This window comes from Thamnophis sirtalis, unplaced genomic scaffold, assembly GCF_051295495.1.
Source record: "Thamnophis sirtalis isolate CommonGarterSnake01/CBP01778 unplaced genomic scaffold, rThaSir2_p1.2 scaffold_7, whole genome shotgun sequence".
Lineage (NCBI taxonomy): Eukaryota > Metazoa > Chordata > Lepidosauria > Squamata > Natricidae > Thamnophis > Thamnophis sirtalis.
The window spans coordinates 45,547,180-45,605,102 of record NW_028261387.1 but is presented as its reverse complement, the minus strand read 5'-3'; the positions used below and the strand labels follow the sequence as shown (position 1 = coordinate 45,605,102).

The following is a 57,923-nucleotide window of genomic DNA, read 5'->3' as shown; positions in this document are numbered from 1 at the left end:
GAATCAAAGTCACATGAAATATTAGTACCACTTTATTAAACCTTAATAATGCTGTAACTGGAATTACTGCATCCAGTTTTGGTCACCACATTACAAAAAAGATGCTGAGTCATTGGAAAAAGTACAAAGAGCATCTAAGAAGATTAACGGCCTGGAGACTAAAACATATGAAGAACCATTGCGGGATTTGGGTTTGGCTAATCTAGAGAAAAGAAGGAAAGTGTGTGTGTGAGAGAGACATGATATCAATATTCCAGTATTTGAGAGGTTGCCACAAGGAAGAGGGGGTCAACTTATTTTCCAAAGCACCAGAGGGCAGGACAAGAAACAATGGGTGGAAACTAATCAAGGAGAGAAACAACCTGGAATTAAGGAGAAATTTCCTAAGAGTGAGGACAATTAACCAGTGGAACAATTTGCAATCAGACGTTGTGGGTCCTTCATCACTGGAGGTTTTTAAGAAGAGACTGTACAGTCCAGTGACATGCGGTGAAGTTTATGGCTGGTGAGGCAATCCTCTCCTCCGGCACCCCACTGATTAAAGTGCTTTCTTTCACCCGCAGCAGAGCTCAGGCAGGCAAAAGAAAGCGCTTTAGTCAGTGGGATGCAGGCGGGCGAAAGGAAGCGCTTTAGTCAGTGGGATGCCGGGGAGAGGAGAGAATGCCCGGCACTCCACTGATTCTTTCGCCCGCCTGCATCCCACTGACTAAAGCGCTTCTTTTCTAGCTGTTTCACAGAGGATTTCAATGTGGGTTGGAGGGAGGGGGAAGAATTCAAAATTAATGTAATTTGTAAGTAATTGTATTATTGTAAGTAATTTGTGTGTGTGTGTGTGTGTTTTACTCGCCTCTGCTGGCGCGTGGGCTGGCACTTTTGTTTTATGTCGGACACAGTGGCAGGGTTTTTTGGCTTTTTATGTCGGACATAGCGTCGGGGCGGCAGGGCAGCTTTTGCCTCTTGAAAGCATCCCGCCTCTATGGCGGACATAGCGCGGGGCGGACATAGCGCTGGGGCGGCAGAGCGGCTTTTGCCTCTTGAAAGTGTCCCGCCTCTATGTCGGACATAGCGCCAGGGCGGCAGAGGCAAAAGTCACCCTGCCGCTCTGGCACTATGTCCAACATAGAGGCATCCTACCTCTATGTTGGACATAGCGCCGGGCGGCAGGCGGCTTTTGCCTCTTGAAAGCTCTTGAAAGCTCTGCTGTGGGCGAAAGAAAGTGCTTTAATCAGTGGGGTGCCAGGGGAGAGGACTGCCTCACCAGCCATAAACTTCACCGCACGTCATTGCCTATTGTTGAGTTCCAGCTTCAAATTTCACAGGTCATATAAAGCCCCCAACCAGCCAATTGTTATCCATCTCTTTTGTAGGATTACTGCAACGTTCCTCTTTGACCATGATCTAAAAGTAAAATTAAAATGACAAGTAATTCATGTAATTGTATCATTCACATCATCTCTGTTCACAAGCAGGGCTTTTCTTGAGGAAGAGAATTTGCAGCCGAACTTCCATATAAAGGATGCTCCGTTCATGATGATCCTGGGAAAGCATCTCATCCAAACAATGGACTTACTCTATTTTCACATATTTGAACCACCTATCTCCCTCAGAGAGGGACTCACCATAGTGCGCAAGAACATGTTAAAATATAAAAGAAGTATACAAAATTTAAAACATTTAGGAGGCAAGGATGATGAAACACTGTTAAAATTAGTTTTAATTAGTTAAAAGTGAAAGGAGGGCTTTCAGAGGACTAACCAGCCCCATGGCTGTATGCTCCTCTGGGCTCCTCATGCAGTGCCACAAAGCCATTTTTTGACTCCCTTTCATAAGGCCAGGAAAGTGGGGGCCTGCCTAATTTCTGGGTGAAGATATATTCCACAGGATGGGAGCAATGGCAGAGAAAGCTCTCTTCCTAGACTCTACCAGAAAGAGTTCTTCAACTTGATGGGGTCTGCAATATATTATATCATATCTTTTGACCAGATCAGAGCATTGGTTATTTATTTCAGAAATGCTTCATAGTCTATTTTTATCTCAGACAGCTGGAGAAGTGATAAAGCTGGCAAATTAGAAGAAAGGGAATCAGAAACAGAAAAATAGATTTATTGGATGTGGGCTGCAAAAGTCCAGATGACTGCTTATTAAACTCTTAACTTCATCCAACGAAAACCCAGAGTTTTGGAATACAGAACCAGTTTTCCTAGCCTATCATGGTGTTTTATATAGGTTCTCTGGTGAGCAAAGGAGATCTTCTATGAATAATCAGTGACCCTTCCTATCTTATTTTTTGTTGAGTGTGGATCTTGTGCATTGCTAATTGTGATTGCTAATTTTGAGTTAGAGTTTATGGAGCTATCAGTGCCACTATGATCCAAAGACATTTACCAGTGAGATTTTAGTGAAACAAATATTCTAGGCTGCAACACTAGTGTGGATAATTGCACAAAAGCACCACTTGCATTATTGCATTATTTGACAGGGGTAGTACAGACAATCTTACAAAGCTACGATAATCTTCTCTTGGCCCTGTTTAAATAAATTGCAGCGACAGATGTCCCATTTGTCTAGTGCCAGTCCATCAGCCCCTGAAATCCTATTAGGTAATTTGAAGGAATAAGCATAATCTCCCTAGCTTTCCAGTTCATTTTCTTCACTATCTTTCCACCAACATCTCCGCTAGTTAGCTGAAGAATCCTGGGCTGATGTTTTATACGGCTTCAGAATATTTTTGAATCAATGATTTGAATCAATGAATTATGTTCAGGCTTTGAAGGTTAATCAACATGTGATACTAGGATATTAAGAAAATCAAAAGAGGAATACCCACAAGATGGAGGCAATGAAGTCTTTGGCTTGATATACAAGACATTGAAGTCCTACATCCCACAGAAAGTTGCTTTATTTATGCTGGCACTGGACAACAAGTTGCATTCTTCCCATACAACTGCAAAAAAGGTGGCAGTTCACTCCAAGACCAAGTTTTTTCCTCTTTGAATTAGTGGTTCTACATACTTTACAATGCCCCTTCAGTCAGACATCCTCCGTGAAGTATGGGCATCCGAAGGGTAAGTCGCTGTATATTCTTCTTAAGGAAAGATAGACTATCTTTGGCATGACATTGGCAATCTAGATTGGAAGTGAAAGTAGATTATTTTATTGGGTCTTTCAGCGCTGCCTCCAGTTTTGGAATGTGGTAAGATTTTGGTTTCAATTGACTCACCATCTCTGGGTGAATTTTCTCTTCATCTTTATGACTACTATAAATTTGCTTATCTCCTTCATCTAGAAGGAATGTGGCAAGGAAAGGGAAAATCTGTCTTATTGTTGCTTGTATGCTCAGGAAGGAAAATAAATAGTCAAGGCCAATGGGGGGGGGGAGAATCGGGGGAGGGCAGTAATCAAGCTAGCCAGTGAGTCCTAAGAGTCTTGATGGACCTGGACCTGAAGTCCTTCTCAACATCTCTTGTGATTTAAATAATAGGAAGCTCTTAAGGATGCATTTATGAAAAGGTCTATAGAGATTCTCAGTCATCCAAGTCATAGTTGCCCAAAAAGTGTTTTTTCCAGGGGCAACTAGACTTTTGGGAGGGAGGGGGAGTTGAAGACTTTTCGCTTCTCATCCAAGAAGCTTCTTCAGCTCTTGGATGAGAAGCGAAATGTCTTCCAAGAAAAACAAGAAAGTCCAGTTTCCTCTTAAAAAAAGAACCTTTGGGACTATGAAAATGTCAGAAATTTTCAACATTATCAACTATATTATATTTACAATAAATAATATCTTTGCTCCAAATGGTTTCCCTTGGGGTTCTTCTAGTACAAAATAAGAACGGGAGTGAGAGAAATGAGTGAAAAACTAGTTTAGTTTTCCAATCTCTAAGCTGAAAGTTTGCTCTTTCACATCAACCATTTAACTGCCTGATCTCAGTACTATTCCCTAGACAGGCAGTTTGATCGACTCTATTTTTATCTTCCATTGATTATAGTAAAGATCAATAGTGGTACAATTTCATTCAATGTTGTGAGCACTTAAATACATTCTTAAGAAAAAAATTAATTATCTGAGAGGATTTGGCTGTCTTGTGATGTTTTGCTCCCATTTAAAAAAATGAGAACAGGATTTGTTTTAAATTAGGTCCTTGGATGTTGTGACCTATAGAGAGCAAAAGAGGGGTTAGAATGGCATGCATTTGTCGGTACTTAAAGATCACTTCACTTATCTATTATTAAACTTCCATATACTCCAAGGAGAAAAAAACCCAACAACTTCAGGCCAAATTGATATGTACACAGTTTTAAAACTACTGGTTTACTACAGCCATGGCCAACTGAGATAGTTTGGCCTAGTGTAAAGAGGCAGGTTTTGCTTCTTGTTATGCCCGTGATCCATTCTTCAAAATGTTTTGAATATCAGTCTTATCATTATTTGATGACAGGCAGGGGTGGGAATTGTACTTTAACATATCTCAGGAGTACCAATTTAGAAACGCTGGATTAAAACAGAAGAAATCCTTCCCTGGTTACAAGATTACTGGTTGGAGTCCCATCTCTATTATGAATTCAGCAGATAGGGTCTCTCAGTTTGCATCCATTTGCAATATGGAATTACTCACCTAACTTGCTGGTTTGGTATTATTGTAAGTTTCTATTGGATGCAAATTTAGCTGGACCATTCAAATGCATTTCATAAATGCTAGACAAAACTGCAGATTTTACCATCTAGAAAACTATAGCTTTTCTAATATATGTTGCCGCCCCAGTGAACAAGATGCCTTGAGTTGTAATTATTGTAATTTTTGGTCTTGAACATAAGTATACTGACCTCTACTTAATATGGCATTCTCATAAATATCATATATTTACGATAATGCCATATACACCAGCCATATAAAACAGTCCAGGCTAAGAAACCAAAGTTATATACCCTGTTTCAGGGGTGGTTGCTGTTGACATTACTGCCGGTTCGGTGAATGCATAGTTGCCCATAAATAGGTCTGTGCATGAGCAGAACATTAAAAAATGGGGGAAAAAACCTGCCATGCTGACCGGGGAACTGGTTTGGAAGCATGGCAGACCTGGGTCGCTGCCAGTTCTGGTGACCTAGGCCAGCAAACCACTACCTGTTCAGCCGAACCGGTTTGAACCAGTAGGAACTCACCTCTGCACTGTTTCCCTGAAAATAAGACTTCTCCAGATAATATGTCCAATCGGGCTTTTGAGCGCATGCACTAAAATAAGCCCTCCTCAAAAATATTGCAACACAGCAGCCGCCATGAGGTGACCATGCTCGCTGCCTCCTGCACCTCAAAAATAATGAGACCTCCCCAAAACTAAGGCCAAGTGCTTATTTCAGGGGCCAAAAGAAAATAAGACCCTGTCTTATTTTCCAGGAAATATGGTAGGTCAGAACTACTTTTATTGTAAAAGTCTGGAAGCTTCTCCCTTCCATCCCTTTATCTTTGGGTGAACTAGGGAGGGGATTGTCTAGGATGTTTTCTCACCTTATTTTCATGGCCTGAGTTGAAGCCCCATTTATCCAACCATTGCCTTAATAGTGGCTCTTCCTCCTGTCCTTCAAGGCCATTTCCTCTTTCTTCTACAATAAATCTCCTTCCACATTCTCTCTAAATTTAATGATATAACTCTTCTCCTATCTGGCTCCTGTTATGACTAAAATACCCATGAATCTTCAATAGCATTGGCAACCTGTGAGTTGCAACGGCTTGTTTATATCCTTTCCTGCTGCTTGCAAAGAACCATTCAGGGCAACTTAAATATTATTTAAATTATCTTTCACAGATCAGCAATGTAAGATAATCAGCAAAGAGACTACCAGGATCACCTATAAAAACAAAATAGAATCAGAGAGTTGGACACATATCCCTGACAGAGGGCTGGCTAGCCACTCTTTGCCTGTATAAATTCAATCCCATCATGTTTCTGGATTATCAGTTCAACAGTGAAATTCGTTTAATTGGTAGATTTTTTTTCTAATATTCATTCCAAAACTGCCATTAGGTAATTCAAATCCATTAGTCCCTGTAGAGTATCCTTCAACAGTGGAGAACAGTCTTAATTATATTTAGGGAAACTTAACTTTAAAAAATAAAACAGAAACCAGTTATGATCCACTTAAATATCAAGCCTGGAGCCAAGACAATTTCTGGCCTTACAAATTGCATTATGCCATTGTTCAGAAACTAACTGTCATTGATCAGTGAAGAGTCTGCCTCTTGGGTAGAAGATTGCAAAGTTGGAATAAGATAGCCAAGAGGTTTTTTGCCCCACCAAATATATATCTATTGATATATAGCAGTGATGGCGAACCTTTTTGTAAAGGCGTGTCAAAATTGTGTGCGGGTGGGACATTGCCCCCGCGCATGTGCCATCACCCCCTTGCATGTGCCCACACCCACAATGGAATGCACCCCACCCACCTGTGCATGCGTGTGTGACCCCCCATGTGGGGGGAGAATTTTTACTCCCCCCAGGCTCCGAGGCTTTCCTGAAGCCTGGGTAGGGCAAAAACGGCCTCCCTGCCCCCCAGAGACCCTCCAGAAGCCAGAAATGGATCATTTATGAACTTTCAGTTGGCCCATTGGGCCAGTTTTTCGCCCTCTCCAGGCTCTGGAGGCTTTCCTGAAGCCTGGGAAGGGTGAAAACAGTCTCCCCTGGTCCTCCTGAAGGCCGAAAATCAGCACCTGCCAGCGCTGTCAACTTGCATGCCAGCAAATATGGTTCGCCGTGCCAACTGTGGTTCTCCCTCATGGATATATAGTATGCCGATCAAGGCTTCTGAGGAAGAGCAGAGAATGATCTGTATAGATCCGAATAGCCAACAGGTGGCAACAAAGAGATCTTAGTTGTTTGCAATCCAGAAAAAGACTGTGTGGAGGAAAGTAATTTTTCCGTATCTTGCATCCAAACTATGTAAGATGACCAGCAATATACAATATCTTGTTTGTCTGATACTTATATGCTAATGCTAGCTAGAGTTGATCAGACATGGAAGGTTCAATTTAACATTTAAGAATGGTGGTAATATCAGTGTTCCACATGGATTTATTCATTCTGGCACATCTTACATCAAGGATGAAGAACATGGATTGGAATCAGTGTCATAGAAAAGAGAAGGACTAAGAAGCATGGTACAGATGTAACAAATTGAGGATTTATTCCACCATAGGATTGCCTGTCTATACTTTCACCTGCTAGCAACAAAATCTCCCATTGCATGAATGCATGAACAGCATATGTGCTGTATTACTAATGTCTGCACTGCCATCTGCTGGCACATTTATGTTTCACCTTTAATCCTCATGTTTTATATTATTTGATCATAGCATGTGGGTTTGGAAGCAGAACAAATAGACATCTAATACGGTATATTCTTAAAGCTTTCAAGGTATATGCCACTCAGAGTCACATTCAAGTGAGATAGGCATTTATATAAATTTAATAAATAAACAGAATAACAAAAGAGTTAGGATTGTAGGCTAAGACTGAGGATTTGAAATAAAACCCCAAGAACAAGGGACATCAACTATACCAGGGGTGTCAAACTCATGTCATGGCGGCGTCCTGTGACGTATCAGGACTCCCCCCACCTTTGCTAAACTGGGCACTGGTGTGGCCAACATGTGACGCATCCAGCCTGCCGGTGGGGCGTTTGATAGCCCTGAACTATAGGAATCAAGTTGACTTCTATTTCATGGAGGGTGTGATGGCCCAGGTTTGTTCCATAAACATTTTAGCTTCCAGTTTAAAGTAGACCTTCCCAATCCCTAATGGTCTTTTCTTTATTCCCCCTTCACTAGTGCGAATGAGGAATCTGCACCTCAGAAACCTAATAAACAGGTAAGAAACATTTTCCTATCCAACCTTTAGTTTGATTGTTCACATATGCCTCACAAACCACATATGTCTCTACAGTGTAGAGTCCATATTATTTTGAATTTCTCTGCTTACACATTACGTAGCTCCTGCAATTAGAACGTTGATTTTCACACCTGTAAAATATCACATCTTAAAATGTCATTCAATCATCAGCCTGGCTGGATACCTAGGTAATAAACAGGTTTTAACATCATTAGTGTTGAAATGGCCAATAACTACATCCTAATCATTATTCAATGATTTGCATTTGCACTTCAATCCCACCCTTCCTTCAGCAGGCACTTGTGTAAGGTTGTTCCATAACTCACAGCTTTATGCTGAGATCACTGTCCTTCTCATGTACATACATATTTTTATGGATAGGTGGGCACAACCCCCACAGTTAATCCCTGTTTATCATACTACATTATTGCAACATCTTGCCTTAATTAGATAAGATACCTTCTGTCTCTCTGCATAGACAGAAGGTTGAGATTGCTAATCTGAACAAACTAATCTCATAAAAGAAGATTGCAGGCATCATTCACATCACCAACCCCTTATTTGCAGAGTCTGCACTAGCACCATTTTTCAAGCATATTTCTCAACTGCATGACCTGCATTTGATCAGTCACAATTAATTATAGTTTATGACTAATGGGATTGACTGTAAGGTAATCTTGATCCATCTGCTTCCTCTGTGAAGTCTTTCTGAGTGACCTCAATCTCAGAGGAATTGTGCTGTGGTGTTTGAGAGCAGCTTGTATAGTCTCACAATCCCGTTTAACACATAATAACCCTGCAGTGACCCACCTAAAGGGCACAATCAATGTAAACTTTTGAAACCTTCATATCTCTTCAAAAAATAAGATGCTATAAAAAGAAGATGAAGGTAGATGGGGTAAAGATTTGGCCTTGAAGCCATAAAGCTTATATCATCAAAGTCTGTGATGTTTCATATAGATTGTAGAAGATTTTGCTGTGATGCAAGAAATAGTTATTCCCTATTTTTAAAATTATACAGTCCACCACATCAAATCTTCTCTCCATCTTTCAACGAAACACAGAGTTCTAATCTCCCATTTATCTGAACTCCTGCATAATGTCCAGGATAATTGTAAACAGTCTTTTTATATTCTCCAAATAAATGCAGCCAATGGTTCAGATCAACTAACTTTGTATGTTTGTGTGTGTGTGTGTGTGTGAGTGAATGAGTGAATGAATGAATGAATGAATGTGTGTATTCATATCTGATCATACATATGCTGCAGCCTTATGCCATTACCATTGTATAATAAAGGAAGGTATATGGGTCCTGCAACAAGTCTGATAGCAACTGCAGCACCTCATGTCTCTAAAACATCCAAATCCAGCCCAAAATGTGCTTTCCCACCTTAATTTTAAAATTGCACATCACAGCTTGGAAGGCACATAATTAGGTATGCAACTACATAAGACAACATTGCCTGCCTGCTTTCTTATTTATCAAAGACCTTGTAAACCTGTCCTTGTCTAAAAGTCTTGCTTTTCTATAGTTTGCAAATACTCAAGTCGTTTAGCCTCATCATTTGAAAGCAAAAGTAAGGTAACCACCTCAACTTTGTCCTATAAAGAAATGCACACCCTCTCCCCACAACAGACCTAAGGAATGTGTTGCTGTACCTGGAGTCCTTCCATAGCCACTTTCAAGAAGAAATAATGTTTCAGGAGTTGTGTATGTTGTAGCTACAAAGCAATAAAAAAAAGCTGAGAAATATCCCCAAATTTGTACTGGCTTGTTGAAAAGGATGTCACTGCAATTGGAGAGAAATAACATCTGGTCTTGCCATGACATAAGCAAATGAAGCCATTGTGTTTTCTCTAACAATCAGGTCTTCAAACCGAGCTGGATGGAGAATTCTGGGAGTTGAACTCCACAAGTCTTAAAGTTGCCAATTTGAGGACCCCTGTTAGGCTGAGTTGCAATGTTCTGTCTCCCTGCTAGTGAAATCCTTATTTGACCAGCTTAATAAACAACTTTTTGTTTCTTTCTTTCTTTGCTAACAATTGAAACTCTGACTGGTAAGTTGTTTGAAGGATCATTGCTATCTTTAAACTTTGGTTATGGAATGGAATTTTCTAGGCTTTGCTGTCTTCATTTGTTTATAAGTCAGTGACTCTAATAATGAGATTATGTTGTATGAACACTGTCAGTCAAATTCGAGCAAGCATGATAGTGTTGAAAATGGTAGCAATAAGTTAAGATTTCCTACCATGCTTTCATATTAGCACTCTCTAGATATTAATGCCATTCAGATAAAGGATGCTCCAGATATTTCTGCATTGCTACAGCTTCTTCTCACATGCCTATGTGCTTTTAAAGTTATTGGTGCAAGGGAAAAAAACCCCATAAACATTATATTTCTTGGTTTCTATGGAGACTTGACTGTCAAATTCTGTCAGACAGCAAACACAGAACATCAGATAGTGACTCCAAATACAGGGATTGGATATGCATCCTTAGAAACCATGGTGGAAGGTTTTCAGTGCAATTCTAAACATATTTACACAGAGGCAGATCTGGTAGAAGATGCACAAAACTGCAGCTTAAAGCAAAGTCAGAATTCTTGCCGTTGTAATAGACATTGCCTAGAAAAATGTTACAAACTTTATTTACTGTACTGTTTATCAAATGCTGAAAATCCCCTGACAATGAAAGAAAGGCATTATCTAACTTACATGTCAAAGATAACATCTCAGTCCTCATTGGTGTTATATAACGATCCTTAATAAGAGCTGTCCATCAAATAATTACGAAGTATTTTTGCCATATCTGAGACAAATCATTCCTCCTTTTCTGTGCCACATTTCATATCTTTATTTCAGTCTGCTGAGATAGTGCAAATAGTTTACAAATATAGTCTCTTCAACTAATTTTGTCCTGGCTTCCAATAATTGAACTGAGGCCTTGAGCTTCCTATTTGAAACAGACACTGATTCACACATGTATTCTTCTGTGCTGGGTGGATTTTACTTCTAGGATACATACTGAGTTTCCACAAAGCTACCTTTCATACAATTTTATGTAAATCAGATTATCAAACACAATTGAGGTCACATAACAAGTTATGCCCGAACCAACCAACAAAAGAAACCATATTATGAGTTAATATGATGTCTTGGTTTACACATCATATTAAGACAATGGCTGAGATCTTACAACACACTGAATCAAATCCATTTTAATGTAGTGAAGTTCAGTAATACGAGGCAAATCTACCCAATAAGTAGCAATTTTTAGTAGAAGTCATGGAGATAATGCAGGTAACTAGAATACATTGTGATATTTATGTAATCATAAGATTTTCCCACAAAACTACCTGGAAAATTGCTGTATACAGTGCTATATCATCACACGTGTATTTTGCACAATATATCTGAAGAATGATACATATTCATTAGTTTATGGCAAAATTCCAGCTGATACAATGAGACTAAATATAACCCATATTACTTATTATGACTTACTATGAAACTGAATAAGACAGTTTCTCCATAGGTTTCATTAGCCATCAAAATAGGGCTAACAATTGTGCAGCCCAAAATAATTGAAGGCTCATTAAAGATGGGTGGAGTTGGCTCTATCCTGTTCATCACTGTTCATAACAGGATGGTTTCACAAGGTGTAGCTCAGCTACCAAAAATCTGGATGACCACTAGATGGCAGCAAAGAAATACCTGCAGCCTTAATTAATTAAATGGCTGCAAATAGTCACAGCCCTATTTTCATCACATTTTCTTTTTGCTTTTTAATCGGAAAGGAATGAGACCCAAGATCATTTGGGGTTATAACAGCTTCTTATTTGATCATTTAATTTTTAAAAAAAAAACTTTTAACTTGAGTTGAAAGTAATTATTATTAGCATTGCTTTAATTACCATTCTTCTTATTTTTATTTGCTTTTGCTTCCCATTCCCCTCTCCTTCCTCTTTTTCTTCTTCTTAAATTTCTAACCTTGTTGGTTAGGAGGAAAACCATGATAATGTGATTGTGGCTTATTTCAAATGTTTTGAAAAACCAGTAACTATATTTTAAGAAATCTTTTTCACCAACTCATAATTTTAGAGGCATCAACCCTGGACTTTTAACTTGTGGGATTGGCAGTAGTAGATTGGTTTTATGTATTGGCTGCTTTGTTGTTGTTTTTTGTAATATGCCCATGGCTGCAAACCTCTCTGAAATTACTCATTTACTTCTCCTCCTGGTATTTGTCACTTGTAAATAGGCCTGAGTTATGGTATCTTTTCACACTGTGCAATCATAAAAGACTGGTTTGTTCTTAGGTTTTGATTCATCCCTCACATCTCCCTTCTTTTTTCAGGCAACCAGTATAGGTTGCATTTGTGTGACACAAATGGACACACATTAACAAAAACAGAAGCATCCAGCACATGCCATTGTATATGTTCTCATCAGCACAGGTCAAAAACTACAGATCAAATACCATAAATCAGCAATTTATAAATTATGTTCTCAGGATAAATGTAACATTATTTTTGCTTTTTGTGAGCAATATAAATATACTCATGCATTTTTTAACAGAATAGACTAGATAAATACACTGAAGGCAGAAGTTAAGAACACAGAGGTAACAGGAGGAAAACTGTCACTATAAGGCAAGATTTATAGAATCTTCAGATTTTTAACTTTTGGTGGAAGGGAGGGAGGAAGGGAGGAAAGGAAGGAAGGAAAGGAAGGAAGGAAAGGAAGGAAGGAAAGGAAGGGAAGGAAGGAAGGAAAGGAAGGAAGGAAAGGAAGGAAGGAAGGAAGGAAGGGAAGGAAGGAAAGGAAGGAAGGAAGGAAGGAAGGAAAGGAAGGAAGGGAAGGAAGGAAGGGAAGGAAGGAAGGAAGGAAGGAAGGAAGGAAGGAAGGAAGGAAGAAAGAGTTTTGTGGATCCTAATGTAGCAAGGTCAGTTTAGGTGTTGAATGATCTGTTTGTTGATGTCCTTATCCTCTGCCACTCTCTATGTGTAGCTTTGTTCCCACATTATCACAATCTCTGGTATTCTGAACCTTTACTTTGAATACTGTTCTTTAGCGTTCCTTTATACTTTTATCAGATGCTTTGAAGCAGAGATTCCAGAGGTAGAATGTTTGATATCCATTGCAAGTTACAGAGGTCTATATCACATACTGTAAAAGCCTGTATTTTCTCTTTGAGTATTATTAAGTAATTTTAAAAAAATTCTGTAGAATTTCCAATAAATGCCCATATCTGTCATCACAACTTCATCTTGTGGTTGATACTCAACAATTTATTAAACAGAAGTACTTGATTGTAGGAGGACACTAATGGCATTCTTATTTAGTATAACTATCATGTTGCGTAAATCACATAATTCAATGTAGAGGCTATTTTATCCTTAAGATACTGCATTTCCAACTTTTTTTTAAACCTGTTTCTACAGTCACCCATCTGCTGGAGCAGAAGCTGAGGAAGAAATTGAAAGACACTACCCTGGAGGCAAAGCCTAAAAAATCCAGAGTGAAAAAGCTGGAAAAATCAAGCTCTACAGAAGAAGCCAATGACACTTCCGCTACTAGTAAGGAGAGGAGCAAATGTTCATTGTCATACCAGAAATATAGATATTGGTCCATGAAAAGGACTCAGTGCTGTTATCTTCTTATTTGGTAGCAGATGGGCATAGAATCACTGAGTTTTCAGGTCGTCATGCTGGCAAGAAGCATAGGGGGAAGGGTGTTGGGTACTACTACTATTATGTTCATGTCAGAAGCACCTATCAAGGTGCTTCCAAGTTGAAAGGATTGCCGGGGACATCACTGTTGCTCAGGAGATACCTGAGATGACTCATTTCATGTCCATTGTCAACCCTGAAGCTGACCTGACTGAAGCCATCTCCCTCAGCTCCAAGATGGCTTCGGTTAGGTCAGCTTCAGGGTTGACAGGACTTGGAACCCTGACAGCCATATAATTTTCCCACCAAAGTGGTACCTATTTATCTACTTACATTTGTGTGCTTTCAAACTGCTAAGTTGACAGAAGTTGGTTCAAATTGATGGGAGCTCATTGCCATCACATGGCTCGGACTCTCGGGTTTCAAACTACTGAACTGTTGACCTTTCAATGATCTTCAGACTCTATGCCCTGAGTCCACATGAGCCACTGTGTTGCCTTAGAAAGATGGCTAGACCATACTCAGAGGTGTAATCTCCATCTTTCTCTTGGGTTTCTGAACAACTGAAATTTTAGTACATAGACAAAAATATCTCTTTCTATCAAAACACTTGACAGATGAAAGTAAGATTGCTAATATTTTAATTTTTTTAATTTACTAATTAATATTTATTTACTATGCATGCTAGGTTTATATGCTACCTTTCCTCAAGAAGCTCAAGGTAATACTCATCATAACCCTTCTCACCATAATGACTCCTCTGTGGCTAACTGTGGACTTGAATCTTTGCCTTCTATGTTCTAGTCCAAAGCTATAGCCATTATACCATGTTGATTCTCCATAAGGTATTTCATTTAATCAGCTAACAACTATATTTGTTGTGAAGAACAATAAACACCTGATTGTATCTGCTGGAAAAAAGGATCTGCATATAAGTTTAGTACATAAAGGAAAAAGAAGCAATCACACCATCAGTGGAATAGACATGATAGTAACTAGACCGATACGATCGCATCGATTAGGCCTCCTCCGAATTCCATCTACTAGCCAGTGCAGACTGGCAACTACCCAGAGGAGAGCCTTCTCGGTGGCTGCTCCGATCCTCTGGAACGAACTCCCCGTGGAGATTCGGACCCTCACCACCCTCCAATCCTTCCGCGCCGCTTTGAAGATCTGGCTGTCCCGGCTGGCCTGGGGTTAAGAGTCCAACCCCACCCGAATTGTGTGACTGTTGTGCTCTCTTTTAATATGTTGTATTGTTTCCATATTGGAATACTGTTTTTCTTTCCGCCCCTCCCTTTTTGAATTGTGAGCCGCCCTGAGTCCCCCCAGGGAAAAGGGCGGCATACAAATAAAGGAAAATGAAAAATGAAATGAAAACTTTACAAGTATACAATTGTTGATTGTTTAAATTCTTTCATTCTTATTATGCCATATTATTATTATATAAAATGGAACACAGAAGAGAAATCAAATCAATTTAAACTCAAGGATTTAGAGAAAAGACCGTTTAAATTTTGTAGGTGAAAAGATGGGACTTTCAGCCAACTATTGGCCACTGTCTCATCTAAAAGAAACAAGGTTCATTTGTCAACAAGAACAAGGAAACAAGTATGAAAAAACATGAAAAAATGGCACAAATAAATGGATATAAATAAGCAAAACATAGCCATAAACACATAAAAAGAGTACATATAAATGGGGACGGTAGACACGCTGGTGCGCTTATGCACGCCTCTTTAGGAACCTCTTAAGAAATGCATAAGGTCCACGGTAGACAGCTTAAGGTAAAAGGTTAGAGGAACTAACAACAGGATCAGGAAGGGTGTTCCACACATTTACTACTCTATTGCTGAAATCATTTTTCCTGCAATCAAGATGGAACAATAGCAGAAAAGAAAATTCACACGTCAGAATTAGGTTCCATCTGAATCCATGTAGAGTAAGGAAGAGGCCATTTAAAGAGTAAAGAGGGGATAAATTTTCCCCTACACCCATGATTTTACACTGTCTCCAGTAGAGATGTTTCTAGTTTTACCAGTAAAAAGCTAAGACTAGTGGTACTTGCTGCCCAAAAGAGGAAGGAGCATTTTCAATGGGTAAATCTTGACTGAAATGGCCTTCCGTGGCTAGTATGGTACTTTGGATCCCCTAATTTTATGAGAATCTATCCTGAATGTGTTAGAAAATGCTGTTTTCCCATCAAATGTGATCTTAAGAGTGATCACCTCCTAAGATTGCAGATACCACATTGTAATCAATATTATTACCATTCAGCAAACAGACATTAGCCAGGGTGCACTCAAAGTATCTTGTAGCAATGTGGGTATTACCATATTTTTATCTCAATAATCAGCACAGGCCAAGCAAAACATAGAAAAACCCGATGTGACCCCAAAAGTCAAGGCATTTGCTGCTTTTCCAAAGCCATTCCATTCATCCCATTGCTAGCATTGTACCTGTATTATACCCCATCCTTCATTTCTCAAATGCCTGTCTTGACTCTAGTGTCTCTTCCTAAGCTGTTGTCAGAACTGTAAAAAAAACTAAAAAGGAGAAGCCACAAGAACCGAAGGAGAAAGTAACATACGCCAGATTAATTAAGGATCCCAGAAAAGAGAAGGAAACCTCCTCTTCTCATTCCAGCATCAGCAAGACACCAAAAAAGAAACATGGTAAGATACCACCAGCTCCTGACACTTATGTTACAAGTAAGGACTTTTCTGTAGAACAGTGTTTCTTAACATGGGCAACTTTAAGATGTATGGACTTCAACTCCCACAGCCAGCAGGGAGGTGGAGCATGGAGAATGGGGCTTCAGTGGGAGTGGACATCATTCTGGGAGTTGAAGTCCACAATTTTCAAGTTGCTGTTGCATAGGCAAGCTTGTAAACCATTGGTGTACAGGCAAAAAATATTTTTCCTACCTGTAGATTTACCTTTAAAAACTCATCACAAATATGGAAACTGCACTTTTCCAACATCATGATTGGATTTTTTTTAATGTAAAAAAAATATTGATTTAATCTCCAATCTGATGAAACTGAAAAATCCTGAAAGTATAGCATTTCCCCACTCAAGGGCACCTGCATGGTATGGTGAAAAAAATCAAAATGGCAACCAGGGTAATGTAGTCACATCTAAAAATGTGTTCCTTCCAGGTGAAGAACATGTGTTTTTTGGCCACATCGTATGGACATCTCTGCCCCTAAACTATCCAGTAGCACACATGGAGTGAAAGTATCATGAAAATTTTATTTCTTTGTTTGTTTGATTTATATGCTACCCATCTCATCTAGAGGTAACAAATGAGATAAATGTAATTGTGAAATTGCAGTGATCTGTGAACAAATCCTTCATCATTATAACAACAGCTACTGCCAAAACCAAACAGGAACATTATTAGCTCTACATCTAACACAGGGTTGTCCAAACTTGGAAACTTTAAGACTTGTGGACTTCAACTCAATAAGTCCACAAGTCTTAAAGTTCCCAAGTGCCAGACAGCCCTGATCTAACAGAATCTATCTGTATGCAATACTTTTGTTTTCGCCTTTTAATTGCTTAGAAACCTTTGCCTTTTCTATTTTCTATCTATTGATCTTTACTTATTCAAACTTTTAGTGGATTCTGATGATGAAGATGAAGATGAGGAGGAGGAAGAGGAAGAGGAAGAGTGGGAGGAAGAAGAGGAGTCTGTAAGTGAAGAGCCACCAAAAATGCCCAAAAGAAAGCTCCTCAAAGCTACTTCACTGGACAAAAGTAAAGGGAGGAAGGTCAAAAGTAAAGGTAAGCTTGAATTTCAGGATCATTTATGGATCACAGACAGGTTGGCTTGGATATGGTTTCACCTCCAGGAGACTTCTATAGTTTTCAGGTGTAGACTAAAACTATTCCCCAAAAGTCTTTGGGAAACCATACCCATAAGCTGCTACCAGAGGTGGGTTGCTGCCGGTTCAGCCCGGTTCGACCGATCTGGTAGTGGAAGTCAGGCAGTGACATGCAGTGAGGTTCACGGCCGGTTAGGTAAGCAGGCAAAAGCCGCCCTATGTCTGCCAGCCCCAGCCGCCCATGTCGGGGCTTCGGGGGTGGCTTTGGTGGGGGGGGGGAGAAAGAAGGGGAAACCCGGGGCTAGGCAGTCCGCTCATACATGCACGCCCCCGGCCACACACTTCCCCCTTTGCAAAAAGGCGAAGTCGAAGCAAAAGCGGGGTAAGCAGAGCCAGACCCGAAGGCGGTTTGAGGGGGTTAAAGAGAAAGCGAGGGGCCGGAGAGGAGCAGGGTGCAGCGCTTCTTACCTAGCTTGGAGAGGCATGGACGGTGGGGTGGGGGACTCCTAGCTCGGTCCTCCTCCCTCAGTGGCCTCTGAGTCAGGGCAGAAGGACGGCCGGAGAGACTTGGGCGAGCAAGCGGCGTACAGCATTCCAAGAAGCAGCGGCACAAGGGGCGCCTGCCTCCCATGCCTCCCCTGACTGCACGTCCCTAAAATCAGGCCTGGGTCGCAGAACTGGCAGTGACCCAGGACTACCATGCCCCCAAACCGGTTCCCATGTGCGCAGAACAATTTACATCGAACAGTGCACAAATGTGCAGTGCGGGTCTTGCACGCGCACACGGGTTGCGAACCGATAGCAAAACTAGCAGCAACCCACCCCTGGCTGCTACCTATAGTATAGATATAGCCAGAATGAAAAGCTTGTTTCGGTTTTCTAGTGCTTTGGATGTGTGGACTTTTCAATGGGCATGTTTTAAAAACTGGTTAAAGTTAAAAAATATTTTTAACTTTGCAGAATTCACTTTCTAAGTAACTACTCTGCAAGTTTAGTTAGATAGAAAGTAGTGGAAAAAATTATGACATGGGAAGACCTCTGTAAATCTAATGTCATGAATATGCATGAGATTCCACACAAGGTGGAAAGACAGCCATAACAGCAAACAACAAGAAGATGTAAAACAAGCAATCACTTTTCTCCTCCATAGCTAAAAGCGTAACTTCCTCTCTCCCTTCACCTAAATGTTTTTTTATTTAGCATATGAGGAGCCCTGGTAGTGCAGTGGTTAGAATGCTGTGTTGCAGGCAAATTCTGCCCACAGCCTGGAGTTTGATTCTGAAGGGCCTCAAGGTTGACTCAGCCTTCCATCTTTCTGAGGTCGGTAAAATGAGGAGCCAGACAGTTGGGGGCAATATGCAAACATTATTGCCCAGTCAGTGCTGTAGTGCTATAGGACAATATATAACCCTAAATGCTATTGCTATATTTGTATCCTATGCAACTTCCCCCTCATGACTCCATTGGCTTATGTGTATAAAATTACAGCGTGTAAAAAAAATGAAATTAAAAGAGATTAATAAATACAGTGACTAATATTGTTCATAAAATCTATTGCTAAACTTACAAAGACCTTTCTGCTTGGATGCCCTTGGGGAGGGAATATGTTTCTTGAAAGCTGCCCAAAAGAAGGCGATTACTTTTGTAACAGGAGTCCCAGTCCTCCAATTTCCTCCAGGGTGGGCATCTAATGCTTTCTTTCCATGTTAGGCTGTGCAAGGTAAGCAAAAGGTCTGGAGTGAATGAAGAACAAAGATCTGGAATGCAGGAACTGGGAATGGCTAGTCTAGAGAAAAGAAGGACTAGGGGTGACATGGCTCCAGTATTTGAGGGGCTGCCAACTTATTTTCCAAAATAAGGCAAAAAGAAGGCAAGAAAAGGAACACTAGATGGAAATAAATCAAAGAGAGAAGCAACCTAGAATTAAGGAGAAACTTCCTAACATTGAGGACAATTAGCCAGTGGAACAGCTTGCCTCCAGAGGTTGTGGGTACTTCATCATTGGAGGTTTTTAAGAAGAGCCTGGAAAGCTACTTGTCTCAAATTGTATAGGGTCTCCTGCTTGAGCAGGGGGCTGGACTAGAAGACCTCCAAGATCCCTTCCAGCTCTATTCTGATTGACTGAATGAAATGAGGGCCACATATCTATACAGCCTCAGCCCATGCAATGAACTTGCAGGATTAAGTCAGCTCAGCAAGCAGGCAGTTTCTTCCAGCTGCAGTTCCTGAGTTACTTCACATGAAGCAAATTGCAGATTTCTGAAAGATGACAAAGGCATGAGTCATAGTCTTCAGCACCACATATGTCATAGAATTTTAATAATAGAAGAGGATTTCAATTAAATATTGTTTAATGTTTATTGTTCTTCCTGATACATACTAATGACTGTAATTATACTTGATTATATAGCGATATTGCTCAGATCTTTCATGCATGGACCATTTTCTGTCTGAAAAACTACTTTGTTATTTGGGTAAGGAGGATGAACAAAAGGAAGATTGCAACTTGAAATGAAAGAGTACATGATAAAGAGTAGGACTTAACAAATGGAAACAAACAAAACCAGTTGTATATCTGTACAGGTTGTCCTCAACTTGCGGCTGGTTGCTTAGCAACCAAAGTTACACCAAATCCCCCCAAAACTAATTATGATCCAATTTTGAAGTTATGACAACTGCGCCCCCCTGGTTGCATGATAACTTTTCAGAAGCTGGCAACCAGCTCATCTTTACAGTCATTTGCAGCATCTTGAGGTCACATGACCACAATTTTTGACTTTGTGTGCCAATTTCTAGCCGTTACTTCCAATTTCAGGCAAAAAAAAGCCCACCCATTGGGTAAAATGGATTTGCTTAATGGCCACAGCATTCGCTTAATGATTCCTATTCCCATTCTTTTACCAGGAACAGGAAACAAGGCGGAAGCTGGTATCAAGGCAGCAACTACAAAGACTCTGAAAAAAGACTCAACCTCCGTCTTCCACGTGAATGAAGAAAACAAAGGCAAACGTGTCAAAAGCAAAGGTGAAAGGCTTTACATCCATATTTGCTCCACTGACCTTATGGGCCCATTGTCCAAAAATTCATCTCTCTAATAATATAGGACATTCTGGATACTATGTATAGATAATGAGGCAGAGAAGGTATCACAATTGGATTTATGATTATGTGTGTATGTGTATGTGAGAGAGAATATGGGGAAGGCAGTAGATGTGACTGCATTTTAAGTACTGTATTTTTTGAACTATAAGATCCACCATGATTTTGAAGAGGAAATTTTTTTTAAAAAAGTTTTTGCACTCTGCAGGTCTCCCAAACCCTCTGCACGCCTCTTTTTTTTTTTTTTTGCAAAAAAAGGGGGGGCATGCAGTGCTTTGGAAGGCTTGTAGAGTGCTCCTGCGGACTTGGGGGGGGGCAAAAATTAGCAAAAAATGGCCTGTTTTTTGCTCATTTTTACCCTCCCCAGCCCCGAGGAGCACTTTGCAAACTTCCCAAACCCTCTGCATGTCCATTTTTGCAAAGGGGTAGGGTTTCAGTAGGCCAAAAATGCTGTATTCAGTGTATAAGATGCACCCAGATTTTCACCTTCTTTTGGGGGGGAAAAGGTGCATCCTATACTCTGAAAAATACGGTATGTAAAAAGGGTTGGTGCCTGTATGTGAATATTGTATATGGGATGACGGGGGAAGAGGATGATGCCACCCTTGTCTGTATCCCCTAATAGGGTAGGTATGACTCCACTGGCTTCAGCCAGATCCAGTAAAATGCAGCCTCTGGTGTATCATTGCATGGCGCCTTTAGAGGTAAACAGACTGCCCCCAAAATCCCTTAGAAAGATTCACTTGTGCAATCCATGAAGCACCTTTGTTCAATGTAAGTGCATGAAGGGTTCAACAATTACTCTAGAAGTAAGCATGAGCAGTTTGTCAAGGCTCTGACTAATGAACCCAAGCAAACCAGAACTCTGAGACTTGGCTCCTTCTCAAAGGTTTTCTTTATTGAGTACAACATATCGGCACAGCTTCAATGGAAAACCAATTCTAAATCTTCCCCGTGGTTTCAGGATAATTAAACTAGGAAGTAACCTCATCCCCAAGTGTCAATTGGCCAATTGGGTTAACAGGTGGGCTCTTCAGGTATTCTTTCACCAACCTTATTTGTTGCCAGCAGAGATGACCTTGGTTCTCACGAGAAAGCTCCCTGTTGTGTCTGGTAATGCATTCTAAGCTCCTTCCCCACTTTCCCTTGTGTGGCAACTGAGGAAGAGAAAGATCGCTGGGGCCAGATTTGGTTTGAAGTTGACCAAATTCTTAAAATTCCTCATGATGCCAGTGTTGAATCCAACATCAAGGGACATTACTTGGATAAATCATCTTTTTGGAGGGGATTCAGAGCAAATTTGGCAATATCTGCTAGGAAATTAGGTATTAATAAAAAGAATCTAATCTGATTAATTTCTCCCTGGATTAAACATTTCTCATTAATGTAGTGCTAAAAAATAGCGACACAGAAAATGATTCCAGTTCCAATGCCAAGTCAACCAAATCGGAGAAAAAGAAGAGTGCGGCATCCATGTTTCAGACTGGAGGAGAAGTCCTCAAGGAGAAGAAAACTAAAAAGAAGGGTAGGTGCAGCATTTGCTGATACAAATACCGAAAGATGATACATTCACTTATTCAAATGACCTCACACTCAGAATGTTTGGTACTGATGTGCTATAAGTGAGAGCTCTTATGTCTGCTGTTTTGAAAAATCCCCACTAGATAGTCAGGGACTTCTTGCCACTTCCTAAAACTAAAATCAATATGCCAGTCTTGTTATCTGGTCTGTCAGTGACAGCTGCAAAGTAGGAGCAGAAACAGAACTTTTTTTTGAAGTGGCTCAACATTTGTGAAATGTTTTTCCATAGAATACCCATGTGCTTCCTCTTTTGCAATCTTTAGGACAAGGTGCAAAATGTACAGTCTAATTATATCTTTTTTTGGGGGGGGGCATCTGCAAAATAGATGAAGGCACAAAATGGAGCACCTTTTTGCATTTTGAAGGGTTTCGTTTTTGCTTTAAAGGGGGGAAATTAAAGTTTTAAATTTTGCAAATGCCCTTTCATTCTTAAAGTTCTAGAATTGCCACTAACATACATATTCTGTCCTTCTCTCTACCATGCCCTATCGACTGTGGCCTTTGCGCCAAAAGGAAATTGTATACGTTGCTTTAAAATGACATTCAAGACATATTTATTCCAGGCCCTGTTTACATAGTTAATTATACTGTAATATGTGTCTAACTAAGGTTTTATCTGGTATTTATCTTTATTTGTTTCCTGCTTTTTATATATACTATGTATTTTGTGCCTGAAGCATATTGTAACTCACTTGGTAAAGGTGCTTATCACTTTAAAAAAAAACAGGCTGAAAATCTATTAGATAAAGTAAAGGCTGCATCCCCAGATCAATTACAAAAATATTTGCTTTTCCATCAGTGACAAAATGGGAAAAGGAAATTCTGAGATTGCTGACGAAGGATTATCTAGAACACAGGTGTCAAACTCAATTGCATCACTTGACGTATCATGGCCCGTCCATGGCGCATCCGGCCTGCGGGCCACCAGTTTGACAGGCCTGAGTAGATGTTGCTGTCATCTGTTTAACCATCAGGTGGCTGCTAAAATCTTTTTTCCCCTACAGTTCCCGCCAAAGCCACGGAAAATGAAAGCGAGGAAGAGGTAGTCCATAAGAACTCCAACCGGAAAGGGAAATCCAAGAAATCCAAAAAGGTAACTAGTGAGACATTCCTAAAGGATGAAGTCAACCTCCTTGGCATACTAAAGTTGAAAATTAGGATTCCTGCTCTATACAGTCACATTCCCAGCTTCCCTAGTTTATATCTCTAATATTTCTGTTTGATTTTATTCATTATTTATGAATCAATTACAGGTAGTCCTCACTTATTCATTGCCTCCTTCAGCAACAGTTTGAAAGTACAAGGGTGCTGAAAAAGTAGGTTTACGACCTACGGTTCTTGGACTTGTAGCTTTCGTAGGGTCCTCACGGTCACAAGATTGTGATTCGGATGTTGCATGCATTTACAAAAGTCACAGCATCCTCCAGTGAAGTGATTGCCATTTGACACCTTCACAGCCAGTTTCTGACAAGCAAGATCAGTGGGGAAGCCTGCAGGAAGTCCACAAGTTGCAGTCATGTAATATCTCACTTAGTGACCTAAGCTGATTTGCTTAATGAGCACAGGGGAATCAACACTGTAAGTCCAGAATGGTCCATGACATTTCATTTTACAATTGCATCACTAAGCAACAGAAGTGCTGGTTCCAACTACTATCGGTAACCAAGGACTACTTGTACACATGAAAGTTGCTTCTTACATATCGGAATCTGCCCTGATACTTTGTTACAATGGCAGATAAATTTTTGAAATAAATGAATAACTAAATAAGAGATTAATCCCAGCCTCCATCTTCATTTCACTCTCTCCCACACTTATGCAACCCAGCACTTTGCCATCATCTGCTTTTAGGACTGCACACATCAAAGACAGAGCGGAAAGCACCTTCCGAAGCCAGCTTTTGGATACTGTGGGACCTACTATGTCAGGAAGAACTATCATAGACATGGATGGTTAGGATGTGAGACATGAAGTATCATCATTGCAATCATCAAAACAAACAATGATGGTTTTGTAGTGGCTATGCTAGAATGCTTAGGATAAGAGATTTTGAGGAGGGGATGGGTAAACAAACCAACATCCTCTTTCTCTTATTGCTGGACTACAGAAAGAAGAAAGGCCACCTTCTCCAGTCATTGAAGAGGACAATCTTGAGGAATTTGTGCTGCAGCCAGCTCCTCATGGAATGACCATCAAGTGTCGTGTCACTCGAGACAAAAGAGGAATGGATCGTGGTCTCTACCCTACCTATTACCTTCATGTCGATAATGACAAAAAGGTGTGTGATTAAAGGAAGCCTTCGTTGAGTATGTAAAGATTGCTCTGTATGTTAATATTTAATATAACATTACCAGGGGTGGGATTCTACTGGTTTGGATCAGTTTGGGCGATCCAATAGCTGCAATGATCAGCTGGGAGCAAAGCGGTTCGCTCCGACAATCTGCTGGGCCCGCCCACCTGTCCTTGCATTGTACTGACCTAAATCCTCTCACATGGCAGAGCAGAGTGCCGCACCTCAACTGTTTTCCTCCCCAGCAGTAATGCGGAAGGTAAGTTTTCACAAACCGGCGCAATCACTGAACCGGTTGTTAAACCGATAGGATCCCACCACTGATACATCCTCTGTCTATCAGGCACCAAAGGCAACGTACAATACAGTGGTGGGTTCTGGCAGAGACTACTGCTGATTCGCTCAGGGGCGTGCTACGTGTGTGCGCACACTTGATGCATGCTTTGTGCACATGCACAGTACAACTAAAATTGCTCTGCGCATGCACAAAAGCAAAAACCAAGATGAGAGGACTGGGTTGGGAGTGTGGCAGGTCTGGGTTGCTGCTTGTTCCAGTGACCCAGGCCACCAAGCTACTACCCATTTGGCCGAACCGGTCCAAACCAGTAGGAATCCACCACTGCTACAATAAGAACAGAGCCTATTAAAGCCCATGCAACAAAAAGTATCCTGATGAGCAGCAAAACCATGTGATATTAAGAGCCCAGTGGCACAGAAAGTCTTTACTTTAAAGCAAGTTGAAGGTGTCAAGTTCTGTTCTCTGTCTTTGGAAGAAAAGAACCTCAGTCAGGGTAACTGTTGTGAAAAAGACAGCAAAATGCCAATCTTCCCTCTCTGGGTCTTAGGCAGCGAATTGGGTTAGGGAACCTTTTGATGCTGTTCAGACATTACAGCAAGGCTCATAAGAAAGGAGGCTGTCCTTTAGGCATATAGGAATGGATATATGGGATGCTAAATATATCTCCTCTGAGAGAGATCTAATGTTTCAGTGGGCTAAACAAGAGACGGTGTTTATGAAAATGTAACCAGGGTATGTAAATCATAAGAAATGGGACATGAAGATTAATTCTTTTTCCTGCTACAGTCTTAGCAAAATGTAAAAGAAAAACCCAGCTGTTTTGCATGTCAACTGAAGGCTTTTTGGAAGAGAAAATTGATAGCTCCTGCTGAAATGCAGATAGGAGATTCAAAGGGAGTTTTAATCTTCACATCCCTGTAAGACAGAGGTGGGTTCCTAGCAGTTCGGACCGGTTCGGCCGAGTAGGTAGTAACTTGGCCTGCCATGCCCCGAACCAGTTCTATCAGCGGCACCATAGGTGACACCATCTTGTTTTTTGCTTCTGCGCATGCACAGAAGCAATTTTTTTAGTACTGTGCATGCGCGGGTAGTGTGCATCAAATGCACGCACGCACATCCCTGAGCAAGCCAGCAGTAGCAGCAGCTGGAACCCACCCTTGCTGTAAGAGATATCTAGATATCTAGAACTCTAAAAATAGAGTTCTAGGAATGTTATAATAATGAATATACCAATGCAGGTTTCTCTAATGGGAGATTGAGTTGAGCAACTCTCAGGGGCAAAAATCAAAGGCTGGAGTGACTTTTGGCAGCACCGAGCAAGCTGGTTTATGAAGGTAAAGCCCTGAGCAAGTTTGGCCAGGGACTCCAGCTTTGCCTGGGCAAACCTGATTTGTACAGTCAAACTGGACCATTGTCAAAACTTGCTCCCATTTTGCCTAGGCAAGCCCACGGGAAGCAGTTGGCACTGCACAACTGGAAAATGTTGCATCAATTACCTTATGCAACTAAAATATGAATGGGATCATTAAAATACAATGGCTATTTGGGTCTTGCCCTATCCTAACCCCTATGAAATCAACTAGAAATTGACCCTCCCATCCTGATGTGAATGGAATACATGACCTGCTAGGAAGAATGGGGGCCATGGGAGAGTGGGAGGGGTCTATGGGGATAGGGGGACATCGGAGCATCTCGGTCACGACTGGGAGGGGCAGATATGGCAGGAGCTGTAGGGCTAGCCATTACCAGGGAAGAAGGACTCGCTACATTACAGCAATTGCTTGTTCCGGCCCCTCAGGCTCAACTCAAGGATCTGGTGTCAGAGGAGTACAGGGCCCTGGTCTCAGGTTGTTGTTGCTAAATGCCAGGTTGGTTGTGAACAAAGCCCCCCTTGTCCGGGATCTAATATTGGACGAGGAGGCAGACCTGGCATGTATAACCAAAATCTGGCTGGGCCTAGAGGGGGGTGTCCCCCTCTCAGAAATGTGCCCAGATGGGTTTCAGGTGCTCCACCAACCACGACACTAAGGAAGGGGTGGGGGAGTAGTAGTTATCGTCCGAAAGTCATTAGTTCCTCGCAGGATCCCTGCCCCAGAGATTGTGGGGTGTGAGTCTCTCCTCTTGAAGTTGGACCTAAGGGTTCAATTGGGCTTGCTGTTGACGTACCTGCCTCCCAGCTGCATCACGACAGCCCTGCCTGTGCTGCTAGAGGCAGTAGCCAGGTTGGCGGTGGAGTTCCCCAGACCTATAGTATTGGGAGACTTTAATCTGCCGTCCCTCAGTGAACATTCAGATGGGGCACAGGAGTTCATGGCTTCCATGACAACCATGGACTTCACCCAGGTAGTTCAAGGTCCGACTCATAGGGCGGGACACACGCTTGACCTTGTATTTCTCTCGGGGCAATGGAGACATGATATTGATTTAAGGGGAATAGAGATCTTGCCCTTGTCATGGTCAGATCACTCCTTGCTGAGGCTTCACTTCATGACACTACTCTCCCATTGCAGGGAGGTGGAGCCGATTAAGTGGTTCTGCCCCAGGCGCCTATGGACCCGGAGGGATTTCAGAGGGAGCTTGGAGAGATACCTGACTCCCTTGTCGGCAATCCGGCTGAGTCTTTGATCGCTCCCTGGAATATTGCGGCGGCTGGAGCATTGGATCGGATTGCGCCTTTGAGGCCTCTCCGCAGCAGTGGTGCCAGGAGGGCACCTTGGTTTACCAAGGAACTCCAGGAGCTGAAGCGCCAAAAGAGATGCCTAGAGCGACATTGGAGGGCTAGTAACTCTGAGTCTGATCGATCACTATTAAGAGCCTTTATTAGGACTTATCTAGTGGCGATACGGGTGGCAAAATGTACGCATTTTTCCGCTCTTATTGCGTCCGCGGAATCTCATCTAGCCGCCCTTTTTAGGGTGACCCGCTCCCTCATGAAAGGTGAGGAGGCGGGGGAACCCTTGCAGGGAAGAGCTGAGGAGTTCGTTCAGTTTCTGTTGGATAAAATCACTCAGATTCGGACAAACCTGGACTCCACTTGAGCAGTACCAGCTGAGATGCCGAGGGCTAGTCTTAATCAAAGTTTTTGGGATGAGTTCGAATTTGTCACCCCTGAGGAAGTGGACAAGGCCATGGGAGCGATGAGTGCCTCCACCTGTTTACTGGACCCGTGCCCCTCCTGGCTGGTTTCGACCAGCAGAGAGGTGATACGAGGCTGGCTCCAGACGATTACCAACGCATCTTTGCAGGAGGGGTTTTTCCCACAACCATTAAAGGAAGCAGTGGTAAGACCTCTCCTCAAGAAGCCTTCCCTGGACCCAGCTATTTTGAAAAACTATTGTCCTGTCTCCAACCTTCCTTTTTTTAGGGAAGGTTGTTGAGAAGGTGATGGCGCTTCAACTCCGACATACCTTGAATGAAACGAATTATGTAGACTCCTTTCAGTCTGGTTTCAGGCCTGGCTACAGCACAGAAACAGCTTTGGTCGCCCTGACCGATGATCTCTGGCGGGCCAGGGATAGAGGCTATTCCTCTATCCTCGTGCTTCTTGACCTCTCAGCGGCTTTCGATACCATCGACCATGGTATCCTTCTGCAACGCCTAGGGGAGGTGGGAGTGAGAGGCACCGTTTTACAGTGGTTCTCCTCTTACCTCTCTGACAGGTCACAGTCGGGGTTGGTCAGGGGGCAAAAGTTGACCCCTAGGCCCCTCAAATGTGGTGTGCCGCAGGGTTTGGTCTTGTCCCCCCTCCTATTTAACATCTACATGAAGCTGCTGGGTGAGATCATGCGACAGCATGGGGTAAAGTACCATCAATATGCCAATGATACTCAATTATATCTTTCTGCCCCTTGCCAGCTCAGTGAAGCGGTGGACGTGATGTGCCGATGCCTGGAGGCTGTTAGGATCTGGATGGGGGCGAACAAACTTGTGCTCAATCCCGATAAGACTGAGTGGCTTTGGATGTTGCCCCCCGAAGGACTGCTTGGACAGTCCATCCTTAACCCTGGGGGGAGAAAATTTACACCCCTCAGAGAGGGCTCGCAATTTGGGAGTCCTCCTGGATTCGCAGCTGAAATTGGAACATCATCTGTCGGCTGTAACCAGGGGGGCCTTTGCCCAAGTTCATCTGGTGCACCAATTGCAGCCCTATTTGGACCGGGATGTGCTTCTAACGGTCACTCATGCCCTTGTCACCTCGAGGCTGGATTATTGTAACGCGCTCTACATGGGGCTACCCTTGAAAAGCGTTCGGAGACTGCAGTTAGTCCAGAATGCAGCCGCGCGGGTGATATTGGGTGTGCCGAGGTACACCCACGTTACACCTATTCTCCGTGAGCTGCACTGGCTACCAGTTGGTCTCCAGACTCAATTTAAGGTGTTGGTTCTTACCTTTAAAGCCCTACATGGCTTAGGGCCAGGATACCTTCGAGACCGCCTGCTGACACATACCTCCCAGTGGCCAGTAAAATCCCACAGATTGGGCCTCCTTCAGATGCCATCGGCCAAACAATGTCGGCTGGTGGGCCCTCGGAGGAGAGCCTTCTCTGTGGCTGCTCTGACTATCTGGAACCAGCTCCCCCCAGAAATCCAGACCATACCCACTCTCATGGCCTTCAGGAAAGCCGTAAAAACTTGGCTGTTCCGGCAGGCCTGGGACTGTTGACCTCACTGCTGAGGTCCGGCCCTGACTAGAATGAATGTATGAGGGGTGTCTGTTGTTTTTAAATTGTTTTGTCGTTATTTGTTTTTTATATTTCTTGTAAGCCAGAGTCCTTTGGGATTGGGCGGCATATAAAAACTCCAAATAAATAAATTTGTTTTATTTCTGTGTGCATTACACAAATTAATTTATCATGCCAGGGGATTGCAGTGTGGTAAGTACGGTGATCCCTAAAACTGGCTGAGATTATCCATAATTGGTTGTGGCAGCAGTCACTCCCAAGGAGTCATTGTACAAATGTAAATCAGTACAGTTCTGAAGATTGTGATTTTAAAGGATGTCTGTAAAGCAACAAAGGCAGGAGAGATAAATGCTGAACTGCCCCATGCATTGATGCATCATCCTTTCTATATGTGTGAACCTCATAGGTGGATAGGATGGGTAAAGCTTTCATCAATGTTTTAGACTTAGAATACCTTTATTGTCATTTTAAATGTACATCAATCGGCATCCATTAAAACAAAATTTCGTTGCATACAGCTTTCAAAGGGTCACCACCTCCAATATACACTACATAAACATGACAAAATAAATAAAAAAAGAATTATTCATATACCCACATATATTGTTTGACATAGGAAAACAACACCGTTTAGCTCGGATGTATACATTTACGTGGCAAGAAAAACGAATCTTGCAAGTTTACCAGATGGATTTGCCCACCAATTTGATCCCCTTGAATCCCATTTGTGGGCACCCTTATTTTGAAAAAAAAAATGTAGAAAAGACATCCCCAAGTTTCCATGCTTAGCCATAGAATCCCTGCAGATCAGGCAAAGATGAAGCTGAACATCAGAGGGGATGAGTGAACAGCAACCAAGTCAGCCATCCCCTGCAATCCAGCTTTAACCAGAGGTGATTGCTGGATTTGTTGTCATTATGTATTTTAAGAAAAACAATGGCCTGATTTCTTTAAAACCCTTATGTTTTATATTTACAATTAGATATACTTTGGATGTCTCTTTTTCCCCTTTGTTCCCCCTTTCTGCCCCTGCACAGTTTAGTATAGCAATTTCTCTCATTTCTGTAGATCATATTTAAGTGTATAATACTTTATTATATACTTTAAGGAAGAAACTGTTATATGCATATGTTTGTATACAAATACACATGCACACATAGCCACATGCATACACACTGTAGCTAATGTTTTTCAAGGTTTCATACCTCATTGTTTAAAAAAAGAGAGTGCTGGAGTCCCCAGGCCTAGAGAGATAAGGGCACAGTGGGAGACGAATGCAATTCTCAGAGATGCTCTGGTGGCAATTTTGAGGGGGTGGGGTCAGTTCTCCCCTGGAGATCAGGAGACACCCCCACACACACATGCTTTCATTTTTTAGGAATTTGGCAAAGACAGTCCTCCTCAATAAGACATTAGGTGGGGAAAATTTTTATTGAAGTCATCAAATACTCATTATTCTACATTGATTTTTAATGCATATATTCTATATGATATCTATAATTGAACAAGTAGGTGGTATATGGAGTGTAATAAATAGGCTGAAGAATGGAAAGGACACTGTAGATGCTATGGTTGGACACTGTGGTTAGTAAATTAAGATGTGTCAATTTCACATATCAATGCTGTGCTTTCCGGTTCTCCCTTTTCCACTTAGATCTTCTTGTTGGCTGGTCGAAAACGGAAAAAGAGCAAGACATCGAATTATCTGATTTCCACTGATCCTACTGACTTGAGTCGAGATGGGGAGAACTTCATTGGAAAGCTAAGGTTAGGGTTGTTTCATCCAAGTTATTTTGGAAAATCTAAGCTATTATGCCAGGGACAATTCCAACAAATTTCCCTGTAAATACTGCACAGCTTGGCAGGTGAGGATTTTTTAAAAATATAATACAGAATAGATACAAAAACTGTATACCATGTTTGTTTTTCCCACACAAAACTCTTTAAGTGTACAAAAGTAAACTATCTTCTTTTACTATCTTACACTTCTATCTTTATTCTATTGTCTTGAACTTTCTTATTCTATTAATCTTCCTAGTGCCATAAGTTTACAACGATTCTATTTCTATTCTTATTTCATCTTTAAGTTTCTATGTTCCTGTTATTACTTTTGCACTATGTTTCCTTATCTTTATTCAGCCCAGTCTCAGTCTATTTGCATGTGAGACCTCTTTTCACACTTTTATAGACTTGGGAATAGACTTTCCTCTCCTCGACCCACCAGCCCCACCCCAGCCCCACCAGTACTCACAGTCCACTGTTTCTTCACTGAATCAATCAGAATAGAATTTGGAGGTCTTCTACTAGTCCAACCTCCTGCTCAGGCAGGAAACCCTACACCATTTCAGACAAGTGGCTGTCCAGTCTTTTCTTTAAAACCTCCAGTGTTGGAGCACCCACAACTTCTGGAGGCAAATTGTTCCATTGATTTAATTGTTCTATCAGGAAATTTTCCTTAGTTTTAGGTTGTGTCTTTCCTTGATTACCGTATTTTTCAGAGTATAAGATGCACCCCCCCTAAAAGAGCATGGAAATGTTGGTGCATCTTATACACCAAATACAGCCATTTTTGGCCTCCCAGAGTCCCACCCCCGTACTCCATTTTTGTGAGAAATGGGTGAAAAATGGGCCATTTTTCACAAAACGGGGGCATTTTTGCTTTCCCCCTGCTGAAGCCTGCAGAGTGGGAGGATAGAAACTGTTTTTTCTTACTTACCTCTTCGAAATCTTGGTGCAACTTATACACCAGTGCATCTTATAATCCAAAAAATATGGTAGTTTCCATCCATGTCCTCTTGTCCTGCATCTGGGTTGCTGCAACAAGTGGGCTTGGTTTGGTTGCCAGGCTCACAGATTTGCAGACTCTAGTCAGGCTCTTTTCTTTCCCCGTCTCCCAGTTCTGCTTTTTATTGGTTTTGCAGCTCCAAAATTGAATATTTTTCTTGTCTCTTAGACTCCTGCTGAGGTGTTTGCCTTTTGGCTGGAGTTTCTCTTTCCTCAGAATTTCCCACGTTTCTACCGTGTTTCCCCGAAAATACATGTCCTGAAACTAAAGCCTTGCCACATTTTTTGGGTGGGCAAAAATATAAGCCCCCCTGAAAATAACCCCCCTGAACAACCCCCTACCTCCGGCCAGGCAGAGCACCGTTCACCGACTTAGCGGTATCCCGAAGGTGCCAAGCTATGGGAACTGGGGGGAGGCAAAGGTGATTGTGTTGCTTGGCACCTTCAGGATAGCGCTAGGTTGGTGAGTGGCTCTGTGCCCAGCTGAAGAGGGGGGGTTGCCGGGTAGCTAGTCTCTTGCAAGTGGACTCCCAAAGAGCCAGGCACAGCCTCATGGGCAAATGGCTGTGTTGCACTGTCTCAACAGTGCAACACAGCAGCCATGAAATGACCATGCTCACGAGCAGCCACCCAGCAAACCCCCTTTCCAGATGGGCACAGCACCATTCACTGACCTAGGGATATCACCAAGCCGCATGAGCGCCTGTTCACCGCAGCCTGGCTCCCATGGCTTGGTGCCTTCAAAATGCCAGTGAATGGCACTCTGCACGGCTGGAAAGGGCGTTGCTGGGTGGCTGCTCGTGAGTGTGGTCACTTCATGTCTGCTGTGTTGCGCTGCTGCGATTCGCCCATGGGGCTGTGCCCGCTCGGAAGAGAGCAGCCGCCTGGCAACCCCAAAACAATAAACCCTCCCCTCATAATAAGGCCTAAGCTATATTTTGTGGGTAAAAAGAAAATAAGACCCTGTCTTATTTTTGGGGAAACACAGTACTGTCCTCTTGACTCTTTTCTCAACACACCCAGGTACCACATCAGAGATGGTGAGGTGGTATTCGTCTGATTGGCCCCAGTTCGGGCAAACTGGGTAGCAGCGGTGGTGGGAGGCTCTGCCCATCCACCCAGATGTCATCACAGATGCTCTGCACATGCACAGATGGTTCTGCACATGCGCAAAAGGTTCTGTGCATGCGCAGAAGTGTCGCACGTGAATGCTTCCGGTTCTGAACCAGTAGTGAAGATAAGAGGAAACCATTACTGCACCACATGCATGCTTGTTTTTGATTTTCTCTTTTATAAAACAATTCCCCGATTAAGGAGGAGATGGGGCTGTTTTACACACACACTCCTTTGCAGGTTGCACCAAAACTTTGGATCCCAGACAGGAAGAAATGCTTGTTAACACCAGGTGGTGACTTCACCACCTGGTCACTGTGTGACTTTTTCCACACAGATAAAAACCCTGGATATTTGAGAACACCTGGGAAGAATGTAAAATTATGAAAAATGTGTACAATTTGTCATACACTGTTCTATGTATTCCCCCCCCCTTTCCTTAGTGTTTTGGAAACGTATAAACCATATAATGCATGTATTCTTAAGCTATTGTTGTGAGAGCAAAACATCACACCCATCTTTCTTACTATCTGCAAGAGAAGGAACATTCACAACATTGAAAAGTCAATTCAGGCATGGGTGGGCTTCAAAAATTTTAGCAAGGGGCTCTCTGCCTGGTTGCTGGGTGGGCATAGCCATGGTGGGCATGGCCTAGTTGCCTCCTGCACTACGGGGGGCATTTTTGCCCTTCCTGGGCTCCTGAGGCTTTCCTTGCGCCTTGGAGAGGGCAAAAGTGGCCTCCCCAGGCTCCTCTGGAGGACAGAAACGGGCCTGTTTCCCGCCTTCCCAAACATCCGGTAGGCCCATTTTTCACCCTCCCTGGGCTTCCATGCACACCCTGCACTTATCTGCATCCAAAACAGGCTGCTTGGGGACTCTTGAGAGGGGCAAGGAAAGATGGCCGTGGCCAGCCAGGAGTGGAATTTGGGGGTTAACTGAACTGCACAGAACCTTAGCTAGAGGTTCTCCCAAACCCCTGCAGACCCCCAGCAATCCACCCTTGAATTTGGGGACATTTTAGAATACCAACTGTCTTGCTCCCATGGCTCTGAGAGTTTCAATGGACAGATAGCGTATATGCTGCCTCTGCCATTAAAAGCCCTTCTGTGCAGCACAGTGGTGGGATGTAGTAATTAAAGTTTTTATTTACCATTTCAATAGTTCTTAGTACAGATAATCCTGCAAGTTATAGGAATGTAAATTAAAATGTCTTGAGCCAAGGAAAAACCAACCTCTACTACAAAGCAGATCAGATCACAGTTTTTTGTTAGAGCAAAGGAACAAATGCCACCCAGTGAATCACTTGTTTAGGGCAGAAAAGCTTGCAAGCAGCATCTCTTCTTCATCACGGATATTTAGAGTTGCAATCATAGTAATTGTATTGCCTTTTCCCACCACCCCAAGTTAATTGCTTGATTTCAAACTTTACCAAATATTCTACTCAACCCATTACAGATTTGATAGGCAATCTAAGTAGTTTAATAAAGCCTATCTTTACAGAACTGTCATTTGGAGGAAGAATGTTGTAGATTTCTAACAGTTTTTCATAGCTTCTGGGATGGGTGGGGGGGAATAGAAGAAAAAATACCTATAGTCTCCACTGGGAACTGTATTTGGGAAGCGGTAGTCCAGCAACCTTTGGCCTAGTGCCTTCAGTTGTGTTTGGATTCCAATGTTGAGTATTCTCGTGCGTAGCCTCAGGCTGTGGAAGTCGTCAAATGTTATAAAGTGATGTTACTTCACAATAAATAGTGCAGGCTCAATATATAAATAATATTTTTAATCTGTACTTTGTGATATTCTATGTTTAACATAATTTATTCTGAGCAGAACTGAAAATCTGATTTGGTAAATGCTTCCTTAGAGGTCCATTTAATTTTTAGCACCGAAATATGTCTCATTGTATTTCATTAATAATGCTGTGTGTGAATTAAATTCAGTTTCCGTGAAGTTCTAACTCAGATCAAACAATCTGCCTTCCTACTTCTTCAGTTTCGTTGCTCTTTCATTGCCCCACAGCTGAGACCGCTTAAAGTCACATTTAGCTATTGGCTCACACACACCCCTCCTCTGGTTGCTGGGCGCTGCTCTCTATGGCCGTCATGGCTTGGGGCTGCAGGAGTGACAAAACACAAGGCTTCTGGAGAGTGATCTGATTGCACAATATAGTTAGTCAGACAAGCTGACAGGTGGCTAAGCCTGCTGTTCAAAGTACTTATATACTTGCCCCACCCCACCTCACATTAAGGGCAGAATTAGCGGCTGTTTTTCCACTAGCAGGTGACATTTAGTGGGAGGAGGAAGAGAGCCAAGAAACTCACCCATTATTTTCTTTCACTTATCCCACTAGAAATTTATATTGACAGACATTACTCACTAGTCTTGCTATGGAAGAAGAATAGGGCTTGGCCATGGAGGCAACGTACCTTGGTTGTTTGGCTGTGGCCATTGCCTATCTTACCAAAGGGTAAAGCTCAGACTTTCGTTATAGCTGCATTTATGAAAAAGGAAGGAAGGAAGGAAGGAATGGAGGAAGGAAGGAAGGAAAGGAGGGAGGAGGGAGGAAAAAGGGAAGGAAGGAAGGAAGGAAGGAAGGAAGGAAGTAAAGAAGGCAGAAAGGAAGGAAGAAGGAAGGAAGAAAGGAAGAAAGAACGGAAGGAAGGAAAGAAGGAAGGAAGGAAGGAAGGAAGGAAGGAAGGAAGGAAGAAGGTAGGAAGGAAAGAAGGAAGGAAGGCTCCTCTTCTTCTTAGGCACTTAGAGAGTTTTCAGAACATCTTCATCAATGATTTGGATGAAGGGATAAATGGGGAATGCATCAAATTTGCAGATAACACCAAGATGGCAGGAATAGCCAACAGTCCAGAAAACAGGGTTAAGATACAGAAGGATCTTGACAAACTTGAACATTGGGCACTATCTAATAAAATGAAATTCAATGGTGAAAAAAGTAAGGTTCTACATTCAGGCAAGAAAAACAAAATGCACAGGTACAGTATAGGTGGTACCTTGCTCAATAGTAGTAACTGTGAGAGGGATCTTGGAGTCCTAGTGGACAACCATTTAAATATGAGCCAGCAGTGTGCAGCAGCTGCCAAAACAGCCAACACAGTTCTAGGCTACATAAACAGAGGGATAGAATCAGGATCGCGTGATATGTTAATACCACTTTATAAGGAGAGGAATAGGAGAAAGGGAAAGGCAGAGGAAGAATGGGAGGGAATGTAAGAGTAGGAAAGAGGGGAGGAATGGGAAGAAGAGGGGAGGGGTAAAGGGGAGGAAGGGGAAGGAGAGAAGGGAAAGGAGAGGAGGAAGGAAGGAAGGAGAGAAGAAAGAGAAGAAAGGGGGGTAGGAAGGAGGGAGGGAAGGAGGGAGGGAAGCAAGGAAGGAAGGAAGGAAGGAGGGAAGGAAGGAGAGGAGAGAAGAAAGGAGGGAAGAAAGGAGGGAAGGAAGGAGAGAAGGAGAGAAGAAAGGAGGGAAGGAAGGAGGGAATGTAGGAGAGAAGGAAGGGGGAAGGAAGGAGGAAATGAAGGGGGAAAGGAAGGAGGGAAGGAAGGAAGGAGGGAAGGAAGGAGAGAAGGAGGGAAGGGGAAGGAGGGAGGGAAGAAGAAGTAGGACCGTTGTAAGATAGGATGGATCTATGGGATGTTAAGAAAGCAATCTTCAAGTATATTGTCAACTGTAGGGGGAAATTGTTATAAATACATATTATTAATAACAGTTATGAAATCATATAATTGTGAATGTATATATGAAATTGATAAAATAAAAAAACAAAAAAAATACCACTTTATAATGCCTTGGTAAGGTCACACTTGGAATACTGCATTCAGTTTTGGTCACCACAATGTAGAAAAGATGTGGAGACTCTAGAAAGAGTGCAGAGAAGAGCAACAAAGATGATTAGGGGACTGGAGGCTAAAACATACAAAGAACGGTTGCAGGAACTGGGTATGTCTAGTTTAATGAAAAGAAGGACTAGAGGAGACATGATAGCAGTGTTCCAATATCTCAGGGGTTGCCACAAAGAAGAGGGTGTCAAACTATTCTCCAAAGCACCTGAGGGCAGAACAAGAAGCAATGGGTGGAAACTAATCAAGGAGAGAAGCAACTTAGAACTGAGGAGAAATTTCCTGACAGTTAGAACAATTAATCAGTGGAACAGCTTGCCTCAAGAAGTTGTGAATGCCCCAACACTGGAAATCTTTAAGAAGATGTTGGCTAGCCATTTGTCTGAAACGGTATAGGGTTTCCTGCCTAGGCAGGGGGTTGGACTAGAAGACCTCCAAGGTCCCTTCCAACTCTGCTATTGTACTGTATTGTCTCAGGTCATAACTCAGGATTTCTTAGATCCAAAATGATAATCAAGCTAGTGCATAAACTAACAAACCAGACAGATCTCGCTATCAGATTGTAACAGAGATCATCCCTGGGGCCAGAGAGGAAACAGTGGTCAGGCAGGTTTTAGCCAAGGAAAAGGGAGAGGCATGCATGTCACCATTTCATAGGCCCAGGGTTGAGAAATGTAGCAGAGGCCCTGATTGAGTGACCTTTCCATTCCCTTCTTCTATCTCATCCTGAAAACTTAATAGATTTGTTGGAGCTACTTCAGCATATAATGTAAAATGACATTCCAAAGAAACGATACTTGTTCAGACTGAAGTGTGGTGTTGTGCAACTTTTGCCCCTTTTTTTGTCCTACTGGCCTGATTTCCATCTTTTCTTTTAGATCCAATTTAATGGGTACTCGATTCTCGGTGTTTGACAACGGTGTAAATCCAGACAGAGCAAATGCTGACTGGTCCAATGTACGCCAGGAGCTTGCAGCTGTTATTTATGTAAGGAACCATTCTGTGAACTATTTCCCCATTAAACTTCTATTTAATAGGCAGCCACTAGACTAATCCATACCAAGATGGCAGGTTGCTTATCAGTACCAAGGAATTTTAAGAATTTTCCATTCACTGCAAAAATCATCCCTGACAGCTCTATAGCTTGATCCAAATGCCAGTAAAAGTATACTACGATATGAAGAAAAGAAAGAATGTCTGTTCTATATGTTGTGGTTAGGAATAATTTAATTTTTTTCACTAAGGGAATTGTCATCTGCAAAGAAACAATTTAATTTAGGTGGTCAGGGAATGTATTATGTTAGTTAAATTTTATACCTGCATATTTCTTGAACCACTCTGTTCCACTTAAGTAGGCCATATTGCCACTTTATTACAATGTAGTAGATTCTATCAAACTAATAGTTCAAGACATACGTGTTGGTTGAGAGTTTTCATCAATGATTCTTCAGGGATTTGAGGCAGGAAGAAATGAATGGAAAATTTTAAGTCCTCTGGTCAGGGGAGAAAGACATCCGCCTTATAACACCGCCTGTGTCTCTGAAAAGTAGAGACTGCGTTTCACACCATTCCACAAGCATCTTTTCTGGGGCACCAACAGGGCAGGATTTTCACAGCATTCCCTAGTGGTGAAAGCAGCTACCTCCCAGTGGTAGAGAGTTGGGGAAAGCAGCATCAAAGGTTGAGGAGGAGAAGGAGATGAGATAAGGAAGCAGATTGGCAGGGGCAGGTGTGACACGTTCCCTTCCTTATTAAATTCCTTCTTTTTCTCTTTGCTTCCATATATGTGCTGGGATACTCAATTTTGGGTTTTAGAACTACTGAGACATGTGCAATGTAAGGCTTCAGGCTAGCAGAAAAATGACTTTAAACTGTTAAGGATCAGCTGAAGTTGATCATGATGTGGAGATACATGATGGCAACTCAGTTATGAATGTTGTGGTATTTCTATTTCAGGAGACAAATGTATTAGGTTTCAAAGGACCTCGAAAAATGACAGTGGTCATTCCTGGAATGGATTCTGATAATGAAAGGGTGCCAATCCGTCCCCGAAATGTAAGTTACACATAAACCTTCATACAAGGTTTCATTACTTCTAAGTAATCCCAATGTTTGTAGACATCAAGTTGCCATTTCTCTGATGTTCTGCTTTTCATGCTTAATAAAATAAAATATCCAAGTGTGCAGAGAGGCGCTTAATCACAAAGAGTGCTGCATTTTTGCCATGAAATTTTGTGTCAGCAAAAATATAAAATACAGGACTTTCTTTTAGAATAGGAGATATAAGGGTGTTTCCAAGGCTTTATTTCAAAAACAATCTTCCTAAACTTGGCATCATCCAGGTGTGCGGAATAGCAATTCCCATCATGGTTGGAAAGCATTAAAAGTTGTATATTAATACGTATAGAAAGCATTAAGTTGCAGGAAAATGCTCTGCAGCTAAGGATCTCAACCAACAATATAATATAAATATAAATGGTGAAGTGTTTCCATTGACAAAACAAGAATGAGTGAATCAAACACTATATAAGCCCTTATTATGTCATCTAGCTTGATATGAAGATATATCTTCAAATCCCTGTTTGGCCAGCTCCTTCCAAAGAATAAACCTCATATATATAGTTTAAAATAAAATGATTATCTCAGGGCTTTGGATGAAAAATGGAATACATGAAGAAATCACTATGCACATAATTCTTTCTTCAAAACATTCATAGCACAGAAAACATTGATTCTGAAATCTGAGGAAAGGTCATCTTTCTTGATCTGTGACCTCCAACTGAGTTGGCACTGCAACATTCCTAGTCAATATGCACCAGGTTGTCAAAAGCTAAGCAAAGGATTGCAAGCTTTGATATATAATTTATATGTGGATATTATCCTTCTCAAGCTCCCTTGAACTCCACTCGTGAAACCTGGAGGAACAAGTATGTGCATACTTAGTATATTAATATCAGGTTTCGCGGCACAACTTTTAAGAGGAGCAAGGCTAAGATGTCACTGTAATTATGCTCAAAAATATTAGAGGACTTCTTGTGATGTACACCGTGAGTATCAATTGTATGTACATGTATTATTTCTTCATGCAAATATAACCAAATAAATATTTAAGAAGATATATTTTTGAATTACTTGTGGTAATGCTTTTTCTCACAATTTCCTAGGATAATGATGGATTACTCATGAGATGGCAAAATAAGATAATGGACAGCTTAATTGAGCTGCATAACAAAGTCCCTGTATGGAACGATGAAACTCAGTCTTACGTGCTGAACTTCCATGGAAGAGTTACACATGCTTCGGTTAAGAACTTCCAGATTGTGCACAATGAGGACCGTAAGTATTGTGGGGCTGTGGAGTTTTGTTTTTTTTTTTTAAATTTCTACATTTGTGCTGACTGAAAAGCTGCTGCTAGTTAGACCCATGGCTAAGGTAGGGGAACTTTTGCAAATTCAGAGTCAGAGTGGGCATTGTGCTGCATTGTCCATTCAAAAAGGAAATAAGCAAGGAAATCAAAATGAAATCCTGGAGTTGCATGCTGGAATGGGCCACCGAATTGTGTTGCCCAATGGATGCTTTGTGATCGGTAAAGTGCCCAAAGTTTGGAAGTATTTCCCAGCAAATTAAATTCCTGGGCTGGATCTACCTTTTTTTTTTTTTAAGTTCCATTTTGAAGTTTCATTTGCATTTCTCTCTCTTACAATACAATAGCAGAGTTGGAAGGGACCTTGGAGGTCTTCTAGTCCAACCCCCTGCCTAAGCAGAAAAACCCTATACCGTTTCAGACAAATGGCTATCCAACATCTTCTTAAAGACTTCCAGTGTTGGGGCATTCACAACTTCTTGAGGCAAGCTGTTCCACTGATTAATTGTTCTAACTGTCAGGAAATTTCCCCTCAGATCTAAGTTGCTTCTCTCCTTGATTAGTTTCCACCCATTGCTTCTTGTTCTACCCTCAGGTGCCTTGGAGAATAGTTTGACTCCTTCTTCTTTGTGGCAACCCCTGAGATATTGGAACACTGCTATCATGTCTCCCCTAGTCCATCTTTTCATTAAATTAGACATCTTCTTCCCTTGATGGAAATTATCTAATCAATACGTGTTTATCAGGTATCCAAACAGTATGGATGGGAAAGATTAGTCTGATGCTAATGAATTACCCATGACAGTCTTTCCTCCTAATAGGGACATTGGCAGGACCCGCATAATTAATTTGGTGGAGGTGGTTAGCTTCCTACTTGTTCAAGGGAGACATATTAGATCAAAGTTTATCCCAGAAGTTGGGATACAACTACGGAGTAGGGCGGTGCCAGATTTAAACCTAAGCAAAACAAGGTATAGCTTAGGGCAGTGGTTCCCAAACTTGGCAACTGTAAGACTTGTGGACTTCAACTCCCAGAATTCTCCAGCCAGCAGAGCAACTCTGGGAGTTGAAGTCCACAAGTCTTAAAGTTGCCAAGTTTGGGAACCACTGGCTTAGGGCTTCACAATTTGCAGGGCCTCACAAAATTTCAGGGTAGGTTTTGGTTTTTCAGGGGTGGGGGGATTGTTATTGTTGTTTCAAAAATTCAGGTATTGTTTCCAGGATATACTGTTATAATCTGTGAGAAAGATCAAGACAAACAATAAGCATCTAATCAGTATATACTGTACCTTCATTTGAAGCTAATTTGTATTTGTCTCTTTAAATGCCTTGCTATGAAATAATTAGATGTTTCCAATGCTTTTGTGGCAACCCAATGTCCTGTTTCAGTACACAACCTTACTGAGACCTTCTGGTATAACTTTATATCAAAAGGCCTCCAATCTTAGGGCCTCCGCGACTAAATCTAACAGTGGAATAGGGAAAAGAGTTTATATGTGTCTGTGTTTCCTCCATGTGAATGGATCACCCTTTCGTGTCATAGATGGGAACAAATTAGATATGGTGTAAGATAGGTATGGTTAATTTTGTATGTTCTTGTCTTCAAGTCAACACTGATTGTTAGTGGCTAGAAAAACTGCTTCAGCTTCTGTAGGTTTTTCAGGAGTGGTTTGCCATTGCCTCCTTTTTAGTGTTCTGACCAAGAGCATGAAGCAAACTCCTTGCGCCGACAAAAATCCCTTTTATTAATTTACTGTGAACTCTGCTCATTCACATCCAACAAAGTCTTTCAAGGAAGGATTTACAGTCACAGACCTTAACTGGCTTGGAGAGCTGCCAGGCTGATATCTGCAAAACTTGGCAAGGAGTCTCGGAGAGTCACCAACCAATTAAGCGAATTAATTGTCTCCTGCAAACTCCACTCCTCTTTTGCTCCTCTTTTATTTCGTCTGGGAGGGGCCATTCATTGTCCACCTGTGGCCTTACTCCCAAGTAACTGTTCTCCCTGGGAACAGGTTCCAGCTGTTCATCTGTGTTGAATCGGTTAATGGAAAGGCACACACAGGCTAACAGTAACAACAGCTCTTTATTAACTCAGTAGCAACTATGTACAATCCAGCGAAGGTTGAGTCTGACAGCATAGGGAGCTGTCAGACCCTTCGATCAATGGGATTAAACCTCTGTTCCCGCCGGAACAGAGGACCCTCGTGGAAACCACTATAGCTGAAGCTAGTATCTAACAGGGACGTGCAGTCAGGGGAGGCAGGGGAGGCAGAGCCTCACCACTGTCATCATGAAAAGAAAAAAAATGTAAAAGGAAACAGGCTGAGCTAGTTGCTGCTAGAGTCACAGTGGATGACTCTGCTTAGTGCTTAACTGTTTAAAAAAGCCACTAAAAAACTACAGGAGGAGGCGGGAGAATGAGGTGCCTCATCTAGTCTGACTTTATGATCACTCGAGCAGAGCTAAGCAAGGGTTAAAAGCCAAAAAATTCCTGAAGTAATGAGGCACATCGTTCTCCTGCCTCCTATAGAGGGCATTTTTTAGAGGCTTTTTAAAACAGTTAAGCAGAGTCATCTACATGGTGACTCTGTCAGCAACTAGCTCAGCCTTCAACTCTTGTCTTTTTCCTTTTACATTTTTTTTCTTTTCATGATGGCAGGCAAGAGCAGAGTTGAAATCCTCTCTGAAACAGTTGGAAAAAGGAACGTGATTGCATGCAGAGCTATGTTGCCTTTACACACACACACACACACACACACACACACACACACACACACACACACACACCTGGATAAAAGTATATAAGCCCAGCTTCATTGATTACAAGTTTGAAAAGGCAACATAGCTCTACCTGCAATCAAAGGCTCGGATCGGAAGGTAGCAGGGGAATGGGGGGGGGTATGGCAGAGGAGCTGCTTTCAAGCCATTGGAAAATATATCCAATCCAACTTCTGTGTTTGTGTGAGATTGAGTGAGTGAGAGAGGGATCCAACTTCTCTGTGTGTGTGTGTCTGTTTGAGAGAGGGGGGAGGGAGGGAGAGAGGGAGGAAGGAGGGGGGAGAAGAAAAAGAATGAAGGAAAACTTTTTCACAAAGGAGAAAAACAAATGCTGTCACTTTAAATCAGAACTGAGCATGCCTGGCTGTGGAATTCTGGGAGTTGAAGTCCACAAGTCTAAAAAAATTTGAAACCCCTGTGTCAGTGCCTCACCAGCCATAAACCTCACTGCACATCACTGGTATCTAACACCCCTCCCCTCTTAGATGGAGTAATCCTACAGGTCTCATAGTCATGCAGGTAGGCGGGCTTTTTGGTAGCTCTGCCTGACCTGTGCAGTTCAGTTGGAGGGTGTTCTTCGGACAGGTCGGATGGACCTGTTTGCTCTGCAGCTCCACTTGGTGGAAGCTCCTGGACCTTTCACAGGCTGTGGCTGGAGCTTCTAGAGCCGGTTTGCTCGGAGCTCGCTGCAGGCCTGCAACACAAGAAGCTAAGTATCCCGGTGACTTTGGGTTTGAGTTGGCTATGGAAGGAGTAACTTCGTGCTCCTTTTGAGTAGGGCTTTGGTTAACTCAAGCAGGAGTTACCTCTGGCTGCCTAAGAGTGGAGTTGGAGAGGCAGCCACGGAGTTCGTCAATGTGCCTTCTCCAATTCCAACCATCCTTGAGCTCTACGCGATAAGAGCGAGACCCGATGATGCCTATCACTGTGGCAGGAATCCACAGAGTTCCTCTGGCATAGTTGTGGGCGTAAACTGAATCCCCTATGCTAAAGTTCTGAATTTTGCTTGTGGAGTCAGGGGGCGATGCGGCAGAATAGTTTGGGTGTAGCCGGTCTAAGTAGGACTTTAGCTGGCGACCCATGAGAAGTTCAGAGGGGCTTCTCCCTGTAGTGGCATTGGGTGTGATGTGCTGAATTAGCAAATAGTGGTCAACCCATGTTTGCCAATCACCCAGGCCCATCCTAGATAGGTCCTCTTTTGCATATCTCACCATTCTCTCCGCCTGACCATTGGAGGCCAGATGGAATGGTGTGACCAGGGTATGCCTGATTCCCTATGCTGCTAAGAAGGTCTTAAATTGCATGGCTGTGAATTGGGGCCTGTTGTCAGAGACCAGGACGTCGGGCAGGCCGTGCGTGGAGAGAAGTCTCCGCAGTACCTTGATGACTGCTTCTGCTGTAGTGGGGGTCATCAGGCTACCTCTAGCCATTTCGAGTAGGTGTCCACAACTACAAGGAAAGTCTGGCCATGAACTGGGCCAGCAAAATCAATGTGCACCCTAGACCACTCTGCTTGAGGTCGCTCCCACTCCTTAGCGGGCACCTCTGGGGGAGCTGGCACGGTGTGCAGGTAAGCACCCATTCTTCTATCTCCCTGTCCATGTTAGGCCACCACACGTAACTCCTGACCAGAGACTTCATCCTGACAATTCCAGGATGCCCTATGTGTAAAGCCTCTAATACTGCAATGCACAGTTTGGGTGGAACAACGACCTGGTCCCCCCCACAGCAAACAGCCATTAACAACAGACAATTCGTCATGCTTACAATGGTACATTTTCAAATCAGACCCAACAGGCCCCTAGGCCCACCCCCTCCACACCCAGTTCAAAATCTGTTTGATGGTGGAGTCTTTTGCAGAGTGACGGGCAACGTCACTAGACGAGACAGGACCAGCATCTAAGCAGTCAATGAGAAGAACAGGTGTCTCGGGGGTAGGATCAGCAAGAATTTCTGGCAGCGGGCAGTGGCTCAAAGCGTTGGCATGCCTCAAAGTGGAGCCAGGTCGATGGATGAGATGGTAGGAGTAGGCAGCTAAGAACATGGTCCATCTGGTCATCTGCGGTGATAATGACACAGGAGTGAGTCGGTCCTCAGCAAGCAAGCCCAGTAGCAGTTTGTGATCCGTAATTAGTTCGAAATCACGGCTGTATAGGTACTCATGGAACCTTTTTACTCTGGCCACTGCAGCCAAAGCCTCATGGTCCAGCAGGCTGTAGTTCCGCTCGGAAGTGGACAAGGTCCTAGAGTAAAAGGCTATGGGAGCCTCGGTTCCATTGGGCATGCGGTGGCTGAGGACGGCCCCGACGTCAAACGGAGAATCGTCACAGGTCAGTACCAGTGGCAGGGTCTGGCTGTACTGCACCAGGAATGTGTCTTCTGAGAGAAATCTTTTTACCATGGCAAATGTGGCAGCCTCGGCTCTGCCCCAGGACCACTTCACATTCTTTGCCAGGAGACGATGTAAAGGCTCAGCAACAGTGGCTTTCTGTTCAAGAAAGATGCTGTAGAAATTAAGGAGCCTGAGGAACGCCTGCAGCTCATTTTGATTGCGAGGTGTAGGAGCGTCCTGGATTGCTTGATTTTTTTTAGTGGTTGGGTGAATCCCAGATCCATCGATTAGGTACCTTAAGAATTCAACCCTTGGCATGTTGATTTGGCATTTTTCTTTTTTGAGACTGAGGCCTTTGTGTCGAATTCTGGTCAAAACAGTTCGCAAACTTTTGAAAAGTTGCACCTCATTTGCAGCCGATACCAAGATGTCATCAAAATAGGAGATGACTCCTGGAATACCCTGCAAAAGCCATTCCATGACGCTTTGGAACAGTCCTGGGGCGATACTAACACCAAATTGCAGGCGGTTACATTTGAATGCACCCCTGTGCGTCACAATGGTTTGGGCCTCCGCTGTAGCGCCATCTACAGGCAATTGTTGGTATGCCTGCGTCATGTCTAATTTAGCGAATATTTTTCGGGGGCCTAAAGAATGTAGTAAATGCTGTACAATGGGTACAGGATAAGTGCTTTGTTGCAACGCTTTATTGATTGTGCATTGTAGTCCACACAGATGTGGATAGACCCGTCAGATTTGACAGGTGTCACTATAGGGGCCTCCCAGTGTGCATGATCAACTGGCTCTAGGATTCCCTGGCCTACGAGCTTGTCAATTTCCAGATCAAATTTCCACCGCATATGATGTGGCCAAGAATAAGCTCATCAAGGTCTCAGAAGTTGCAGTATGCTGCAGCCTTTCATAGTGCCGCAACGTACTCCTTGATTGATTTGCCTTCCTTTTGGTTGCGAATATTAAATTCGTGCCGGCGGATGTGCTTCGACAGCTTGGGAGCGTAGTGAGTCCTCAGTATCTGCTGGAGAACGGACCAAGTGACTGATTGTAGTGGCATTGGTTCTGACAGGTCTTTGGCAGTTTCAAACACTTCCCGTCCACAATAACCAAGGAACATGTTCTTCTTGCGGCCTTCAGAAAGGCCCATGAGGTCATTGGCTTCAAGAAAGCAGTCGAACCTCAGCATATACGAGTCCCAGTGCTCAGTGTTTGGGTCATATGGAGTCGGTGGGGTGTGTATAGCCATTTTGTGTTCTGAGGGCATTTTGAGTTTGCCGCTTAAAAATGGCTGCTCGAAGCCGCGCTGAGCTCCGGGCTGGATCTACTTGCTGGATTGCTACTCTCTTTTTGGTTCGCCTAGTTACTTTCCAATCCCACCTTCTTCACTAATGTTGAATCGGGTAATGGAAAGGCACACACAGGCTAACGGTAACAACAGCTCTTTATTAACTCAGTAGCAACTATGAACAATCCAGCGAAGGTTGAGTCTGACAGCAGCCCTTTTATAGGGAGCTGTCAGACCCTTCGACCAATGAGATTAAGCCTCTGTTCCCACCGGAACAGAGGACCTTGATGGAAACCACTATAGCTGAAGCTAGTATCTAACAGTCTGCCTCACTGATGTCTGCCTCTGAAGGCAGCTGATAACTGACATACATCTCTGGCCCCCTCTCTGCCTCGGATACAGAGCCCTTATCAAAGCCTTCCCCAGACTCCAGGACTGGCCCATGTTCCTCCCCAACCTCTCACTGTCTGCTGGCAGGCCACAATGCTTAGGGTTGAGAGAAATGACTGGACCAAGTTCACTCAGTTAGCTTTGTCACTAAGGCAGGACTACAACTCACAGTCTCCCAATTTCTAAACTGGTTCTCATAATTAATTAACATATACAATTTCAAATACTGAAACAGATACCATGCAAACAGTATTGAAATTAAGATTTACCTAGCAGGAGGATACATTTATCTCTATTTCCCCCAGCATGGTTCCAATGAAAATTCCACTCCAGTTACTCTCAGAAATCCTATGTAAGTGAAACCAGGTTTGTCAGAAGATGTGCTGTTTGCACATACCCTTGGGTTGGGATTTGGTCCATTACTGAGAACAAGAATCCAATCAAAATTTGGAGCAGAGTAACCAGACCAGTGTTTTCTTTTATTCTGCCAGACAAGATTGGACTCAAAGCCATGATTGTTTAACCCTGATTTGTTGAGAAAACCATAATTGGCTGGGTTCACAAAATGCACTCAAAACATAACATTTGGCTCAATGGGATATGTGAACTAATCCGCAGTTCTTTGCTGAATCTACAAAGTTAGCTTTAAATGTTTGCCTTGACTTTTAAAGTGGAACCTTGACTTATGATGGCATGCTCAGAATTATACCAAACCAGGGGTGGGTTCCTGCCAGTTCTAACCTCTTCTATAGAAGAGGTTCCACAAATCTACAGTGCCGTTTAGAAATGGTTCCAGCTTCCCCACCCCCACCCCTGCATCCATCCGTCCGCACATCATCAAGATGAAGAGTGAGAGGAGGAATTCTGGGAGTTGAAGTCCACAAGTCTTAAAGCTGTCAAGTTTGAACACCCCTGGGTTTTTTTTCTAAAGGGTAAAGGGTGCAAGGGTCTTATAACTTGACAGCTTTAAGACTTGCACACTTCAATGCCAGAGTTCCTGAGCCAACATGACTGGAGAAGGAATTATGGGAGTTGAAATCCACAAGTCTTAAAGCTGTCAAGTTTGAACACCCCTGGGTTTTTTTCTAAATGGTTAGGGGTGCAAGAGTCTTGTAACTTGACAGCTTTAAGACCTGCACACTTCAATGCCAGAGTTCCTGAGCCAACATTTTGGTTGCTAAGCAAGAGGGTTGTTAAATGAGTTTCACCACGTTTTACAAGTTGTACCATGCCGACCCGGTCATATGGCTGGCAAGCCACTCCCACCAGGTCACATGGCCGGCAAGCCGCTCCCACAAAGCAGGCCACACCTACAGAAGAGGTTCCAACAAAATTTGATACCCACCACTGTACCAAACTGATATGCATACAATCTGAGACATGGGAGCAGAGGTGGTATTCAGCAGGTTCCAACCAGTTCTGGAGAACCAGTAGCGGAAATTTTGAATAGTTCAGAGAACCGGTAAATACCACCTCTGACTGGCCCCGTTTATTCTATTCTCTGCCTCTCAAGTCCCAGCTGATCAGGAGAGAATGGGGATTTTGCAGTAACCTTCTCCTGGAGTGGGGAGGAAACGAAGATTTTACAGTATCCTTCCCCTGCCACACCCACCAAGCCACACCCACAGAACCGGTAGTATTTTTTTTAAATCCCACCACTGCATGGGATCCTTTGAAACTGCATCTATAAAAAAAGCAGTTGTTTCTAAGATCTAATTGAAAAACAATTCGTGCATTTCTTTTCCATTTTGTCCACCTTTTTTATTTTCATCACAAAAGTCTAGTCAACATTTAAAGGAATTCATTGGGGTCTCCCATTCAAGTGCTGGCCAGTCCCTAATCTGTTTAACTTTAGCAAGATGCCTGAATCAGAGATGATGAAGATCTCCACAATCACATTTTTTTTTCAGTTTTCTATATGCAGGTGGCTACATGAAATGCTTTCGGTAACTGTTGAAGAGTAAATAAATGAATATCTCAAATCAAAACCAAAGCAGATCTTGGAGATTAGTCCTCTAACTGCTTGGGATAATGGTTCTCAACCTTTTCTTCCCCACAGACCCCCTTTAAATATTTTTTGTGGAATCATGATGACCAACGCCCACAATTGAACTCAAGATTTAAATCATAACATTCTTTTACGTCTTTGAGCACCCCCTGTGATACATTGCCCCCCCTTCCAGGGGCCCAGGGGCCACAGGTTGAGAACCACTCTCTTAGGATAATTTCAGTCTGAGTATGTCTCAAGAGATATAAGGCTGTTTGTTCTCTTGAACCTGGTTATGGTATTTAGAGTGCTTGCAGCTGTGATGGCAAACCTATGCCATGCATGCCCAAAGTGGCACACGAAACCATGACGCCTGGCATGCACAGCCTTCCCTGTTTGTCTTCTGGGTTTCTGGCATGCACGTGCACACGACAATCAGCTGTCCGTGCACACGGCAATGCCAAAAACCTTTGTGCGCATGCGTGCTGGCCAGCTGATTGTAGGGTGCGCATGCATAGCAGAACCCAGAAGTTTGGCTTTTCCAGAGCGTGATCCCTTCGCCTTTGCGGCAGTGCTGAAAACAGGCCTGCGCTTGCGCGGCAGCCAGCTGATCATTGGGCGCATGTGCCACTAGAACCAGGAAGTTTGTCTTTTCCTGAGTGTGGCCCTGACGAGCATGCACGCATGCGACGTTTCCACGCAACCTTTTCAGCACTCGGTGTTGAAAAGGTTCGCCATCACTGGCTTAGAGCACCATCAAAGAAATCTCTTAGACATATTTGTTTCGGAATACGTTTTTTTCATATTGCATCAGAACGCTCAATTTCCAAATGGTGATTCAGAATGGCTTCTGTGAAATCTATAATTTATCGTGATTCCAGGACATGAGGTGAATTTTTTAATCAGGTCTGAACAAAAAAAATATCAATTGTCCTGGATAGTAGGGTATGGAATATAGTAACAGTCCACTAGAGGGAGCATTATAAGAGGCTGGCTGGAGTAATGTTTTGAATGGTTTGAGCCATCCAAAAAGGAAGCTTTATTTTCTTTTGCTCACTTGCAGTATCCTCCACACATTTGAGCATAAACTCATATAACCCTGGTAAACGTTAAAGAATATGCCAGGTGTTTCTCAAAAAGTCACAAACTTCCAGAATTGGATAAGATACACCCAGAACAGTTGAAAGGGCATAATTTGAGAATTTACTGCACTTGATTTGTAATCTCTGATTCAAGAAAACTTCTCTAAATTTCCTGGTGGTCAGAAATATGTTGAGGATGGCAAAATGCCAAAGAATGTTACTGGTACATTCTTTGCCAGTCAAGAATTCAGTGACCCCGTATCCATTATTATAAAGGACAGTCCTTTATGGCAGAAAGCTGCCCTTTATATTTCCTTAACTTTTTTGTTTTGGTCTTGAATTTTTCTTTGTAAATCAAAGTCATTAACATGAACGATCAATTTTTAAAAAACTTTATAAAGTTCTTTCGATTTCTCCCTTTTTCAGGTTTGTCCTTTAGTTTTATTTTTTCCCAAGAAAATATCCTCAAGAGGAATATGTATACAGAGTTTCAAACCAAGTCGTACACGTTCTGTTGCTGACCACATGGGGCCATTCACAGATTTTTCTGTTGAACTATGGACAGCCCTCAGAGATAACAAGTATGTTATCTCTAATCTCAGGATGAAAAGATGGGAATTGCAGAGCCCGTGGTTCTGCAGAAGCTTCTGACTTTTAACCTCCATTCCATTCTATGAAGGTATAAAACAGAGAAGAGAAGTTTGTTTAGATCCACGGCTGTCAGGAAAAGTGAAACTGTATTGAAAGTTAATAGGTATTACTTAGTAAATAGAATACATTCCTGTAAAAGAAATTACGTAAAAAGTATAGACATAAACCTCCAGATTCACCTCACAAAATTAACAACTATGTGTGCTTTTTTAAAAAAAGCAAATATGAGTAGAGTGTCTGGCGAGGTATAAGGATGATCCTATATACCAGGGGTGGCAAGCTCAAGGCCCAGGGGCTGAATTTGGCCCACAGGGTACTTAGATCTGGCCCACGGGATCACCCTGGAAACAGTGAAGGACCGGCCTGCGGTGCTTCTGCCAGTGAAAATGGGCCGTTGAGCTCCATTTGTGGCTGTCACAGCCTCCTGCAACACTCTGCCAGTGAAAATGGAGCTTGGGAGGGCCGCACACTTTTCGCTGGCAGAGTCCTTGGGCTGCCACAGGAGTGATGTGGAGCTGGCCACACACACACACACACACACACACACACACACACACACACGAGGTCAAACACAACCCTGAAATGAAATCAAGTTTGACACCCCTGCTTTATATCCCTCACAAAGTATATTTATTTATAAAATGTATTGACCACCCATTTTACCACCGGGTAATTCTGGGTGGATTATATACCAGTATCTACCGTACAATCACCATTACTGTCCAGTTTCAGTCAGGCAGCCATGATTGATATTCATTGGCAAAAATAGTGCCCAGTGGAAATTTTTCTTTCAGTGAAGACACCAAAGGTTTATCTGCCAAGGATTTGATCCAAATAAAGAATCCTATACCTATTTGCTTGTAAAAGCCATTCATTCAGATTCTAATTATACGAAGGTACTTGATCTTCATTGTGCTGTCCTGGTGAAAGCCCATGGATGATATTGACACAGGTCTTTTCTATGGATTAATCTTGATATGAACTCAATAGGTTGAGTTCACATAAATGGGATCTAGGGATTTAAAGGTGTGTTCTGTGTGATCAATGAGATCCTAGTTTGTATGTTTTTATTATGTTATCTTATTCTTTTGGTGCTCAATCAAAGTGTTTGTTTTGATGTTGATACATAAAGACCATCAAATATTATCCCAATAGCATTTCCTTCCACTTTGCGTATATATTGGGAACATAGCCACACTCTGCAATCTACATCAGAACAGTAAACAGCAGCCGCTGAGCAATTTTCAGCCTGTGTGACTTCTCTGCTTGTCACCTGTCCAGCCCAATCAGGAGATGTTACTATCCGGGGGTGTAGGATTACAGGATAGAAAGAACCTGCTCAGGGCCCCAGTTATTTTTACAGATTTCTTGCTGCTCTCGCTGCATACAAAGGGAGTCACGATCAAAACAGGGAATCAGAGAGGCCTTTAGAAGGCCACACACAGGTCTGGCAAAAGAGCACATCTTTTGGAAGGGGCCCAAACCTGTTTTTATTCTTTGTCCATTTATCTGGAAAAAAGAAAAGGGCTTGCTTAGTAACTCTGTTGAAAAGACATCAGCCATTCATTGCCCAGCAGATGACCAGTCAATTGCTAACCCTTCTGGGTTGTCCTCTGTCCCATCATGCACTCAATATTTTTGTTTTGCTGCATATGATCTTCAGCCTCAGGGGTTAAAGACACTGAGCTTGTCAACTGGAAAGTTGACAGCCCAGGTTTGAGATGCTAGCACTGTGCAACAGGGTGAGCTCTCGTTCCAGGGATGAAAGGTTCTGGAGAACCGGTAGCGTAAATTTTGAGTATTTCGGAGAATCGGCAAATGCCACCTCTGGCTGGCCCCAGAGTGGGGTGGGAATAAAGATTTTGCAGTATCCTTTTCCTGCCACACCCACCAAGCCATGCCCATGGAATCGTAGTAAAAAAATTTGAGACCACTGTCTTGTTCCTTGCCGCAGCTCCTGCCCACCTAGCAGTTCGAAGGCATGCAAATGTGAGTAGATAAATAGGTACCACTTTGGTAGGAGTTCCATGAATCTTTGGTGAATAGCCATATTGGCTACATGACCACAGAAAATGTGTTCGAACAATGCAGGCTCCCTTGGCCAAGATGAGCACCGTGCCCTAGATGAGCATACATTGGGGACATATGAACAACCTGCCCAGTGGTGGGATTCAAATAAATTAACAACCGGTTCTCTGCCCTAATGATTTCTTCCAACAACCAGTTCACCAAACTCCTCAGAAAGTTAACAACTGGTTCTCCTGAAGTGGTGTGAACTGGCTGAATTCCACCACTGAACGTGCACCAAAATCAGACATGACTGGACAGGAAAATCTTTACCTTTATTGTTACTGGAGAAAGAGATCCAGGAGTGAGTCTTTGATTGCACAGTTGCCCTGCCTAAGCCATGGACATTCCTTTCTTTCTTTCTTTCTTTCTTTCTTTCTTTCTTTCTTTCTTTCTTTCTTTCTTTCTTTCTTTCTTTCTAAAAACAATTTATGTGGCTGTTCATTTCACAAGTGGGATATGGGAGGCTAACGCAAGTTAAGAACCAAAACAGCAACAATCCAAAATAATTAAAAACGGTTACAATAGCAGTTAAATTAAGTGCACCTGAGCTCATCTGCGCTTAATGCCTGCTGGGAAAGTCAAGTCTTAAAAGCTTTACAGAAGGTTGACAGGATAAGGGACATTCAGAATTCATGAGAATGGGTTTGCCATATGGTAAGCACTGCATCAGAGAAGGCACATTTTCCATATCCCTCTTGCAAGTTTCTCTTATTATAACCAGTTTTAATAAAAGTAGTTTTAACCATCATGTGGAATTGATCTCATGATCAGGTCCCTATAGTGAAGCTGATATCAATCTTGCAGTTCTGATCATGCTGCATCTCCTCCTCTTCCTCCTTAAAATTCAGTGACTCAGGGAAGGGTCTGTTTGAGTTGCTTCCAAACATTATCTGGACATTCTGGACTTTAAAAAGAATTACTTAAGTTTCTTTTGCATAGACAGCAAGCCCTGTGTATCTCTCTTAAGGTAATCTTCCTTACTCTATTATTCATAAATGTGGAGAAGATGAAATAGCTGTGCAATGCTTGTGTATTTGTAATGCTAGAAGATTTTCACTCAGAAGCATTACATTCCAGACTACAAGCCAAATACTGTTTTGAGGGACAATATACAGCAATCAGATTCAGATTACAGTGTCTTGACAATTGTAGCAGTTATGTTATAATAATTATCTTACTTTCAAATTGAGTGTCATAGTCCAGAAACTCAGCAAGGCTGTTGATGAGGTATGTGTGTTGTGGGAGAATGGGAGTTTCATTCAACTCTTTTTATTGCTCTGGGAATTGCTCTTTCTATTGTATCCTCCTCCTCTCTTGGGCAATAGGTCACAGACTTAGCATTATTTCCCCAAATTCTTTTCCCCATCCCAGATTAGAAGACTTTTTTTCAGTGCAACTGATTGCTGTGCAAATTATCTAATGACAGTATTTGCCTCATGTGGGTTTTCTGCCAATCTCTTTGGGCTGGATATTGCAGAACGTAGTACATAGTGGCATAAGAGTCTGTATCCAGGATTCTCCCATGCCAAAGGTATCTGTAGGGTGTGGTGAAGAAAAGTTTAGATGCCAATCATGACGTGTGATCACAGCTCTATGACACACATAAAAAACCCAGGTAGAGATTTAGTTGCACTGTTGCAGCCGCCATCCTGTGCTCCGTGGACATCCATGCTCCCAAGCTCTCTTATGCCTTTCCTTTTAACCGAACAAAGCTAAAACAGACAAAAAAAAGAGGAGGGGAAAACATCTCCTTGGTCACCTTTATTAATAATGTGTTTCCCTGAAAATAAGACAGGGTCTTATTTTCTTTTGACCCCCTCCCAAAAAAAATAAGCACTTGGCCTTATTTTCGGGGAGATCTTATTATTTTTGAGGTGAGTGTGGTCACTTCATGACTGCTGCTGTGTTGCAATATTTTTGGGAAGGGCTTATTTTCAGGGGAGGGCTTATTTTAGCACATGCATTCAAAAGCCTGATCGGGTTCATTATCCGAGGAGGTCTTATTTTGGGAGAAACGGGGTAGTAATCTGTTATGTCTGAGACTGGGCAAACGTGAGGTGTCAATCATCTCCACCCGATGACAGGATTGGTCGGTCAATGTAGGCGGCGCCTAAGAAAGCTAACGTCATTCTGATTGGATGCTGGTTTGACAGCTCCGATATAAAACAGCTGTCAAACCGGAGTTCCATCTGTTCCGTCTGTTCTGTCATGATTTGTGCTTAGTTGATGTTGAATAAACCTTTACTGTTGAATGGATCGCCTCAGTCAAGTAATTAATATTAGTACACCTCCATTCACCTCTGTTCAATTTTGCCCTGTGATGCATTCTATACAGGACCAAAAGTTTCCATGGTAAACTTTTTATCTTCTCACCCAATGGTGTCATCTTTCTTTCCTGCAGCTGAATACATCGTCTTGCAGTTTGGCCGAGTAGCGGATGATGTTTTTACCATGGACTACAATTACCCACTTTGTGCTGTGCAGGCTTTTGCCATTGCCCTCTCAAGCTTCGATGGCAAGCTGGCCTGTGAATAGCATACCTACAATGCCATCATGCCAAGGTTTGTACCAGGTCTGGACCTGCCAGGTCAAATTCCCTCCATTCAGTCTAACAGTGTAAGCACAAATATGCCTGACAATGAAAGCCAGGCAGGGATGATATGAAGGGGAATGAGAGCTCACTTGGTATTGTTAAACATCACCAAATACTATTGGGGAAAATCTGGCAGAATTCTGAGTGCATATTAGTGTAGTGTTGTGTTAGCTAGTAATACCATATGCACACATTTGTCTTTAACATCTGCTTGTGAACACAAAGACTGGAAACATCTTAGTTGTGGATATTGTTAAGTTACCCCCTCCTAAGGGATTTGGAACCAGCTGCTAATCTCATGCTGTCAGTGATTTTTTTTTGCATGCTAGTTTGAATCTCAGAAGATTTGAGTGTTTAGAAAAGTGTTTCTCAATCTCAGCAGTTTTAAGATGTGTGGGCTTTGATGCTGGCTGGGGAATTCTGGAAGTTGAAGTTCACGTATCTTTAAAGTTGTGTAGTTTAGGCAATTTTCTGGGCTCCATGGTGGGTGGGTGGTTTTGTTTGGTTATTTAAAATTGACATCGGGAAAGGAAGCTGTTTTCCTGAAATGATAATGATCAATTGAAAAACAATGGATGGGATAAGGTCTACTTTATCTTTTCCAAAATCATGGCCTGCCTCCTAGTCACAGGAATCTAGATGAATATGTAAATTTGTTGGTTATAAAAATATAAATTACTTATGAGGGAAGAGTAACTAATAGATGAGAGTTAAGTTTGCAAATTGGGGTCTGAACCCCTTTCTTTAAATGCTATATTAAGTAAACTAATTTAATGTAGTAGAAATAATATATGTAAATTATGCGTGCCTCAATGAGAAGGGAGATTTTGGTGCTTAGATAAACAGAAATTCTTTTGGAATGGGGCTATTTAAAAAAATTAAGCATAGTAGAGAGCTGCAATATAATATATTTCTACAAATAATGCATTCTGTCTCTGTCTTTTTTTCTCCCTGTTGTTTTTTTATTCTTTGTCCCCAGCTTGGATGGCATTTCCTCAGCCAGGGAATAGACATGTGCATGTCTTCAAATTAGTACTACTGCTCTTCCAGAACATTCCTGAGCATTACCTTATCATTCTGAAGAAGGTGATTTGAAAAGGTTGCAAATTATCACCTTAACTTATTAGCAACAAATATGTCTGGCCCAAACTTGCTTGGCAGGATCCAGTTCCACCCTCTTTCTCAGCATGCCCAGCAATTAAGGTTAATCTGTATGACCAGGTTGTCCTACTAACCATTTCTATGATGACAACTTCTATCCACCCCCAGCCCACCAGGAAGACCGACTGTACCCACCTTTCCTGTCATGAACCAAAAATGATGTTTTTCCTAATGCCGTGCTTCATTTCTGATTAGAGAAAAATCTCCCCTCCAATTTAGCTATCATGAGCAATGGTGGGAAAGCCTCTCCCTTCCAGTCACCCCCTTCCCTTCCAGTTGGCACTTTGTTCTGGAATCAACTCTTGGTTGATCTGAAAACCCTGAACTCATGGGAAAATACTAGGAAGAAAAGGAAAAGCCAGAATGCCTGACCTCTTCTGAATGGATCTAAGTTTATGAACCTGTTTGCTTCTTGGTTTCACCAGTGGACCAGCGGAGTGGCAAACTTTTTCGGTTTGCTTTAGGTTTTTTGTGCCTATCTCTTCCCCTAGTTTCCACTCTGCTCACCTGCCTGCTTGTGTTGTAACTGCATCTCAACAATTTGGTGGTGGGGGGGAACCAAGTCCAAGAGGAAGTGAGCCTTGTTGCTTCATAATAAAAAAAACCTGTTAGTTGATTGTTTCATTGATCAAAAGTGAAAGGTTCAACTTTGTAAATGTTCACTGATTGAGCCATGAGAAATGGTCCTTCCTTCCTTCCTTCCTTCCTTCCTTCCTTCCTTCCTTCCTTCCTTCCTTCCTTCTTTCCTTCCCCACTGATGGATGTACCAGTCAGAAAAATATCAAGTACGAAGAGAATCAACAGAGGGGACTTCGTACAAACATTCTAACAAAGGAAAACACTATTCTCAAAGACTCATCCACAGAAGAGAAGTATGAAAAAGAAGGGGGGAGGTTTGTCCACCAAGCAGGAGTTGTGGTAAACAAAATCTAATCAGAAACTCAGGCCACCACCATGGCCAAAGCAGAGAAGAAAATTGAAGTTCAGAAAGGGATTTCTTATTCAGCTTCATTTCTAGACTATTTATACACAGGAGCTTAAGCCTGCAGTGTGGAAATACTGTAACTGAATATATTAGAAATATTTTTATTTAGTATTCCTTGAGAAATCATCCATCTCTTGATCATACAGGCAACATAGACA

General features: G+C 42.4%; 1 protein-coding gene and 1 long non-coding RNA gene across 2 annotated transcripts; both read left to right on the top strand.

Annotated features, from left to right (window-relative positions):
- The first annotated feature begins 2,665 nt into the window (after window positions 1-2,665).
- LOC148044632 (uncharacterized) lies at window positions 2,666-14,845 on the top strand. Its single transcript, XR_015697300.1, has 3 exons — window positions 2,666-3,065; window positions 7,812-7,851; window positions 13,337-14,845. It is a non-coding gene; the product is annotated as an uncharacterized LOC148044632 (long non-coding RNA).
- Window positions 14,846-15,339: 494 nt separating this feature from the next.
- Window positions 15,340-57,709, top strand: TULP1 (TUB like protein 1). The gene is made up of 12 exons (XM_087719899.1): window positions 15,340-16,219; window positions 17,169-17,333; window positions 20,279-20,398; window positions 21,864-21,998; window positions 23,059-23,147; window positions 24,162-24,332; window positions 30,979-31,091; window positions 37,948-38,056; window positions 39,026-39,124; window positions 40,234-40,405; window positions 55,428-55,587; window positions 56,599-57,709. Exons 2-11 carry the CDS (start codon window positions 17,264-17,266, stop codon window positions 55,559-55,561), a joined length of 1,212 nt encoding a protein of 403 aa, XP_087576025.1. The 5' UTR covers window positions 15,340-16,219; window positions 17,169-17,263; the 3' UTR covers window positions 55,562-55,587; window positions 56,599-57,709.
- Window positions 57,710-57,923: the final 214 nt, after the last annotated feature.

Excerpts from the sequence above, each read along its gene's own strand:
- TULP1 (XM_087719899.1), top strand. The coding sequence starts at position 17,264 with ATGCCCAAAAGAAAGCTCCTCAAAGCTACTTCACTGGACAAAAGTAAA. Across the intron at positions 31,092-37,947 it reads AACTTCATTGGAAAGCTAAG|ATCCAATTTAATGGGTACTC; the intron begins GTTAGGGTTGTT and ends CTTTTCTTTTAG. Across the intron at positions 39,125-40,233 it reads TGCCAATCCGTCCCCGAAAT|GATAATGATGGATTACTCAT; the intron begins GTAAGTTACACA and ends ACAATTTCCTAG.